Below are 72,089 nucleotides of genomic sequence, written 5' to 3' on the forward strand. Positions count from 1 at the left end.
GGGGTGCCACACCCGTGAGTGAGTCGACTGCGTCTACTCGTGAGCAAACTTACCTGGGTCTACTCGTGAGTAAACTGCAGGGGTCTACTCGTGAGTAAGCCAACTGCGTCTAGTCATTTGTCACTGAGGGGCTTGGTCTATTCCTGAGTAGCCGATGGGGAGGCCTACAGTACTCTTTTAAAGGTCCTTTTGTATTTTCTTACAGCCATGATTTCTGCAACTGGGTAACCACAATTCTTACTGTGTGATACCCACTGTGATCTGGTGTGCTGTCTGACGTGTTCTTGCAACTACTGAGTATTTCTACTTGTAACTAAAAGCTGAAAACTAATTCAAACTAGTTTAGTGAACTAAAAGTATAAATACATCTAGGCATAACATTCATTTGTACAACTGCTTGCTTACCCCACAAACTCAGCGGAAGGTCAGCCCAGCGGAGGAAGTCGATCTTCATTATCTGAGTTAGTTTTGACAAAGAGAATAGGTTGTTTAGTAATTCGAATACCTAAGTCTTTCACAAAGTGTGTTTTACAAGTAGAGGGCCAGGGCATATGCCTATGAGAGTGGGGCCATTTCCCAAAGTACATGGCACACTTAATTTCGCATCCAGAGAGTTCCCCAAATTGGTATAGTAATTCCACAAGTCTACTTGTGAATCTGCCGAAAGGGGTCTACTCACGAGTAAGTTGATGGGGTCTACTCGTGAGTAAGCCGAGGGGGTGCCACACCCGTGAGTGAGTCGACCGGGTCTACTCGTGAGTAAACTTACCTGGGTCTACTCGTGAGTAAACGGCAGGGGTCTACTCGTGAGTAGGCCAACTGCGTCTAGTCATTTGTCACTGAGGGGCTTGGTCTACTCCTGAGTAGCCGATGGGGAGGCCTACAGTACTCTTTTAAAGGTCCTTTTGTATTTTCTTACAGCCATGATTTCTGCAACTGGGTAACCACAATTCTTACTGTGTGATACCCACTGTGATCTGGTGTGCTGTCTGACGTGTTCTTGCAACTACTGAGTATTTCTACTTGTAACTAAAAGCTGAAAACTAATTCAAACTAGTTTAGTGAACTAAAAGTATAAATACATCTAGGCATAACATTCATTTGTACAACTGCTTGCTTACCCCACAAACTCAGCGGAAGGTCAGCCCAGCGGAGGAAGTCGATCTTCATTATCTGAGTTAGTTTTGACAAAGAGAATAGGTTGTTTAGTAATTTGAATACCTAAGTCTTTCACAAAGTGTGTTTTACAAGTAGAGGGCCAGGGCATATGCCTATGAGAGTGGGGCCATTTCCCAAAGTACATGGCACACTTAATTTCGCATCGAGAGAGTTCCCCAAATTGGTATAGTAATTCCACAAGTCTACTTGTGAATCTGCCGACAGGGGTCTACTCACGAGTAAGTTGATGGGGTCTACTCGTGAGTAAGCCGAGGGGGTGCCACACCCGTGAGTGAGTCGACTGGATCTACTCGTGAGTAAACTTACCTGGGTCTACTCGTGAGTAAACTGCAGTGGTCTACTCATGAGTAAGCCAACTGGGTCTAGTCATTTGTCACTGAGGGGCTTGGTCTACTCCTGAGTAGCCGATGGGGAGGCCTACAGTACTCTTTTAAAAGTCCTTTTGTATTTTCTTACAACCATGATTTCTGCAACTGGGTAACCACAATTCTTACTGTGTGCAACCCAATGTGATCTGGTCTGCTGTCTGACGTTTTCTTGCAACCACTGAGTATTTCTACTTGTAACTAAAGCTGAAAACTAGTTCAAACTAGTTTAGCGAACTAAAAGTATAAATACATCTAGGCATAACATTCATTTGTACAACTGCTTGCTTACCCCACAAACTCAGTGGAAGGTCAGCCCAGCGGAGGAAGGCGATCTTCATTATCTAAGTTAGTTTTGACAAAGAGAATAGGTTGTTTAGTAATTCGAATACCTAAGTATTTCACAGAGTCTGTTATACCACTAGAGGGCCAAGGCATATGCCTATGAGAGTGGGGCCATTTCCCAAAGTACATGGCACACTTAATTTTGCATCCAGAGAGTTCCCCAAATTGGTATAGTAATTCCACAAGTCTACTTGTGAATCTGCCGAAAGGGGTCTACTCATGAGTAAGTTGATGGGGTCTACTCGCGAGTAAGCCGAGGGGGTGCCACACCCGTGAGTGAGTCGACCGGGTCTACTCGTGAGTAAACTTACCTGGGTCTACTCGTGAGTAAACGGCAGGGGTCTACTCGTGAGTAGGCCAACTGCGTCTAGTCATTTGTCACTGAGGGGCTTGGTCTACTCCTGAGTAGCCGATGGGGAGGCCTACAGTACTCTTTTAAAGGTCCTTTTGTATTTTCTTACAGCCATGATTTCTGCAACTGGGTAACCACAATTCTTACTGTGTGATACCCACTGTGATCTGGTGTGCTGTCTGACGTGTTCTTGCAACTACTGAGTATTTCTACTTGTAACTAAAAGCTGAAAACTAATTCAAACTAGTTTAGTGAACTAAAAGTATAAATACATCTAGGCATAACATTCATTTGTACAACTGCTTGCTTACCCCACAAACTCAGCGGAAGGTCAGCCCAGCGGAGGAAGTCGATCTTCATTATCTGAGTTAGTTTTGACAAAGAGAATAGGTTGTTTAGTAATTCGAATACCTAAGTCTTTCACAAAGTGTGTTTTACAAGTAGAGGGCCAGGGCATATGCCTATGAGAGTGGGGCCATTTCCCAAAGTACATGGCACACTTAATTTTGCATCCAGAGAGTTCCCCAAATTGGTATAGTAATTCCACAAGTCTACTTGTGAATCTGCCGACAGGGGTCTACTCACGAGTAAGTTGATGGGGTCTACTCGTGAGTAAGCCGATGGGGTGCCACACCCGTGAGTGAGTCGACTGCGTCTACTCGTGAGCAAACTTACCTGGGTCTACTCGTGAGTAAACTGCAGGGGTCTACTCGTGAGTAAGCCAACTGCGTCTAGTCATTTGTCACTGAGGGGCTTGGTCTATTCCTGAGTAGCCGATGGGGAGGCCTACAGTACTCTTTTAAAGGTCCTTTTGTATTTTCTTACAGCCATGATTTCTGCAACTGGGTAACCACAATTCTTACTGTGTGATACCCACTGTGATCTGGTGTGCTGTCTGACGTGTTCTTGCAACTACTGAGTATTTCTACTTGTAACTAAAAGCTGAAAACTAATTCAAACTAGTTTAGTGAACTAAAAGTATAAATACATCTAGGCATAACATTCATTTGTACAACTGCTTGCTTACCCCACAAACTCAGCGGAAGGTCAGCCCAGCGGAGGAAGTCGATCTTCATTATCTGAGTTAGTTTTGACAAAGAGAATAGGTTGTTTAGTAATTCGAATACCTAAGTCTTTCACAAAGTGTGTTTTACAAGTAGAGGGCCAGGGCATATGCCTATGAGAGTGGGGCCATTTCCCAAAGTACATGGCACACTTAATTTCGCATCCAGAGAGTTCCCCAAATTGGTATAGTAATTCCACAAGTCTACTTGTGAATCTGCCGAAAGGGGTCTACTCACGAGTAAGTTGATGGGGTCTACTCGTGAGTAAGCCGAGGGGGTGCCACACCCGTGAGTGAGTCGACCGGGTCTACTCGTGAGTAAACTTACCTGGGTCTACTCGTGAGTAAACGGCAGGGGTCTACTCGTGAGTAGGCCAACTGCGTCTAGTCATTTGTCACTGAGGGGCTTGGTCTACTCCTGAGTAGCCGATGGGGAGGCCTACAGTACTCTTTTAAAGGTCCTTTTGTATTTTCTTACAGCCATGATTTCTGCAACTGGGTAACCACAATTCTTACTGTGTGATACCCACTGTGATCTGGTGTGCTGTCTGACGTGTTCTTGCAACTACTGAGTATTTCTACTTGTAACTAAAAGCTGAAAACTAATTCAAACTAGTTTAGTGAACTAAAAGTATAAATACATCTAGGCATAACATTCATTTGTACAACTGCTTGCTTACCCCACAAACTCAGCGGAAGGTCAGCCCAGCGGAGGAAGTCGATCTTCATTATCTGAGTTAGTTTTGACAAAGAGAATAGGTTGTTTAGTAATTCGAATACCTAAGTCTTTCACAAAGTGTGTTTTACAAGTAGAGGGCCAGGGCATATGCCTATGAGAGTGGGGCCATTTCCCAAAGTACATGGCACACTTAATTTCGCATCCAGAGAGTTCCCCAAATTGGTATAGTAATTCCACAAGTCTACTTGTGAATCTGCCGAAAGGGGTCTACTCATGAGTAAGTTGATGGGGTCTACTCGCGAGTAAGCCGAGGGGGTGCTACACCCGTGAGTGAGTCGACTGGGTCTACTCGTGAGAAAACTTACCTGGGTCTACTCATGAGTAAACTGCAGGGGTCTACTCATGAGTAAGCCAACTGGGTCTAGTCATTTGTCACTGAGGGGCTTGGTCTACTCCTGAGTAGCCGATGGGGAGGCCTACAGTACTCTTTTAAAAGTCCATTTGTATTTTCTTACAACCATGATTTCTGCAACTGGGTAACCACAATTCTTACTGTGTGCAACCCAATGTGATCTGGTCTGCTGTCTGACGTTTTCTTGCAACCACTGAGTATTTCTACTTGTAACTAAAGCTGAAAACTAGTTCAAACTAGTTTAGTGAACTAAAAGTATAAATACATCTAGGCATAACATTCATTTGTACAACTGCTTGCTTACCCCACAAACTCAGCGGAAGGTCAGCCCAGCGGAGGAAGGTGATCTTCATTATCTAAGTTAGTTTTGACAAAGAGAATAGGTTGTTTAGTAATTCGAATACCTAAGTATTTCACAGAGTCTGTTTTACCACTAGAGGGCCAAGGCATATGCCTATGAGAGTGGGGCCATTTCCCAAAGGACATGGCACACTTAATTTCGCATCGAGAGAGTTCCCCAAATTGGTATAGTAATTCCACAAGTCTACTTGTGAATCTGCCGAAAGGGGTCTACTCACGAGTAAGTTGATGGGGTCTACTCGTGAGTAAGCCGAGGGGGTGCCACACCCGTGAGTGAGTCGACCGGGTCTACTCGTGAGTAAACTTACCTGGGTCTACTCGTGAGTAAACGGCAGGGGTCTACTCGTGAGTAGGCCAACTGCGTCTAGTCATTTGTCACTGAGGGGCTTGGTCTACTCCTGAGTAGCCGATGGGGAGGCCTACAGTACTCTTTTAAAGGTCCTTTTGTATTTTCTTACAGCCATGATTTCTGCAACTGGGTAACCACAATTCTTACTGTGTGATACCCACTGTGATCTGGTGTGCTGTCTGACGTGTTCTTGCAACTACTGAGTATTTCTACTTGTAACTAAAAGCTGAAAACTAATTCAAACTAGTTTAGTGAACTAAAAGTATAAATACATCTAGGCATAACATTCATTTGTACAACTGCTTGCTTACCCCACAAACTCAGCGGAAGGTCAGCCCAGCGGAGGAAGTCGATCTTCATTATCTGAGTTAGTTTTGACAAAGAGAATAGGTTGTTTAGTAATTCGAATACCTAAGTCTTTCACAAAGTGTGTTTTACAAGTAGAGGGCCAGGGCATATGCCTATGAGAGTGGGGCCATTTCCCAAAGTACATGGCACACTTAATTTCGCATCCAGAGAGTTCCCCAAATTGGTATAGTAATTCCACAAGTCTACTTGTGAATCTGCCGACAGGGGTCTACTCACGAGTAAGTTGATGGGGTCTACTCGTGAGTAAGCCGAGGGGGTGCCACACCCGTGAGTGAGTCGACCGGGTCTACTCGTGAGTAAACTTACCTGGGTCTACTCGTGAGTAAACGGCAGGGGTCTACTCGTGAGTAGGCCAACTGCGTCTAGTCATTTGTCACTGAGGGGCTTGGTCTACTCCTGAGTAGCCGATGGGGAGGCCTACAGTACTCTTTTAAAGGTCCTTTTGTATTTTCTTACAGCCATGATTTCTGCAACTGGGTAACCACAATTCTTACTGTGTGATACCCACTGTGACCTGGTGTGCTGTCTGACGTTTTCTTGCAACTACTGAGTATTTCTACTTGTAACTAAAGCTGAAAACTAGTTCAAACTAGTTTAGTGAACTAAACGTATAAATACATCTAGGCATAACATTCATTTGTACAACTGCTTGCTTACCCCACAAACTCAGCGGAAGGTCAGCCCAGCGGAGGAAGGTGATCTTCATTATCTAAGTTAGTTTTGACAAAGAGAATAGGTTGTTTAGTAATTCGAATACCTAAGTCTTTCACAGAGTCTGTTTTACCACTAGAGGGCCAAGGCATATGCCTATGAGAGTGGGGCCATTTCCCAAAGTACATGGCACACTTAATTTCGCATCCAGAGAGTTCCCCAAATTGGTATAGTAATTCCACAAGTCTACTTGTGAATCTGCCGAAAGGGGTCTACTCATGAGTAAGTTGATGGGGTCTACTCGCGAGTAAGCCGAGGGGGTGCCACACCCGTGAGTGAGTCGACCGGGTCTACTCGTGAGTAAACTTACCTGGGTCTACTCGTGAGTAAACGGCAGGGGTCTACTCGTGAGTAGGCCAACTGCGTCTAGTCATTTGTCACTGAGGGGCTTGGTCTACTCCTGAGTAGCCGATGGGGAGGCCTACAGTACTCTTTTAAAGGTCCTTTTGTATTTTCTTACAGCCATGATTTCTGCAACTGGGTAACCACAATTCTTACTGTGTGATACCCACTGTGATCTGGTGTGCTGTCTGACGTGTTCTTGCAACTACTGAGTATTTCTACTTGTAACTAAAAGCTGAAAACTAATTCAAACTAGTTTAGTGAACTAAAAGTATAAATACATCTAGGCATAACATTCATTTGTACAACTGCTTGCTTACCCCACAAACTCAGCGGAAGGTCAGCCCAGCGGAGGAAGTCGATCTTCATTATCTGAGTTAGTTTTGACAAAGAGAATAGGTTGTTTAGTAATTCGAATACCTAAGTCTTTCACAAAGTGTGTTTTACAAGTAGAGGGCCAGGGCATATGCCTATGAGAGTGGGGCCATTTCCCAAAGTACATGGCACACTTAATTTTGCATCCAGAGAGTTCCCCAAATTGGTATAGTAATTCCACAAGTCTACTTGTGAATCTGCCGACAGGGGTCTACTCACGAGTAAGTTGATGGGGTCTACTCGTGAGTAAGCCGATGGGGTGCCACACCCGTGAGTGAGTCGACTGCGTCTACTCGTGAGCAAACTTACCTGGGTCTACTCGTGAGTAAACTGCAGGGGTCTACTCGTGAGTAAGCCAACTGCGTCTAGTCATTTGTCACTGAGGGGCTTGGTCTATTCCTGAGTAGCCGATGGGGAGGCCTACAGTACTCTTTTAAAGGTCCTTTTGTATTTTCTTACAGCCATGATTTCTGCAACTGGGTAACCACAATTCTTACTGTGTGATACCCACTGTGATCTGGTGTGCTGTCTGACGTGTTCTTGCAACTACTGAGTATTTCTACTTGTAACTAAAAGCTGAAAACTAATTCAAACTAGTTTAGTGAACTAAAAGTATAAATACATCTAGGCATAACATTCATTTGTACAACTGCTTGCTTACCCCACAAACTCAGCGGAAGGTCAGCCCAGCGGAGGAAGTCGATCTTCATTATCTGAGTTAGTTTTGACAAAGAGAATAGGTTGTTTAGTAATTCGAATACCTAAGTCTTTCACAAAGTGTGTTTTACAAGTAGAGGGCCAGGGCATATGCCTATGAGAGTGGGGCCATTTCCCAAAGTACATGGCACACTTAATTTCGCATCCAGAGAGTTCCCCAAATTGGTATAGTAATTCCACAAGTCTACTTGTGAATCTGCCGAAAGGGGTCTACTCACGAGTAAGTTGATGGGGTCTACTCGTGAGTAAGCCGAGGGGGTGCCACACCCGTGAGTGAGTCGACCGGGTCTACTCGTGAGTAAACTTACCTGGGTCTACTCGTGAGTAAACGGCAGGGGTCTACTCGTGAGTAGGCCAACTGCGTCTAGTCATTTGTCACTGAGGGGCTTGGTCTACTCCTGAGTAGCCGATGGGGAGGCCTACAGTACTCTTTTAAAGGTCCTTTTGTATTTTCTTACAGCCATGATTTCTGCAACTGGGTAACCACAATTCTTACTGTGTGATACCCACTGTGATCTGGTGTGCTGTCTGACGTGTTCTTGCAACTACTGAGTATTTCTACTTGTAACTAAAAGCTGAAAACTAATTCAAACTAGTTTAGTGAACTAAAAGTATAAATACATCTAGGCATAACATTCATTTGTACAACTGCTTGCTTACCCCACAAACTCAGCGGAAGGTCAGCCCAGCGGAGGAAGTCGATCTTCATTATCTGAGTTAGTTTTGACAAAGAGAATAGGTTGTTTAGTAATTCGAATACCTAAGTCTTTCACAAAGTGTGTTTTACAAGTAGAGGGCCAGGGCATATGCCTATGAGAGTGGGGCCATTTCCCAAAGTACATGGCACACTTAATTTCGCATCCAGAGAGTTCCCCAAATTGGTATAGTAATTCCACAAGTCTACTTGTGAATCTGCCGAAAGGGGTCTACTCATGAGTAAGTTGATGGGGTCTACTCGCGAGTAAGCCGAGGGGGTGCTACACCCGTGAGTGAGTCGACTGGGTCTACTCGTGAGAAAACTTACCTGGGTCTACTCATGAGTAAACTGCAGGGGTCTACTCATGAGTAAGCCAACTGGGTCTAGTCATTTGTCACTGAGGGGCTTGGTCTACTCCTGAGTAGCCGATGGGGAGGCCTACAGTACTCTTTTAAAAGTCCATTTGTATTTTCTTACAACCATGATTTCTGCAACTGGGTAACCACAATTCTTACTGTGTGCAACCCAATGTGATCTGGTCTGCTGTCTGACGTTTTCTTGCAACCACTGAGTATTTCTACTTGTAACTAAAGCTGAAAACTAGTTCAAACTAGTTTAGTGAACTAAAAGTATAAATACATCTAGGCATAACATTCATTTGTACAACTGCTTGCTTACCCCACAAACTCAGCGGAAGGTCAGCCCAGCGGAGGAAGGTGATCTTCATTATCTAAGTTAGTTTTGACAAAGAGAATAGGTTGTTTAGTAATTCGAATACCTAAGTATTTCACAGAGTCTGTTTTACCACTAGAGGGCCAAGGCATATGCCTATGAGAGTGGGGCCATTTCCCAAAGGACATGGCACACTTAATTTCGCATCGAGAGAGTTCCCCAAATTGGTATAGTAATTCCACAAGTCTACTTGTGAATCTGCCGAAAGGGGTCTACTCACGAGTAAGTTGATGGGGTCTACTCGTGAGTAAGCCGAGGGGGTGCCACACCCGTGAGTGAGTCGACCGGGTCTACTCGTGAGTAAACTTACCTGGGTCTACTCGTGAGTAAACGGCAGGGGTCTACTCGTGAGTAGGCCAACTGCGTCTAGTCATTTGTCACTGAGGGGCTTGGTCTACTCCTGAGTAGCCGATGGGGAGGCCTACAGTACTCTTTTAAAGGTCCTTTTGTATTTTCTTACAGCCATGATTTCTGCAACTGGGTAACCACAATTCTTACTGTGTGATACCCACTGTGATCTGGTGTGCTGTCTGACGTGTTCTTGCAACTACTGAGTATTTCTACTTGTAACTAAAAGCTGAAAACTAATTCAAACTAGTTTAGTGAACTAAAAGTATAAATACATCTAGGCATAACATTCATTTGTACAACTGCTTGCTTACCCCACAAACTCAGCGGAAGGTCAGCCCAGCGGAGGAAGTCGATCTTCATTATCTGAGTTAGTTTTGACAAAGAGAATAGGTTGTTTAGTAATTCGAATACCTAAGTCTTTCACAAAGTGTGTTTTACAAGTAGAGGGCCAGGGCATATGCCTATGAGAGTGGGGCCATTTCCCAAAGTACATGGCACACTTAATTTTGCATCCAGAGAGTTCCCCAAATTGGTATAGTAATTCCACAAGTCTACTTGTGAATCTGCCGACAGGGGTCTACTCACGAGTAAGTTGATGGGGTCTACTCGTGAGTAAGCCGAGGGGGTGCCACACCCGTGAGTGAGTCGACTGCGTCTACTCGTGAGCAAACTTACCTGGGTCTACTCGTGAGTAAACTGCAGGGGTCTACTCGTGAGTAAGCCAACTGCGTCTAGTCATTTGTCACTGAGGGGCTTGGTCTATTCCTGAGTAGCCGATGGGGAGGCCTACAGTACTCTTTTAAAGGTCCTTTTGTATTTTCTTACAGCCATGATTTCTGCAACTGGGTAACCACAATTCTTACTGTGTGATACCCACTGTGATCTGGTGTGCTGTCTGACGTGTTCTTGCAACTACTGAGTATTTCTACTTGTAACTAAAAGCTGAAAACTAATTCAAACTAGTTTAGTGAACTAAAAGTATAAATACATCTAGGCATAACATTCATTTGTACAACTGCTTGCTTACCCCACAAACTCAGCGGAAGGTCAGCCCAGCGGAGGAAGTCGATCTTCATTATCTGAGTTAGTTTTGACAAAGAGAATAGGTTGTTTAGTAATTCGAATACCTAAGTCTTTCACAAAGTGTGTTTTACAAGTAGAGGGCCAGGGCATATGCCTATGAGAGTGGGGCCATTTCCCAAAGTACATGGCACACTTAATTTCGCATCCAGAGAGTTCCCCAAATTGGTATAGTAATTCCACAAGTCTACTTGTGAATCTGCCGAAAGGGGTCTACTCACGAGTAAGTTGATGGGGTCTACTCGTGAGTAAGCCGAGGGGGTGCCACACCCGTGAGTGAGTCGACCGGGTCTACTCGTGAGTAAACTTACCTGGGTCTACTCGTGAGTAAACGGCAGGGGTCTACTCGTGAGTAGGCCAACTGCGTCTAGTCATTTGTCACTGAGGGGCTTGGTCTACTCCTGAGTAGCCGATGGGGAGGCCTACAGTACTCTTTTAAAGGTCCTTTTGTATTTTCTTACAGCCATGATTTCTGCAACTGGGTAACCACAATTCTTACTGTGTGATACCCACTGTGATCTGGTGTGCTGTCTGACGTGTTCTTGCAACTACTGAGTATTTCTACTTGTAACTAAAAGCTGAAAACTAATTCAAACTAGTTTAGTGAACTAAAAGTATAAATACATCTAGGCATAACATTCATTTGTACAACTGCTTGCTTACCCCACAAACTCAGCGGAAGGTCAGCCCAGCGGAGGAAGTCGATCTTCATTATCTGAGTTAGTTTTGACAAAGAGAATAGGTTGTTTAGTAATTTGAATACCTAAGTCTTTCACAAAGTGTGTTTTACAAGTAGAGGGCCAGGGCATATGCCTATGAGAGTGGGGCCATTTCCCAAAGTACATGGCACACTTAATTTCGCATCGAGAGAGTTCCCCAAATTGGTATAGTAATTCCACAAGTCTACTTGTGAATCTGCCGACAGGGGTCTACTCACGAGTAAGTTGATGGGGTCTACTCGTGAGTAAGCCGAGGGGGTGCCACACCCGTGAGTGAGTCGACTGGATCTACTCGTGAGTAAACTTACCTGGGTCTACTCGTGAGTAAACTGCAGTGGTCTACTCATGAGTAAGCCAACTGGGTCTAGTCATTTGTCACTGAGGGGCTTGGTCTACTCCTGAGTAGCCGATGGGGAGGCCTACAGTACTCTTTTAAAAGTCCTTTTGTATTTTCTTACAACCATGATTTCTGCAACTGGGTAACCACAATTCTTACTGTGTGCAACCCAATGTGATCTGGTCTGCTGTCTGACGTTTTCTTGCAACCACTGAGTATTTCTACTTGTAACTAAAGCTGAAAACTAGTTCAAACTAGTTTAGCGAACTAAAAGTATAAATACATCTAGGCATAACATTCATTTGTACAACTGCTTGCTTACCCCACAAACTCAGCGGAAGGTCAGCCCAGCGGAGGAAGGCGATCTTCATTATCTAAGTTAGTTTTGACAAAGAGAATAGGTTGTTTAGTAATTCGAATACCTAAGTATTTCACAGAGTCTGTTTTACCACTAGAGGGCCAAGGCATATGCCTATGAGAGTGGGGCCATTTCCCAAAGTACATGGCACACTTAATTTCGCATCCAGAGAGTTCCCCAAATTGGTATAGTAATTCCACAAGTCTACTTGTGAATCTGCCGAAAGGGGTCTACTCATGAGTAAGTTGATGGGGTCTACTCGCGAGTAAGCCGAGGGGGTGCCACACCCGTGAGTGAGTCGACCGGGTCTACTCGTGAGTAAACTTACCTGGGTCTACTCGTGAGTAAACGGCAGGGGTCTACTCGTGAGTAGGCCAACTGCGTCTAGTCATTTGTCACTGAGGGGCTTGGTCTACTCCTGAGTAGCCGATGGGGAGGCCTACAGTACTCTTTTAAAGGTCCTTTTGTATTTTCTTACAGCCATGATTTCTGCAACTGGGTAACCACAATTCTTACTGTGTGATACCCACTGTGATCTGGTGTGCTGTCTGACGTGTTCTTGCAACTACTGAGTATTTCTACTTGTAACTAAAAGCTGAAAACTAATTCAAACTAGTTTAGTGAACTAAAAGTATAAATACATCTAGGCATAACATTCATTTGTACAACTGCTTGCTTACCCCACAAACTCAGCGGAAGGTCAGCCCAGCGGAGGAAGTCGATCTTCATTATCTGAGTTAGTTTTGACAAAGAGAATAGGTTGTTTAGTAATTCGAATACCTAAGTCTTTCACAAAGTGTGTTTTACAAGTAGAGGGCCAGGGCATATGCCTATGAGAGTGGGGCCATTTCCCAAAGTACATGGCACACTTAATTTTGCATCCAGAGAGTTCCCCAAATTGGTATAGTAATTCCACAAGTCTACTTGTGAATCTGCCGACAGGGGTCTACTCACGAGTAAGTTGATGGGGTCTACTCGTGAGTAAGCCGATGGGGTGCCACACCCGTGAGTGAGTCGACTGCGTCTACTCGTGAGCAAACTTACCTGGGTCTACTCGTGAGTAAACTGCAGGGGTCTACTCGTGAGTAAGCCAACTGCGTCTAGTCATTTGTCACTGAGGGGCTTGGTCTATTCCTGAGTAGCCGATGGGGAGGCCTACAGTACTCTTTTAAAGGTCCTTTTGTATTTTCTTACAGCCATGATTTCTGCAACTGGGTAACCACAATTCTTACTGTGTGATACCCACTGTGATCTGGTGTGCTGTCTGACGTGTTCTTGCAACTACTGAGTATTTCTACTTGTAACTAAAAGCTGAAAACTAATTCAAACTAGTTTAGTGAACTAAAAGTATAAATACATCTAGGCATAACATTCATTTGTACAACTGCTTGCTTACCCCACAAACTCAGCGGAAGGTCAGCCCAGCGGAGGAAGTCGATCTTCATTATCTGAGTTAGTTTTGACAAAGAGAATAGGTTGTTTAGTAATTCGAATACCTAAGTCTTTCACAAAGTGTGTTTTACAAGTAGAGGGCCAGGGCATATGCCTATGAGAGTGGGGCCATTTCCCAAAGTACATGGCACACTTAATTTCGCATCCAGAGAGTTCCCCAAATTGGTATAGTAATTCCACAAGTCTACTTGTGAATCTGCCGAAAGGGGTCTACTCACGAGTAAGTTGATGGGGTCTACTCGTGAGTAAGCCGAGGGGGTGCCACACCCGTGAGTGAGTCGACCGGGTCTACTCGTGAGTAAACTTACCTGGGTCTACTCGTGAGTAAACGGCAGGGGTCTACTCGTGAGTAGGCCAACTGCGTCTAGTCATTTGTCACTGAGGGGCTTGGTCTACTCCTGAGTAGCCGATGGGGAGGCCTACAGTACTCTTTTAAAGGTCCTTTTGTATTTTCTTACAGCCATGATTTCTGCAACTGGGTAACCACAATTCTTACTGTGTGATACCCACTGTGATCTGGTGTGCTGTCTGACGTGTTCTTGCAACTACTGAGTATTTCTACTTGTAACTAAAAGCTGAAAACTAATTCAAACTAGTTTAGTGAACTAAAAGTATAAATACATCTAGGCATAACATTCATTTGTACAACTGCTTGCTTACCCCACAAACTCAGCGGAAGGTCAGCCCAGCGGAGGAAGTCGATCTTCATTATCTGAGTTAGTTTTGACAAAGAGAATAGGTTGTTTAGTAATTCGAATACCTAAGTCTTTCACAAAGTGTGTTTTACAAGTAGAGGGCCAGGGCATATGCCTATGAGAGTGGGGCCATTTCCCAAAGTACATGGCACACTTAATTTCGCATCGAGAGAGTTCCCCAAATTGGTATAGTAATTCCACAAGTCTACTTGTGAATCTGCCGACAGGGGTCTACTCACGAGTAAGTTGATGGGGTCTACTCGTGAGTAAGCCGAGGGGGTGCCACACCCGTGAGTGAGTCGACTGGATCTACTCGTGAGTAAACTTACCTGGGTCTACTCGTGAGTAAACTGCAGGGGTCTACTCATGAGTAAGCCAACTGGGTCTAGTCATTTGTCACTGAGGGGCTTGGTCTACTCCTGAGTAGCCGATGGGGAGGCCTACAGTACTCTTTTAAAAGTCCTTTTGTATTTTCTTACAACCATGATTTCTGCAACTGGGTAACCACAATTCTTACTGTGTGCAACCCAATGTGATCTGGTCTGCTGTCTGACGTTTTCTTGCAACCACTGAGTATTTCTACTTGTAACTAAAGCTGAAAACTAGTTCAAACTAGTTTAGCGAACTAAAAGTATAAATACATCTAGGCATAACATTCATTTGTACAACTGCTTGCTTACCCCACAAACTCAGCGGAAGGTCAGCCCAGCGGAGGAAGGCGATCTTCATTATCTAAGTTAGTTTTGACAAAGAGAATAGGTTGTTTAGTAATTCGAATACCTAAGTATTTCACAGAGTCTGTTTTACCACTAGAGGGCCAAGGCATATGCCTATGAGAGTGGGGCCATTTCCCAAAGTACATGGCACACTTAATTTCGCATCCAGAGAGTTCCCCAAATTGGTATAGTAATTCCACAAGTCTACTTGTGAATCTGCCGAAAGGGGTCTACTCATGAGTAAGTTGATGGGGTCTACTCGCGAGTAAGCCGAGGGGGTGCCACACCCGTGAGTGAGTCGACCGGGTCTACTCGTGAGTAAACTTACCTGGGTCTACTCGTGAGTAAACGGCAGGGGTCTACTCGTGAGTAGGCCAACTGCGTCTAGTCATTTGTCACTGAGGGGCTTGGTCTACTCCTGAGTAGCCGATGGGGAGGCCTACAGTACTCTTTTAAAGGTCCTTTTGTATTTTCTTACAGCCATGATTTCTGCAACTGGGTAACCACAATTCTTACTGTGTGATACCCACTGTGATCTGGTGTGCTGTCTGACGTGTTCTTGCAACTACTGAGTATTTCTACTTGTAACTAAAAGCTGAAAACTAATTCAAACTAGTTTAGTGAACTAAAAGTATAAATACATCTAGGCATAACATTCATTTGTACAACTGCTTGCTTACCCCACAAACTCAGCGGAAGGTCAGCCCAGCGGAGGAAGTCGATCTTCATTATCTGAGTTAGTTTTGACAAAGAGAATAGGTTGTTTAGTAATTCGAATACCTAAGTCTTTCACAAAGTGTGTTTTACAAGTAGAGGGCCAGGGCATATGCCTATGAGAGTGGGGCCATTTCCCAAAGTACATGGCACACTTAATTTTGCATCCAGAGAGTTCCCCAAATTGGTATAGTAATTCCACAAGTCTACTTGTGAATCTGCCGACAGGGGTCTACTCACGAGTAAGTTGATGGGGTCTACTCGTGAGTAAGCCGAGGGGGTGCCACACCCGTGAGTGAGTCGACTGCGTCTACTCGTGAGCAAACTTACCTGGGTCTACTCGTGAGTAAACTGCAGGGGTCTACTCGTGAGTAAGCCAACTGCGTCTAGTCCTTTGTCACTGAGGGGCTTGGTCTATTCCTGAGTAGCCGATGGGGAGGCCTACAGTACTCTTTTAAAGGTCCTTTTGTATTTTCTTACAGCCATGATTTCTGCAACTGGGTAACCACAATTCTTACTGTGTGATACCCACTGTGATCTGGTGTGCTGTCTGACGTGTTCTTGCAACTACTGAGTATTTCTACTTGTAACTAAAAGCTGAAAACTAATTCAAACTAGTTTAGTGAACTAAAAGTATAAATACATCTAGGCATAACATTCATTTGTACAACTGCTTGCTTACCCCACAAACTCAGCGGAAGGTCAGCCCAGCGGAGGAAGTCGATCTTCATTATCTGAGTTAGTTTTGACAAAGAGAATAGGTTGTTTAGTAATTCGAATACCTAAGTCTTTCACAAAGTGTGTTTTACAAGTAGAGGGCCAGGGCATATGCCTATGAGAGTGGGGCCATTTCCCAAAGTACATGGCACACTTAATTTCGCATCCAGAGAGTTCCCCAAATTGGTATAGTAATTCCACAAGTCTACTTGTGAATCTGCCGACAGGGGTCTACTCATGAGTAAGTTGATGGGGTCTACTCGCAAGTAAGCCGAGGGGGTGCCACACCCGTGAGTGAGTCGACCGGGTCTACTCGTGAGTAAACTTACCTGGGTCTACTCGTGAGTAAACGGCAGGGGTCTACTCGTGAGTAGGCCAACTGCGTCTAGTCATTTGTCACTGAGGGGCTTGGTCTACTCCTGAGTAGCCGATGGGGAGGCCTACAGTACTCTTTTAAAGGTCCTTTTGTATTTTCTTACAGCCATGATTTCTGCAACTGGGTAACCACAATTCTTACTGTGTGATACCCACTGTGATCTGGTGTGCTGTCTGACGTGTTCTTGCAACTACTGAGTATTTCTACTTGTAACTAAAAGCTGAAAACTAATTCAAACTAGTTTAGTGAACTAAAAGTATAAATACATCTAGGCATAACATTCATTTGTACAACTGCTTGCTTACCCCACAAACTCAGCGGAAGGTCAGCCCAGCGGAGGAAGTCGATCTTCATTATCTGAGTTAGTTTTGACAAAGAGAATAGGTTGTTTAGTAATTCGAATACCTAAGTCTTTCACAAAGTGTGTTTTACAAGTAGAGGGCCAGGGCATATGCCTATGAGAGTGGGGCCATTTCCCAAAGTACATGGCACACTTAATTTTGCATCCAGAGAGTTCCCCAAATTGGTATAGTAATTCCACAAGTCTACTTGTGAATCTGCCGACAGGGGTCTACTCACGAGTAAGTTGATGGGGTCTACTCGTGAGTAAGCCGAGGGGGTGCCACACCCGTGAGTGAGTCGACCGGGTCTACTCGTGAGTAAAAATACATGGGTCTACTCGTGAGTAAACTGCAGGGGTCTACTCGTGAGTAGGCCAACTGCGTCTAGTCATTTGTCACTGAGGGGCTTGGTCTACTCCTGAGTAGCCGATGGGGAGGCCTACAGTACTCTTTTAAAGGTCCTTTTGTATTTTCTTACAGCCATGATTTCTGCAACTGGGTAACCACAATTCTTACTGTGTGATACCCACTGTGATCTGGTGTGCTGTCTGACGTGTTCTTGCAACTACTGAGTATTTCTACTTGTAACTAAAAGCTGAAAACTAGTTCAAACTACTTTAGTGAACTAAAAGTATAAATACATCTAGGCATAACATTCATTTGTACAACTGCTTGCTTACCCCACAAACTCAGTGGAAGGTCAGCCCAGCGGAGGAAGTCGATCTTCATTATCTGAGTTAGTTTTGACAAAGAGAATAGGTTGTTTAGTAATTCGAATACCTAAGTCTTTCACAAAGTGTGTTTTACAAGTAGAGGACCAGGGCATATGCCTATGAGAGTGGAGCCATTTCCCAAAGTACATGGCACACTTAATTTCGCATCCAGAGAGTTCCCCAAATTGGTATAGTAATTCCACAAGTCTACTTGTGAATCTGCCGAAAGGGGTCTACTCATGAGTAAGTTGATGGGGTCTACTCGCGAGTATGCCGAGGGGGTGCTACACCCGTGAGTGAGTCGACTGGGTCTACTCGTAAGTAAACTTACCTGGGTCAACTTGTGAGTAAACTGCAGGGGTCTACTCGTGAGTAAGCCAACTGGGTCTAGTCGTTTGTCACTGAGGGGCTTGGTCTACTCCTGAGTAGCCGATGGGGAGGCCTACAGTACTCTTTTAAAGGTCCTTTTGTATTTTCTTACAGCCATGATTTCTGCAGCTGGGTAACCACAATTCTTACTGTGTGCAACCCACTGTGATCTGGTGTGCTGTCTGACGTGTTCTTGCAACCACTGAGTATTTCTACTTGTAACTAAAAGCTGAAAACTAGTTCAAACTAGTTTAGTGAACTAAAAGTATAAATACATCCAGGCATAACATTCATTTGTACAACTGCTTGCTTACCCCACAAACTCAGTGGAAGGTCAGCCCAGCGGAGGAAGTCGATCTTCATTATCTGAGTTAGTTTTGACAAAGAGAATAGGTTTTTTAGTAATTCGAATACCTAAGTCTTTCACAGAGTCTGTTTTACAAGTAGAGGGCCAGGGCATATGCCTATGAGAGTGGGGCCATTTCCCAAAGGACATGGCACACTTAATTTTGCATCCAGAGAGTTCCCCAAATTGGTATAGTAATTCCATAAGCCTACTTGTGAATCTGCCAAAAGGGGTCTACTCACGAGTAATTTGATGGGGTCTACTCGTGAGTAAGCCGAAGGGGTGCCACACCCGTGAGTCAGCCAACCCGGTCTACTCGTGAGTAAACTTACCTGGGTCTACTCGTGAGTAAACTGCAGGGGTCTACTCGTGAGTAGGCCAACTGCGTCTAGTCATTTGTCACTGAGGGGCTTGGTCTACTCCTGAGTAGCCGATGGGGAGGCCTACAGTACTCTTTTAAAGGTCCTTTTGTATTTTCTTAAAGCCATGATTTCTGCAACTGGGTAACCACAATTCTTACTGTGTGATACCCACTGTGATCTGGTGTGCTGTCTGACGTGTTCTTGCAACTACTGAGTATTTCTACTTGTAACTAAAAGCTGAAAACTAGTTCAAACTAGTTTAGTGAACTAAAAGTATAAATACATCTAGGCATAACATTCATTTGTACAACTGCTTGCTTACCCCACAAACTCAGCGGAAGGTCAGCCCAGCGGAGGAAGGTGATCTTCATTATCTAAGTTAGTTTTGACAAAGAGAATAGGTTGTTTAGTAATTCGAATACCTAAGTATTTCACAGAGTCTGTTTTACCACTAGAGGGCCAAGGCATATGCCTATGAGAGTGGGGCCATTTCCCAAAGGACATGGCACACTTAATTTCGCATCCAGAGAGTTCCCCAAATTGGTATAGTAATTCCACAAGTCTACTTGTGAATCTGCCGAAAGAGGTCTACTCACGAGTAAGTTGATGGGGTCTACTCGTGAGTAAGCCGAGGGGGTGCCACACCCGTGAGTGAGTCGACCGGGTCTACTCGTGAGTAAACTTACCTGGGTCTACTCGTGAGTAAACGGCAGGGGTCTACTCGTGAGTAGGCCAACTGCGTCTAGTCATTTGTCACTGAGGGGCTTGGTCTACTCCTGAGTAGCCGATGGGGAGGCCTACAGTACTCTTTTAAAGGTCCTTTTGTATTTTCTTAAAGCCATGATTTCTGCAACTGGGTAACCACAATTCTTACTGTGTGATACCCACTGTGATCTGGTGTGCTGTCTGACGTGTTCTTGCAACTACTGAGTATTTCTACTTGTAACTAAAAGCTGAAAACTAGTTCAAACTAGTTTAGTGAACTAAAAGTATAAATACATCTAGGCATAACATTCATTTGTACAACTGCTTGCTTACCCCACAAACTCAGCGGAAGGTCAGCCCAGCGGAGGAAGTCGATCTTCATTATCTGAGTTAGTTTTGACAAAGAGAATAGGTTGTTTAGTAATTCGAATACCTAAGTCTTTCAGAAAGTGTGTTTTACAAGTAGAGGGCCAGGGCATATGCCTATGAGAGTGGGGCCATTTCCCAAAGTACATGGCACACTTAATTTTGCATCCAGAGAGTTCCCCAAATTGGTATAGTAATTCCACAAGTCTACTTGTGAATCTGCCGACAGGGGTCTACTCACGAGTAAGTTGATGGGGTCTACTCGTGAGTAAGCCGAGGGGGTGCCACACCCGTGAGTGAGTCGACCGGGTCTACTCGTGAGTAAAAATACATGGGTCTACTCGTGAGTAAACTGCAGGGGTCTACTCGTGAGTAGGCCAACTGCGTCTAGTCATTTGTCACTGAGGGGCTTGGTCTACTCCTGAGTAGCCGATGGGGAGGCCTACAGTACTCTTTTAAAGGTCCTTTTGTATTTTCTTACAGCCATGATTTCTGCAACTGGGTAACCACAATTCTTACTGTATGCAACCCACTGTGATCCGGTGTGCTGTCTGACGTGTTCTTGCAACCAATGAGTATTTCTACTTGTAACTAAAAGCTGAAAACTAGTTCAAACTAGTTTAGTGAACTGAAAGTATAAATACATCCAGGCATAACATTCATTTGTACAACTGCTTGCTTACCCCACAAACTCAGTGGAAGGTCAGCCCAGCAGAGGAAGTCGATCTTCATTATCTGAGTTAGTTTTGACAAAGAGAATAGGTTGTTTAGTAATTTGAATACCTAAGTCTTTCACAGAGTCTGTTTTACCACTAGAGGGCCAAGGCATATGCCTATGAGAGTGGGGCCATTTCCCAAAGGACATGGCACACTTAATTTCGCATCCAGAGAGTTCCCCAAATTGGTATAGTAATTCCACAAGTCTACTTGTGAATCTGCCGACAGGGGTCTACTCACGAGTAAGTTGATGGGGTCTACTCGTGAGTAAGTCGAGGGGGTGCCACACCCGTGAGTGAGTCGACCGGGTCTACTCGTGAGTAAACTTACCTGGGTCTACTCGTGAGTAAACTGCAGGGGTCTACTCATGAGTAAGCCAACTGGGTCTAGTCATTTGTCACTGAGGGGCTTGGTCTACTCCTGAGTAGCCGATGGGGAGGCCTACAGTACTCTTTTAAAAGTCCTTTTGTATTTTCTTACAACCATGATTTCTGCAACTGGGTAACCACAATTCTTACTGTGTGATACCCACTGTGATCTGGTCTGCTGTCTGACGTGTTCTTGCAACTACTGAGTATTTCTACTTGTAACTAAAAGCTGAAAACTAGTTCAAACTACTTTAGTGAACTAAAAGTATAAATACATCTAGGCATAACATTCATTTGTACAACTGCTTGCTTACCCCACAAACTCAGTGGAAGGTCAGCCCAGCGGAGGAAGTCGATCTTCATTATCTGAGTTAGTTTTGACAAAGAGAATAGGTTGTTTAGTAATTCGAATACCTAAGTCTTTCACAAAGTGTGTTTTACAAGTAGAGGACCAGGGCATATGCCTATGAGAGTGGAGCCATTTCCCAAAGTACATGGCACACTTAATTTCGCATCCAGAGAGTTCCCCAAATTGGTATAGTAATTCCACAAGTCTACTTGTGAATCTGCCGAAAGGGGTCTACTCATGAGTAAGTTGATGGGGTCTACTCGCGAGTATGCCGAGGGGGTGCTACACCCGTGAGTGAGTCGACTGGGTCTACTCGTAAGTAAACTTACCTGGGTCAACTTGTGAGTAAACTGCAGGGGTCTACTCGTGAGTAAGCCAACTGGGTCTAGTCGTTTGTCACTGAGGGGGTTGGTCTACTCCTGAGTAGCCGATGGGGAGGCCTACAGTACTCTTTTAAAGGTCCTTTTGTATTTTCTAACAGCCATGATTTCTGCAACTGGGTAACCACAATTCTTACTGTGTGCAACCCACTGTGATCCGGTGTGCTGTCTGACGTGTTCTTGCAACCACTGAGTATTTCTACTTGTAACTAAAAGCTGAAAACTAGTTCAAACTAGTTTAGTGAACTGAAAGTATAAATACATCCAGGCATAACATTCATTTGTACAACTGCTTGCTTACCCCACAAACTCAGTGGAAGGTCAGCCCAGCAGAGGAAGTCGATCTTCATTATCTGAGTTAGTTTTGACAAAGAGAATAGGTTGTTTAGTAATTCGAATACCTAAGTCTTTCACAGAGTCTGTTTTACCACTAGAGGGCCAAGGCATATGCCTATGAGAGTGGGGCCATTTCCCAAAGGACATGGCACACTTAATTTCGCATCCAGAGAGTTCCCCAAATTGGTATAGTAATTCCACAAGTCTACTTGTGAATCTGCCGACAGGGGTCTACTCACGAGTAAGTTGATGGGGTCTACTCGTGAGTAAGTCGAGGGGGTGCCACACCCGTGAGTGAGTCGACTGCGTCTACTCGTGAGTAAACTTACCTGGGTCTACTCGTGAGTAAACTGCAGGGGTCTACTCGTGAGTAAGCCAACTGCGTCTAGTCATTTGTCACTGAGGGGCTTGGTCTACTCCTGAGTAGCCGATGGGGAGGCCTACAGTACTCTTTTAAAGGTCCTTTTGTATTTTCTTACAGCCATGATTTCTGCAACTGGGTAACCACAATTCTTACTGTGTGATACCCACTGTGATCTGGTGTGCTGTCTGACGTTTTCTTGCAACTACTGAGTATTTCTACTTGTAACTAAAAGCTGAAAACTAATTCAAACTAGTTTAGTGAACTAAAAGTATAAATACATCTAGGCATAACATTCATTTGTACAACTGCTTGCTTACCCCACAAACTCAGCGGAAGGTCAGCCCAGCGGAGGAAGTCGATCTTCATTATCTGAGTTAGTTTTGACAAAGAGAATAGGTTGTTTAGTAATTCGAATACCTAAGTCTTTCACAAAGTGTGTTTTACAAGTAGAGGGCCAGGGCATATGCCTATGAGAGTGGGGCCATTTCCCAAAGTACATGGCACACTTAATTTCGCATCCAGAGAGTTCCCCAAATTGGTATAGTAATTCCACAAGTCTACTTGTGAATCTGCCGACAGGGGTCTACTCACGAGTAAGTTGATGGGGTCTACTCGCCAGTAAGCCGAGGGGGTGCTACACCCGTGAGTGAGTCGACTGGGTCTACTCGTGAGTAAACTTACCTGGGTCTACTCGTGAGTAAACTGCAGGGGTCTACTCATGAGTAAGCCAACTGGGTCTAGTCATTTGTCACTGAGGGGCTTGGTCTACTCCTGAGTAGCCGATGGGGAGGCCTACAGTACTCTTTTAAAGGTCCTTTTGTATTTTCTTACAGCCATGATTTCTGCAACTGGGTAACCACAATTCTTACTGTGTGATACCCACTGTGATCTGGTGTGCTGTCTGACGTGTTCTTGCAACTACTGAGTATTTCTACTTGTAACTAAAAGCTGAAAACTAGTTCAAACTAGTTTAGTGAACTAAAAGTATAAATACATCTAGGCATAACATTCATTTGTACAACTGCTTGCTTACCCCACAAACTCAGTGGAAGGTCAGCCCAGCGGAGGAAGTCGATCTTCATTATCTGAGTTAGTTTTGACAAAGAGAATAGGTTGTTTAGTAATTCGAATACCTAAGTCTTTCACAAAGTGTGTTTTACAAGTAGAGGACCAGGGCATATGCCTATGAGAGTGGAGCCATTTCCCAAAGTACATGGCACACTTAATTTCGCATCCAGAGAGTTCCCCAAATTGGTATAGTAATTCCACAAGTCTACTTGTGAATCTGCCGAAAGGGGTCTACTCATGAGTAAGTTGATGGGGTCTACTCGCGAGTATGCCGAGGGGGTGCTACACCCGTGAGTGAGTCGACTGGGTCTACTCGTAAGTAAACTTACCTGGGTCAACTTGTGAGTAAACTGCAGGGGTCTACTCGTGAGTAAGCCAACTGGGTCTAGTCGTTTGTCACTGAGGGGGTTGGTCTACTCCTGAGTAGCCGATGGGGAGGCCTACAGTACTCTTTTAAAGGTCCTTTTGTATTTTCTTACAGCCATGATTTCTGCAACTGGGTAACCACAATTCTTACTGTGTGCAACCCACTGTGATCCGGTGTGCTGTCTGACGTGTTCTTGCAACCACTGAGTATTTCTACTTGTAACTAAAAGCTGAAAACTAGTTCAAACTAGTTTAGTGAACTGAAAGTATAAATACATCCAGGCATAACATTCATTTGTACAACTGCTTGCTTACCCCACAAACTCAGTGGAAGGTCAGCCCAGCAGAGGAAGTCGATCTTCATTATCTGAGTTAGTTTTGACAAAGAGAATAGGTTGTTTAGTAATTCGAATACCTAAGTCTTTCACAGAGTCTGTTTTACCACTAGAGGGCCAAGGCATATGCCTATGAGAGTGGGGCCATTTCCCAAAGGACATGGCACACTTAATTTCGCATCCAGAGAGTTCCCCAAATTGGTATAGTAATTCCACAAGTCTACTTGTGAATCTGCCGACAGGGGTCTACTCACGAGTAAGTTGATGGGGTCTACTCGTGAGTAAGTCGAGGGGGTGCCACACCCGTGAGTGAGTCGACTGCGTCTACTCGTGAGTAAACTTACCTGGGTCTACTCGTGAGTAAACTGCAGGGGTCTACTCGTGAGTAAGCCAACTGCGTCTAGTCATTTGTCACTGAGGGGCTTGGTCTACTCCTGAGTAGCCGATGGGGAGGCCTACAGTACTCTTTTAAAGGTCCTTTTGTATTTTCTTACAGCCATGATTTCTGCAACTGGGTAACCACAATTCTTACTGTGTGATACCCACTGTGATCTGGTGTGCTGTCTGACGTTTTCTTGCAACTACTGAGTATTTCTACTTGTAACTAAAAGCTGAAAACTAATTCAAACTAGTTTAGTGAACTAAAAGTATAAATACATCTAGGCATAACATTCATTTGTACAACTGCTTGCTTACCCCACAAACTCAGCGGAAGGTCAGCCCAGCGGAGGAAGTCGATCTTCATTATCTGAGTTAGTTTTGACAAAGAGAATAGGTTGTTTAGTAATTCGAATACCTAAGTCTTTCACAAAGTGTGTTTTACAAGTAGAGGGCCAGGGCATATGCCTATGAGAGTGGGGCCATTTCCCAAAGTACATGGCACACTTAATTTCGCATCCAGAGAGTTCCCCAAATTGGTATAGTAATTCCACAAGTCTACTTGTGAATCTGCCGACAGGGGTCTACTCACGAGTAAGTTGATGGGGTCTACTCGCCAGTAAGCCGAGGGGGTGCTACACCCGTGAGTGAGTCGACTGGGTCTACTCGTGAGTAAACTTACCTGGGTCTACTCGTGAGTAAACTGCAGGGGTCTACTCATGAGTAAGCCAACTGGGTCTAGTCATTTGTCACTGAGGGGCTTGGTCTACTCCTGAGTAGCCGATGGGGAGGCCTACAGTACTCTTTTAAAGGTCCTTTTGTATTTTCTTACAGCCATGATTTCTGCAGCTGGGTAACCACAATTCTTACTGTGTGCAACCCACTGTGATCTGGTGTGCTGTCTGACGTGTTCTTGCAACCACTGAGTATTTCTACTTGTAACTAAAAGCTGAAAACTAGTTCAAACTAGTTTAGTGAACTAAAAGTATAAATACATCCAGGCATAACATTCATTTGTACAACTGCTTGCTTACCCCACAAACTCAGTGGAAGGTCAGCCCAGCGGAGGAAGTCGATCTTCATTATCTGAGTTAGTTTTGACAAAGAGAATAGGTTTTTTAGTAATTCGAATACCTAAGTCTTTCACAGAGTCTGTTTTACAAGTAGAGGGCCAGGGCATATGCCTATGAGAGTGGGGCCATTTCCCAAAGGACATGGCACACTTAATTTTGCATCCAGAGAGTTCCCCAAATTGGTATAGTAATTCCATAAGCCTACTTGTGAATCTGCCAAAAGGGGTCTACTCACGAGTAATTTGATGGGGTCTACTCGTGAGTAAGCCGAAGGGGTGCCACACCCGTGAGTCAGCCAACCCGGTCTACTCGTGAGTAAACTTACCTGGGTCTACTCGTGAGTAAACTGCAGGGGTCTACTCGTGAGTAGGCCAACTGCGTCTAGTCATTTGTCACTGAGGGGCTTGGTCTACTCCTGAGTAGCCGATGGGGAGGCCTACAGTACTCTTTTAAAGGTCCTTTTGTATTTTCTTAAAGCCATGATTTCTGCAACTGGGTAACCACAATTCTTACTGTGTGATACCCACTGTGATCTGGTGTGCTGTCTGACGTGTTCTTGCAACTACTGAGTATTTCTACTTGTAACTAAAAGCTGAAAACTAGTTCAAACTAGTTTAGTGAACTAAAAGTATAAATACATCTAGGCATAACATTCATTTGTACAACTGCTTGCTTACCCCACAAACTCAGCGGAAGGTCAGCCCAGCGGAGGAAGGTGATCTTCATTATCTAAGTTAGTTTTGACAAAGAGAATAGGTTGTTTAGTAATTCGAATACCTAAGTATTTCACAGAGTCTGTTTTACCACTAGAGGGCCAAGGCATATGCCTATGAGAGTGGGGCCATTTCCCAAAGGACATGGCACACTTAATTTCGCATCCAGAGAGTTCCCCAAATTGGTATAGTAATTCCACAAGTCTACTTGTGAATCTGCCGAAAGAGGTCTACTCACGAGTAAGTTGATGGGGTCTACTCGTGAGTAAGCCGAGGGGGTGCCACACCCGTGAGTGAGTCGACCGGGTCTACTCGTGAGTAAACTTACCTGGGTCTACTCGTGAGTAAACGGCAGGGGTCTACTCGTGAGTAGGCCAACTGCGTCTAGTCATTTGTCACTGAGGGGCTTGGTCTACTCCTGAGTAGCCGATGGGGAGGCCTACAGTACTCTTTTAAAGGTCCTTTTGTATTTTCTTAAAGCCATGATTTCTGCAACTGGGTAACCACAATTCTTACTGTGTGATACCCACTGTGATCTGGTGTGCTGTCTGACGTGTTCTTGCAACTACTGAGTATTTCTACTTGTAACTAAAAGCTGAAAACTAGTTCAAACTAGTTTAGTGAACTAAAAGTATAAATACATCTAGGCATAACATTCATTTGTACAACTGCTTGCTTACCCCACAAACTCAGCGGAAGGTCAGCCCAGCGGAGGAAGTCGATCTTCATTATCTGAGTTAGTTTTGACAAAGAGAATAGGTTGTTTAGTAATTCGAATACCTAAGTCTTTCAGAAAGTGTGTTTTACAAGTAGAGGGCCAGGGCATATGCCTATGAGAGTGGGGCCATTTCCCAAAGTACATGGCACACTTAATTTTGCATCCAGAGAGTTCCCCAAATTGGTATAGTAATTCCACAAGTCTACTTGTGAATCTGCCGACAGGGGTCTACTCACGAGTAAGTTGATGGGGTCTACTCGTGAGTAAGCCGAGGGGGTGCCACACCCGTGAGTGAGTCGACCGGGTCTACTCGTGAGTAAAAATACATGGGTCTACTCGTGAGTAAACTGCAGGGGTCTACTCGTGAGTAGGCCAACTGCGTCTAGTCATTTGTCACTGAGGGGCTTGGTCTACTCCTGAGTAGCCGATGGGGAGGCCTACAGTACTCTTTTAAAGGTCCTTTTGTATTTTCTTACAGCCATGATTTCTGCAACTGGGTAACCACAATTCTTACTGTATGCAACCCACTGTGATCCGGTGTGCTGTCTGACGTGTTCTTGCAACCAATGAGTATTTCTACTTGTAACTAAAAGCTGAAAACTAGTTCAAACTAGTTTAGTGAACTGAAAGTATAAATACATCCAGGCATAACATTCATTTGTACAACTGCTTGCTTACCCCACAAACTCAGTGGAAGGTCAGCCCAGCAGAGGAAGTCGATCTTCATTATCTGAGTTAGTTTTGACAAAGAGAATAGGTTGTTTAGTAATTCGAATACCTAAGTCTTTCACAGAGTCTGTTTTACCACTAGAGGGCCAAGGCATATGCCTATGAGAGTGGGGCCATTTCCCAAAGGACATGGCACACTTAATTTCGCATCCAGAGAGTTCCCCAAATTGGTATAGTAATTCCACAAGTCTACTTGTGAATCTGCCGACAGGGGTCTACTCACGAGTAAGTTGATGGGGTCTACTCGTGAGTAAGTCGAGGGGGTGCCACACCCGTGAGTGAGTCGACCGGGTCTACTCGTGAGTAAACTTACCTGGGTCTACTCGTGAGTAAACTGCAGGGGTCTACTCATGAGTAAGCCAACTGGGTCTAGTCATTTGTCACTGAGGGGCTTGGTCTACTCCTGAGTAGCCGATGGGGAGGCCTACAGTACTCTTTTAAAAGTCCTTTTGTATTTTCTTACAACCATGATTTCTGCAACTGGGTAACCACAATTCTTACTGTGTGCAACCCAATGTGATCTGGTCTGCTGTCTGACGTTTTCTTGCAACCACTGAGTATTTCTACTTGTAACTAAAGCTGAAAACTAGTTCAAACTAGTTTAGCGAACTAAAAGTATAAATACATCTAGGCATAACATTCATTTGTACAACTGCTTGCTTACCCCACAAACTCAGCGGAAGGTCAGCCCAGCGGAGGAAGGCGATCTTCATTATCTAAGTTAGTTTTGACAAAGAGAATAGGTTGTTTAGTAATTCGAATACCTAAGTATTTCACAGAGTCTGTTTTACCACTAGAGGGCCAAGGCATATGCCTATGAGAGTGGGGCCATTTCCCAAAGTACATGGCACACTTAATTTCGCATCCAGAGAGTTCCCCAAATTGGTATAGTAATTCCACAAGTCTACTTGTGAATCTGCCGAAAGGGGTCTACTCATGAGTAAGTTGATGGGGTCTACTCGCGAGTAAGCCGAGGGGGTGCCACACCCGTGAGTGAGTCGACCGGGTCTACTCGTGAGTAAACTTACCTGGGTCTACTCGTGAGTAAACGGCAGGGGTCTACTCGTGAGTAGGCCAACTGCGTCTAGTCATTTGTCACTGAGGGGCTTGGTCTACTCCTGAGTAGCCGATGGGGAGGCCTACAGTACTCTTTTAAAGGTCCTTTTGTATTTTCTTACAGCCATGATTTCTGCAACTGGGTAACCACAATTCTTACTGTGTGATACCCACTGTGATCTGGTGTGCTGTCTGACGTGTTCTTGCAACTACTGAGTATTTCTACTTGTAACTAAAAGCTGAAAACTAATTCAAACTAGTTTAGTGAACTAAAAGTATAAATACATCTAGGCATAACATTCATTTGTACAACTGCTTGCTTACCCCACAAACTCAGCGGAAGGTCAGCCCAGCGGAGGAAGTCGATCTTCATTATCTGAGTTAGTTTTGACAAAGAGAATAGGTTGTTTAGTAATTCGAATACCTAAGTCTTTCACAAAGTGTGTTTTACAAGTAGAGGGCCAGGGCATATGCCTATGAGAGTGGGGCCATTTCCCAAAGTACATGGCACACTTAATTTCGCATCCAGAGAGTTCCCCAAATTGGTATAGTAATTCCACAAGTCTACTTGTGAATCTGCCGAAAGGGGTCTACTCACGAGTAAGTTGATGGGGTCTACTCGTGAGTAAGCCGAGGGGGTGCCACACCCGTGAGTGAGTCGACCGGGTCTACTCGTGAGTAAACTTACCTGGGTCTACTCGTGAGTAAACGGCAGGGGTCTACTCGTGAGTAGGCCAACTGCGTCTAGTCATTTGTCACTGAGGGGCTTGGTCTACTCCTGAGTAGCCGATGGGGAGGCCTACAGTACTCTTTTAAAGGTCCTTTTGTATTTTCTTACAGCCATGATTTCTGCAACTGGGTAACCACAATTCTTACTGTGTGATACCCACTGTGATCTGGTGTGCTGTCTGACGTGTTCTTGCAACTACTGAGTATTTCTACTTGTAACTAAAAGCTGAAAACTAATTCAAACTAGTTTAGTGAACTAAAAGTATAAATACATCTAGGCATAACATTCATTTGTACAACTGCTTGCTTACCCCACAAACTCAGCGGAAGGTCAGCCCAGCGGAGGAAGTCGATCTTCATTATCTGAGTTAGTTTTGACAAAGAGAATAGGTTGTTTAGTAATTTGAATACCTAAGTCTTTCACAAAGTGTGTTTTACAAGTAGAGGGCCAGGGCATATGCCTATGAGAGTGGGGCCATTTCCCAAAGTACATGGCACACTTAATTTCGCATCGAGAGAGTTCCCCAAATTGGTATAGTAATTCCACAAGTCTACTTGTGAATCTGCCGACAGGGGTCTACTCACGAGTAAGTTGATGGGGTCTACTCGTGAGTAAGCCGAGGGGGTGCCACACCCGTGAGTGAGTCGACTGGATCTACTCGTGAGTAAACTTACCTGGGTCTACTCGTGAGTAAACTGCAGGGGTCTACTCATGAGTAAGCCAACTGGGTCTAGTCATTTGTCACTGAGGGGCTTGGTCTACTCCTGAGTAGCCGATGGGGAGGCCTACAGTACTCTTTTAAAAGTCCTTTTGTATTTTCTTACAACCATGATTTCTGCAACTGGGTAACCACAATTCTTACTGTGTGCAACCCAATGTGATCTGGTCTGCTGTCTGACGTTTTCTTGCAACCACTGAGTATTTCTACTTGTAACTAAAGCTGAAAACTAGTTCAAACTAGTTTAGCGAACTAAAAGTATAAATACATCTAGGCATAACATTCATTTGTACAACTGCTTGCTTACCCCACAAACTCAGCGGAAGGTCAGCCCAGCGGAGGAAGGCGATCTTCATTATCTAAGTTAGTTTTGACAAAGAGAATAGGTTGTTTAGTAATTCGAATACCTAAGTATTTCACAGAGTCTGTTTTACCACTAGAGGGCCAAGGCATATGCCTATGAGAGTGGGGCCATTTCCCAAAGTACATGGCACACTTAATTTCGCATCCAGAGAGTTCCCCAAATTGGTATAGTAATTCCACAAGTCTACTTGTGAATCTGCCGAAAGGGGTCTACTCATGAGTAAGTTGATGTGGTCTACTCGCGAGTAAGCCGAGGGGGTGCCACACCCGTGAGTGAGTCGACTGGGTCTACTCGTGAGTAAACTTACCTGGGTCTACTCGTGAGTAAACGGCAGGGGTCTACTCGTGAGTAGGCCAACTGCGTCTAGTCATTTGTCACTGAGGGGCTTGGTCTACTCCTGAGTAGCCGATGGGGAGGCCTACAGTACTCTTTTAAAGGTCCTTTTGTATTTTCTTACAGCCATGATTTCTGCAACTGGGTAACCACAATTCTTACTGTGTGATACCCACTGTGATCTGGTGTGCTGTCTGACGTGTTCTTGCAACTACTGAGTATTTCTACTTGTAACTAAAAGCTGAAAACTAATTCAAACTAGTTTAGTGAACTAAAAGTATAAATACATCTAGGCATAACATTCATTTGTACAACTGCTTGCTTACCCCACAAACTCAGCGGAAGGTCAGCCCAGCGGAGGAAGTCGATCTTCATTATCTGAGTTAGTTTTGACAAAGAGAATAGGTTGTTTAGTAATTCGAATACCTAAGTCTTTCACAAAGTGTGTTTTACAAGTAGAGGGCCAGGGCATATGCCTATGAGAGTGGGGCCATTTCCCAAAGTACATGGCACACTTAATTTTGCATCCAGAGAGTTCCCCAAATTGGTATAGTAATTCCACAAGTCTACTTGTGAATCTGCCGACAGGGGTCTACTCACGAGTAAGTTGATGGGGTCTACTCGTGAGTAAGCCGAGGGGGTGCCACACCCGTGAGTGAGTCGACTGCGTCTACTCGTGAGCAAACTTACCTGGGTCTACTCGTGAGTAAACTGCAGGGGTCTACTCGTGAGTAAGCCAACTGCGTCTAGTCATTTGTCACTGAGGGGCTTGGTCTATTCCTGAGTAGCCGATGGGGAGGCCTACAGTACTCTTTTAAAGGTCCTTTTGTATTTTCTTACAGCCATGATTTCTGCAACTGGGTAACCACAATTCTTACTGTGTGATACCCACTGTGATCTGGTGTGCTGTCTGACGTGTTCTTGCAACTACTGAGTATTTCTACTTGTAACTAAAAGCTGAAAACTAATTCAAACTAGTTTAGTGAACTAAAAGTATAAATACATCTAGGCATAACATTCATTTGTACAACTGCTTGCTTACCCCACAAACTCAGCGGAAGGTCAGCCCAGCGGAGGAAGTCGATCTTCATTATCTGAGTTAGTTTTGACAAAGAGAATAGGTTGTTTAGTAATTCGAATACCTAAGTCTTTCACAAAGTGTGTTTTACAAGTAGAGGGCCAGGGCATATGCCTATGAGAGTGGGGCCATTTCCCAAAGTACATGGCACACTTAATTTCGCATCCAGAGAGTTCCCCAAATTGGTATAGTAATTCCACAAGTCTACTTGTGAATCTGCCGACAGGGGTCTACTCATGAGTAAGTTGATGGGGTCTACTCGCGAGTAAGCCGAGGGGGTGCCACACCCGTGAGTGAGTCGACCGGGTCTACTCGTGAGTAAACTTACCTGGGTCTACTCGTGAGTAAACGGCAGGGGTCTACTCGTGAGTAGGCCAACTGCGTCTAGTCATTTGTCACTGAGGGGCTTGGTCTACTCCTGAGTAGCCGATGGGGAGGCCTACAGTACTCTTTTAAAGGTCCTTTTGTATTTTCTTACAGCCATGATTTCTGCAACTGGGTAACCACAATTCTTACTGTGTGATACCCACTGTGATCTGGTGTGCTGTCTGACGTGTTCTTGCAACTACTGAGTATTTCTACTTGTAACTAAAAGCTGAAAACTAATTCAAACTAGTTTAGTGAACTAAAAGTATAAATACATCTAGGCATAACATTCATTTGTACAACTGCTTGCTTACCCCACAAACTCAGCGGAAGGTCAGCCCAGCGGAGGAAGTCGATCTTCATTATCTGAGTTAGTTTTGACAAAGAGAATAGGTTGTTTAGTAATTCGAATACCTAAGTCTTTCACAAAGTGTGTTTTACAAGTAGAGGGCCAGGGCATATGCCTATGAGAGTGGGGCCATTTCCCAAAGTACATGGCACACTTAATTTTGCATCCAGAGAGTTCCCCAAATTGGTATAGTAATTCCACAAGTCTACTTGTGAATCTGCCGACAGGGGTCTACTCACGAGTAAGTTGATGGGGTCTACTCGTGAGTAAGCCGAGGGGGTGCCACACCCGTGAGTGAGTCGACCGGGTCTACTCGTGAGTAAAAATACATGGGTCTACTCGTGAGTAAACTGCAGGGGTCTACTCGTGAGTAGGCCAACTGCGTCTAGTCATTTGTCACTGAGGGGCTTGGTCTACTCCTGAGTAGCCGATGGGGAGGCCTACAGTACTCTTTTAAAGGTCCTTTTGTATTTTCTTACAGCCATGATTTCTGCAACTGGGTAACCACAATTCTTACTGTGTGATACCCACTGTGATCTGGTGTGCTGTCTGACGTGTTCTTGCAACTACTGAGTATTTCTACTTGTAACTAAAAGCTGAAAACTAGTTCAAACTACTTTAGTGAACTAAAAGTATAAATACATCTAGGCATAACATTCATTTGTACAACTGCTTGCTTACCCCACAAACTCAGTGGAAGGTCAGCCCAGCGGAGGAAGTCGATCTTCATTATCTGAGTTAGTTTTGACAAAGAGAATAGGTTGTTTAGTAATTCGAATACCTAAGTCTTTCACAAAGTGTGTTTTACAAGTAGAGGACCAGGGCATATGCCTATGAGAGTGGAGCCATTTCCCAAAGTACATGGCACACTTAATTTCGCATCCAGAGAGTTCCCCAAATTGGTATAGTAATTCCACAAGTCTACTTGTGAATCTGCCGAAAGGGGTCTACTCATGAGTAAGTTGATGGGGTCTACTCGCGAGTATGCCGAGGGGGTGCTACACCCGTGAGTGAGTCGACTGGGTCTACTCGTAAGTAAACTTACCTGGGTCAACTTGTGAGTAAACTGCAGGGGTCTACTCGTGAGTAAGCCAACTGGGTCTAGTCGTTTGTCACTGAGGGGGTTGGTCTACTCCTGAGTAGCCGATGGGGAGGCCTACAGTACTCTTTTAAAGGTCCTTTTGTATTTTCTTACAGCCATGATTTCTGCAACTGGGTAACCACAATTCTTACTGTGTGCAACCCACTGTGATCCGGTGTGCTGTCTGACGTGTTCTTGCAACCACTGAGTATTTCTACTTGTAACTAAAAGCTGAAAACTAGTTCAAACTAGTTTAGTGAACTGAAAGTATAAATACATCCAGGCATAACATTCATTTGTACAACTGCTTGCTTACCCCACAAACTCAGTGGAAGGTCAGCCCAGCAGAGGAAGTCGATCTTCATTATCTGAGTTAGTTTTGACAAAGAGAATAGGTTGTTTAGTAATTCGAATACCTAAGTCTTTCACAGAGTCTGTTTTACCACTAGAGGGCCAAGGCATATGCCTATGAGAGTGGGGCCATTTCCCAAAGGACATGGCACACTTAATTTCGCATCCAGAGAGTTCCCCAAATTGGTATAGTAATTCCACAAGTCTACTTGTGAATCTGCCGACAGGGGTCTACTCACGAGTAAGTTGATGGGGTCTACTCGTGAGTAAGTCGAGGGGGTGCCACACCCGTGAGTGAGTCGACTGCGTCTACTCGTGAGTAAACTTACCTGGGTCTACTCGTGAGTAAACTGCAGGGGTCTACTCGTGAGTAAGCCAACTGCGTCTAGTCATTTGTCACTGAGGGGCTTGGTCTACTCCTGAGTAGCCGATGGGGAGGCCTACAGTACTCTTTTAAAGGTCCTTTTGTATTTTCTTACAGCCATGATTTCTGCAACTGGGTAACCACAATTCTTACTGTGTGATACCCACTGTGATCTGGTGTGCTGTCTGACGTTTTCTTGCAACTACTGAGTATTTCTACTTGTAACTAAAAGCTGAAAACTAATTCAAACTAGTTTAGTGAACTAAAAGTATAAATACATCTAGGCATAACATTCATTTGTACAACTGCTTGCTTACCCCACAAACTCAGCGGAAGGTCAGCCCAGCGGAGGAAGTCGATCTTCATTATCTGAGTTAGTTTTGACAAAGAGAATAGGTTGTTTAGTAATTCGAATACCTAAGTCTTTCACAAAGTGTGTTTTACAAGTAGAGGGCCAGGGCATATGCCTATGAGAGTGGGGCCATTTCCCAAAGTACATGGCACACTTAATTTCGCATCCAGAGAGTTCCCCAAATTGGTATAGTAATTCCACAAGTCTACTTGTGAATCTGCCGACAGGGGTCTACTCACGAGTAAGTTGATGGGGTCTACTCGCCAGTAAGCCGAGGGGGTGCTACACCCGTGAGTGAGTCGACTGGGTCTACTCGTGAGTAAACTTACCTGGGTCTACTCGTGAGTAAACTGCAGGGGTCTACTCATGAGTAAGCCAACTGGGTCTAGTCATTTGTCACTGAGGGGCTTGGTCTACTCCTGAGTAGCCGATGGGGAGGCCTACAGTACTCTTTTAAAGGTCCTTTTGTATTTTCTTACAGCCATGATTTCTGCAGCTGGGTAACCACAATTCTTACTGTGTGCAACCCACTGTGATCTGGTGTGCTGTCTGACGTGTTCTTGCAACCACTGAGTATTTCTACTTGTAACTAAAAGCTGAAAACTAGTTCAAACTAGTTTAGTGAACTAAAAGTATAAATACATCCAGGCATAACATTCATTTGTACAACTGCTTGCTTACCCCACAAACTCAGTGGAAGGTCAGCCCAGCGGAGGAAGTCGATCTTCATTATCTGAGTTAGTTTTGACAAAGAGAATAGGTTTTTTAGTAATTCGAATACCTAAGTCTTTCACAGAGTCTGTTTTACAAGAAGAGGGCCAGGGCATATGCCTATGAGAGTGGGGCCATTTCCCAAAGGACATGGCACACTTAATTTTGCATCCAGAGAGTTCCCCAAATTGGTATAGTAATTCCATAAGCCTACTTGTGAATCTGCCAAAAGGGGTCTACTCACGAGTAATTTGATGGGGTCTACTCGTGAGTAAGCCGAGGGGGTGCCACACCCGTGAGTCACCCAACCCGGTCTACTCGTGAGTAAACTTACCTGGGTCTACTCGTGAGTAAACGGCAGGGGTCTACTCGTGAGTAGGCCAACTGCGTCTAGTCATTTGTCACTGAGGGGCTTGGTCTACTCCTGAGTAGCCGATGGGGAGGCCTACAGTACTCTTTTAAAGGTCCTTTTGTATTTTCTTACAGCCATGATTTCTGCAACTGGGTAACCACAATTCTTACTGTGTGATACCCACTGTGATCTGGTGTGCTGTCTGACGTGTTCTTGCAACTACTGAGTATTTCTACTTGTAACTAAAAGCTGAAAACTAATTCAAACTAGTTTAGTGAACTAAAAGTATAAATACATCTAGGCATAACATTCATTTGTACAACTGCTTGCTTACCCCACAAACTCAGCGGAAGGTCAGCCCAGCGGAGGAAGTCGATCTTCATTATCTGAGTTAGTTTTGACAAAGAGAATAGGTTGTTTAGTAATTCGAATACCTAAGTCTTTCACAAAGTGTGTTTTACAAGTAGAGGGCCAGGGCATATGCCTATGAGAGTGGGGCCATTTCCCAAAGTACATGGCACACTTAATTTTGCATCCAGAGAGTTCCCCAAATTGGTATAGTAATTCCACAAGTCTACTTGTGAATCTGCCGACAGGGGTCTACTCACGAGTAAGTTGATGGGGTCTACTCGTGAGTAAGCCGAGGGGGTGCCACACCCGTGAGTGAGTCGACCGGGTCTACTCGTGAGTAAAAATACATGGGTCTACTCGTGAGTAAACTGCAGGGGTCTACTCGTGAGTAGGCCAACTGCGTCTAGTCATTTGTCACTGAGGGGCTTGGTCTACTCCTGAGTAGCCGATGGGGAGGCCTACAGTACTCTTTTAAAGGTCCTTTTGTATTTTCTTACAGCCATGATTTCTGCAACTGGGTAACCACAATTCTTACTGTATGCAACCCACTGTGATCCGGTGTGCTGTCTGACGTGTTCTTGCAACCAATGAGTATTTCTACTTGTAACTAAAAGCTGAAAACTAGTTCAAACTAGTTTAGTGAACTGAAAGTATAAATACATCCAGGCATAACATTCATTTGTACAACTGCTTGCTTACCCCACAAACTCAGTGGAAGGTCAGCCCAGCAGAGGAAGTCGATCTTCATTATCTGAGTTAGTTTTGACAAAGAGAATAGGTTGTTTAGTAATTCGAATACCTAAGTCTTTCACAGAGTCTGTTTTACCACTAGAGGGCCAAGGCATATGCCTATGAGAGTGGGGCCATTTCCCAAAGGACATGGCACACTTAATTTCGCATCCAGAGAGTTCCCCAAATTGGTATAGTAATTCCACAAGTCTACTTGTGAATCTGCCGACAGGGGTCTACTCACGAGTAAGTTGATGGGGTCTACTCGTGAGTAAGTCGAGGGGGTGCCACACCCGTGAGTGAGTCGACCGGGTCTACTCGTGAGTAAACTTACCTGGGTCTACTCGTGAGTAAACTGCAGGGGTCTACTCGTGAGTAAGCCAACTGCGTCTAGTCATTTGTCACTGAGGGGCTTGGTCTACTCCTGAGTAGCCGATGGGGAGGCCTACAGTACTCTTTTAAAGGTCCTTTTGTATTTTCTTACAGCCATGATTTCTGCAACTGGGTAACCACAATTCTTACTGTGTGATACCCACTGTGATCTGGTGTGCTGTCTGACGTTTTCTTGCAACTACTGAGTATTTCTACTTGTAACTAAAAGCTGAAAACTAATTCAAACTAGTTTAGTGAACTAAAAGTATAAATACATCTAGGCATAACATTCATTTGTACAACTGCTTGCTTACCCCACAAACTCAGCGGAAGGTCAGCCCAGCGGAGGAAGTCGATCTTCATTATCTGAGTTAGTTTTGACAAAGAGAATAGGTTGTTTAGTAATTCGAATACCTAAGTCTTTCACAAAGTGTGTTTTACAAGTAGAGGGCCAGGGCATATGCCTATGAGAGTGGGGCCATTTCCCAAAGGACATGGCACACTTAATTTCGCATCCAGAGAGTTCCCCAAATTGGTATAGTAATTCCACAAGTCTACTTGTGAATCTGCCGACAGGGGTCTACTCACGAGTAAGTTGATGGGGTCTACTCATGAGTAAGCCGAGGGGGTGCCACACCCGCGAGTGAGTCGACCGGGTCTACTCGTGAGTAAACTTACCTGGGTCTACTCGTGAGTAAACTGCAGGGGTCTACTCGTGAGTAGGCCAACTGCGTCTAGTCATTTGTCACTGAGGGGCTTGGTCTACTCCTGAGTAGCCGATGGGGAGGCCTACAGTACTCTTTTAAAGGTCCTTTTGTATTTTCTTACAGCCATGATTTCTGCAACTGGGTAACCACAATTCTTACTGTGTGATACCCACTGTGACCTGGTGTGCTGTCTGACGTTTTCTTGCAACTACTGAGTATTTCTACTTGTAACTAAAGCTGAAAACTAGTTCAAACTAGTTTAGTGAACTAAACGTATAAATACATCTAGGCATAACATTCATTTGTACAACTGCTTGCTTACCCCACAAACTCAGCGGAAGGTCAGCCCAGCGGAGGAAGGTGATCTTCATTATCTAAGTTAGTTTTGACAAAGAGAATAGGTTGTTTAGTAATTCGAATACCTAAGTCTTTCACAGAGTCTGTTTTACCACTAGAGGGCCAAGGCATATGCCTATGAGAGTGGGGCCATTTCCCAAAGGACATGGCACACTTAATTTCGCATCCAGAGAGTTCCCCAAATTGGTATAGTAATCCCACTAGTCTACTTGTGAATCTGCCGAAAGGGGTCTACTCATGAGTAAGTTGATGGGGTCTACTCGCGAGTAAGCCGAGGGGGTGCTACACCCGTGAGTGAGTCGACTGGATCTACTCGTGAGTAAACTTACCTGGGTCTACTCGTGAGTAAACTGCAGGGGTCTACTCATGAGTAAGCCAACTGGGTCTAGTCATTTGTCACTGAGGGGCTTGGTCTACTCCTGAGTAGCCGATGGGGAGGCCTACAGTACTCTTTTAAAAGTCCTTTTGTATTTTCTTACAACCATGATTTCTGCAACTGGGTAACCACAATTCTTACTGTGTGCAACCCAATGTGATCTGGTCTGCTGTCTGACGTTTTCTTGCAACCACTGAGTATTTCTACTTGTAACTAAAGCTGAAAACTAGTTCAAACTAGTTTAGCGAACTAAAAGTATAAATACATCTAGGCATAACATTCATTTGTACAACTGCTTGCTTACCCCACAAACTCAGCGGAAGGTCAGCCCAGCGGAGGAAGGCGATCTTCATTATCTAAGTTAGTTTTGACAAAGAGAATAGGTTGTTTAGTAATTCGAATACCTAAGTCTTTCACAGAGTCTGTTTTACCACTAGAGGGCCAAGGCATATGCCTATGAGAGTGGGGCCATTTCCCAAAGGACATGGCACACTTAATTTCGCATCGAGAGAGTTCCCCAAATTGGTATAGTAATTCCACAAGTCTACTTGTGAATCTGCCGAAAGGGGTCTACTCACGAGTAAGTTGATGGGGTCTACTCGTGAGTAAGCCGAGGGGGTGCCACACCCGTGAGTGAGTCGACTGCGTCTACTCGTGAGCAAACTTACCTGGGTCTACTCGTGAGTAAACTGCAGGGGTCTACTCGTGAGTAAGCCAACTGCGTCTAGTCATTTGTCACTGAGGGGCTTGGTCTATTCCTGAGTAGCCGATGGGGAGGCCTACAGTACTCTTTTAAAGGTCCTTTTGTATTTTCTTACAGCCATGATTTCTGCAACTGGGTAACCACAATTCTTACTGTGTGATACCCACTGTGATCTGGTGTGCTGTCTGACGTGTTCTTGCAACTACTGAGTATTTCTACTTGTAACTAAAAGCTGAAAACTAATTCAAACTAGTTTAGTGAACTAAAAGTATAAATACATCTAGGCATAACATTCATTTGTACAACTGCTTGCTTACCCCACAAACTCAGCGGAAGGTCAGCCCAGCGGAGGAAGGTGATCTTCATTATCTAAGTTAGTTTTGACAAAGAGAATAGGTTGTTTAGTAATTCGAATACCTAAGTATTTCACAGAGTCTGTTTTACCACTAGAGGGCCAAGGCATATGCCTATGAGAGTGGGGCCATTTCCCAAAGGACATGGCACACTTAATTTCGCATCCAGAGAGTTCCCCAAATTGGTATAGTAATTCCACAAGTCTACTTGTGAATCTGCCGAAAGGGGTCTACTCACGAGTAAGTTGATGGGGTCTACTCGTGAGTAAGCCGAGGGGGTGCCACACCCGTGAGTGAGTCGACCGGGTCTACTCGTGAGTAAACTTACCTGGGTCTACTCGTGAGTAAACGGCAGGGGTCTACTCGTGAGTAGGCCAACTGCGTCTAGTCATTTGTCACTGAGGGGCTTGGTCTACTCCTGAGTAGCCGATGGGGAGGCCTACAGTACTCTTTTAAAGGTCCTTTTGTATTTTCTTACAGCCATGATTTCTGCAACTGGGTAACCACAATTCTTACTGTGTGCAACCCAATGTGATCTGGTCTGCTGTCTGACGTTTTCTTGCAACCACTGAGTATTTCTACTTGTAACTAAAGCTGAAAACTAGTTCAAACTAGTTTAGCGAACTAAAAGTATAAATACATCTAGGCATAACATTCATTTGTACAACTGCTTGCTTACCCCACAAACTCAGCGGAAGGTCAGCCCAGCGGAGGAAGTCGATCTTCATTATCTGAGTTAGTTTTGACAAAGAGAATAGGTTGTTTAGTAATTCGAATACCTAAGTCTTTCACAGAGTCTGTTTTACCACTAGAGGGCCAAGGCATATGCCTATGAGAGTGGGGCCATTTCCCAAAGGACATGGCACACTTAATTTCGCATCGAGAGAGTTCCCCAAATTGGTATAGTAATTCCACAAGTCTACTTGTGAATCTGCCGAAAGGGGTCTACTCACGAGTAAGTTGATGGGGTCTACTCGTGAGTAAGCCGAGGGGGTGCCACACCCGTGAGTGAGTCGACTGCGTCTACTCGTGAGCAAACTTACCTGGGTCTACTCGTGAGTAAACTGCAGGGGTCTACTCGTGAGTAAGCCAACTGCGTCTAGTCATTTGTCACTGAGGGGCTTGGTCTATTCTTGAGTAGCCGATGGGGAGGCCTACAGTACTCTTTTAAAGGTCCTTTTGTATTTTCTTACAGCCATGATTTCTGCAACTGGGTAACCACAATTCTTACTGTGTGATACCCACTGTGATCTGGTGTGCTGTCTGACGTGTTCTTGCAACTACTGAGTATTTCTACTTGTAACTAAAAGCTGAAAACTAATTCAAACTAGTTTAGTGAACTAAAAGTATAAATACATCTAGGCATAACATTCATTTGTACAACTGCTTGCTTACCCCACAAACTCAGCGGAAGGTCAGCCCAGCGGAGGAAGTCGATCTTCATTATCTGAGTTAGTTTTGACAAAGAGAATAGGTTGTTTAGTAATTCGAATACCTAAGTCTTTCACAAAGTGTGTTTTACAAGTAGAGGGCCAGGGCATATGCCTATGAGAGTGGGGCCATTTCCCAAAGTACATGGCACACTTAATTTCGCATCCAGAGAGTTCCCCAAATTGGTATAGTAATTCCACAAGTCTACTTGTGAATCTGCCGAAAGGGGTCTACTCATGAGTAAGTTGATGGGGTCTACTCGCGAGTAAGCCGAGGGGGTGCTACACCCGTGAGTGAGTCGACTGGGTCTACTCGTGAGAAAACTTACCTGGGTCTACTCATGAGTAAACTGCAGGGGTCTACTCATGTGTAAGCCAACTGGGTCTAGTCATTTGTCACTGAGGGGCTTGGTCTACTCCTGAGTAGCCGATGGGGAGGCCTACAGTACTCTTTTAAAAGTCCATTTGTATTTTCTTACAACCATGATTTCTGCAACTGGGTAACCACAATTCTTACTGTGTGCAACCCAATGTGATCTGGTCTGCTGTCTGACGTTTTCTTGCAACCACTGAGTATTTCTACTTGTAACTAAAGCTGAAAACTAGTTCAAACTAGTTTAGTGAACTAAAAGTATAAATACATCTAGGCATAACATTCATTTGTACAACTGCTTGCTTACCCCACAAACTCAGCGGAAGGTCAGCCCAGCGGAGGAAGGTGATCTTCATTATCTAAGTTAGTTTTGACAAAGAGAATAGGTTGTTTAGTAATTCGAATACCTAAGTATTTCACAGAGTCTGTTTTACCACTAGAGGGCCAAGGCATATGCCTATGAGAGTGGGGCCATTTCCCAAAGGACATGGCACACTTAATTTCGCATCCAGAGAGTTCCCCAAATTGGTATAGTAATTCCACAAGTCTACTTGTGAATCTGCCGAAAGGGGTCTACTCACGAGTAAGTTGATGGGGTCTACTCGTGAGTAAGCCGAGGGGGTGCCACACCCGTGAGTGAGTCGACCGGGTCTACTCGTGAGTAAACTTACCTGGGTCTACTCGTGAGTAAACGGCAGGGGTCTACTCGTGAGTAGGCCAACTGCGTCTAGTCATTTGTCACTGAGGGGCTTGGTCTACTCCTGAGTAGCCGATGGGGAGGCCTACAGTACTCTTTTAAAGGTCCTTTTGTATTTTCTTACAGCCATGATTTCTGCAACTGGGTAACCACAATTCTTACTGTGTGATACCCACTGTGATCTGGTGTGCTGTCTGACGTGTTCTTGCAACTACTGAGTATTTCTACTTGTAACTAAAAGCTGAAAACTAATTCAAACTAGTTTAGTGAACTAAAAGTATAAATACATCTAGGCATAACATTCATTTGTACAACTGCTTGCTTACCCCACAAACTCAGCGGAAGGTCAGCCCAGCGGAGGAAGTCGATCTTCATTATCTGAGTTAGTTTTGACAAAGAGAATAGGTTGTTTAGTAATTTGAATACCTAAGTCTTTCACAAAGTGTGTTTTACAAGTAGAGGGCCAGGGCATATGCCTATGAGAGTGGGGCCATTTCCCAAAGTACATGGCACACTTAATTTCGCATCGAGAGAGTTCCCCAAATTGGTATAGTAATTCCACAAGTCTACTTGTGAATCTGCCGACAGGGGTCTACTCACGAGTAAGTTGATGGGGTCTACTCGTGAGTAAGCCGAGGGGGTGCCACACCCGTGAGTGAGTCGACCGGGTCTACTCGTGAGTAAACTTACCTGGGTCTACTCGTGAGTAAACTGCAGGGGTCTACTCGTGAGTAGGCCAACTGCGTCTAGTCATTTGTCACTGAGGGGCTTGGTCTACTCCTGAGTAGCCGATGGGGAGGCCTACAGTACTCTTTTAAAGGTCCTTTTGTATTTTCTTACAGCCATGATTTCTGCAACTGGGTAACCACAATTCTTACTGTGTGATACCCACTGTGACCTGGTGTGCTGTCTGACGTTTTCTTGCAACCACTGAGTATTTCTACTTGTAACTAAAGCTGAAAACTAGTTCAAACTAGTTTAGCGAACTAAAAGTATAAATACATCTAGGCATAACATTCATTTGTACAACTGCTTGCTTACCCCACAAACTCAGCGGAAGGTCAGCCCAGCGGAGGAAGGCGATCTTCATTATCTAAGTTAGTTTTGACAAAGAGAATAGGTTGTTTAGTAATTCGAATACCTAAGTATTTCACAGAGTCTGTTTTACCACTAGAGGGCCAAGGCATATGCCTATGAGAGTGGGGCCATTTCCCAAAGGACATGGCACACTTAATTTCGCATCGAGAGAGTTCCCCAAATTGGTATAGTAATTCCACAAGTCTACTTGTGAATCTGCCGAAAGGGGTCTACTCACGAGTAAGTTGATGGGGTCTACTCGTGAGTAAGCCGAGGGGGTGCCACACCCGTGAGTGAGTCGACTGCGTCTACTCGTGAGCAAACTTACCTGGGTCTACTCGTGAGTAAACTGCAGGGGTCTACTCGTGAGTAAGCCAACTGCGTCTAGTCATTTGTCACTGAGGGGCTTGGTCTATTCCTGAGTAGCCGATGGGGAGGCCTACAGTACTCTTTTAAAGGTCCTTTTGTATTTTCTTACAGCCATGATTTCTGCAACTGGGTAACCACAATTCTTACTGTGTGATACCCACTGTGATCTGGTCTGCTGTCTGACGTTTTCTTGCAACCACTGAGTATTTCTACTTGTAACTAAAGCTGAAAACTAGTTCAAACTAGTTTAGTGAACTAAAAGTATAAATACATCTAGGCATAACATTCATTTGTACAACTGCTTGCTTACCCCACAAACTCAGCGGAAGGTCAGCCCAGCGGAGGAAGGTGATCTTCATTATCTAAGTTAGTTTTGACAAAGAGAATAGGTTGTTTAGTAATTCGAATACCTAAGTATTTCACAGAGTCTGTTTTACCACTAGAGGGCCAAGGCATATGCCTATGAGAGTGGGGCCATTTCCCAAAGGACATGGCACACTTAATTTCGCATCCAGAGAGTTCCCCAAATTGGTATAGTAATTCCACAAGTCTACTTGTGAATCTGCCGAAAGGGGTCTACTCACGAGTAAGTTGATGGGGTCTACTCGTGAGTAAGCCGAGGGGGTGCCACACCCGTGAGTGAGTCGACCGGGTCTACTCGTGAGTAAACTTACCTGGGTCTACTCGTGAGTAAACGGCAGGTGTCTACTCGTGAGTAGGCCAACTGCGTCTAGTCATTTGTCACTGAGGGGCTTGGTCTACTCCTGAGTAGCCGATGGGGAGGCCTACAGTACTCTTTTAAAGGTCCTTTTGTATTTTCTTACAGCCATGATTTCTGCAACTGGGTAACCACAATTCTTACTGTGTGATACCCACTGTGATCTGGTGTGCTGTCTGACGTGTTCTTGCAACTACTGAGTATTTCTACTTGTAACTAAAAGCTGAAAACTAATTCAAACTAGTTTAGTGAACTAAAAGTATAAATACATCTAGGCATAACATTCATTTGTACAACTGCTTGCTTACCCCACAAACTCAGCGGAAGGTCAGCCCAGCGGAGGAAGTCGATCTTCATTATCTGAGTTAGTTTTGACAAAGAGAATAGGTTGTTTAGTAATTTGAATACCTAAGTCTTTCACAAAGTGTGTTTTACAAGTAGAGGGCCAGGGCATATGCCTATGAGAGTGGGGCCATTTCCCAAAGTACATGGCACACTTAATTTCGCATCGAGAGAGTTCCCCAAATTGGTATAGTAATTCCACAAGTCTACTTGTGAATCTGCCGACAGGGGTCTACTCACGAGTAAGTTGATGGGGTCTACTCGTGAGTAAGCCGAGGGGGTGCCACACCCGTGAGTGAGTCGACCGGGTCTACTCGTGAGTAAACTTACCTGGGTCTACTCGTGAGTAAACTGCAGGGGTCTACTCGTGAGTAGGCCAACTGCGTCTAGTCATTTGTCACTGAGGGGCTTGGTCTACTCCTGAGTAGCCGATGGGGAGGCCTACAGTACTCTTTTAAAGGTCCTTTTGTATTTTCTTACAGCCATGATTTCTGCAACTGGGTAACCACAATTCTTACTGTGTGATACCCACTGTGACCTGGTGTGCTGTCTGACGTTTTCTTGCAACTACTGAGTATTTCTACTTGTAACTAAAGCTGAAAACTAGTTCAAACTAGTTTAGTGAACTAAACGTATAAATACATCTAGGCATAACATTCATTTGTACAACTGCTTGCTTACCCCACAAACTCAGCGGAAGGTCAGCCCAGCGGAGGAAGGTGATCTTCATTATCTAAGTTAGTTTTGACAAAGAGAATAGGTTGTTTAGTAATTCGAATACCTAAGTCTTTCACAGAGTCTGTTTTACCACTAGAGGGCCAAGGCATATGCCTATGAGAGTGGGGCCATTTCCCAAAGGACATGGCACACTTAATTTCGCATCCAGAGAGTTCCCCAAATTGGTATAGTAATCCCACTAGTCTACTTGTGAATCTGCCGAAAGGGGTCTACTCATGAGTAAGTTGATGGGGTCTACTCGCGAGTAAGCCGAGGGGGTGCTACACCCGTGAGTGAGTCGACTGGATCTACTCGTGAGTAAACTTACCTGGGTCTACTCGTGAGTAAACTGCAGGGGTCTACTCATGAGTAAGCCAACTGGGTCTAGTCATTTGTCACTGAGGGGCTTGGTCTACTCCTGAGTAGCCGATGGGGAGGCCTACAGTACTCTTTTAAAAGTCCTTTTGTATTTTCTTACAACCATGATTTCTGCAACTGGGTAACCACAATTCTTACTGTGTGCAACCCAATGTGATCTGGTCTGCTGTCTGACGTTTTCTTGCAACCACTGAGTATTTCTACTTGTAACTAAAGCTGAAAACTAGTTCAAACTAGTTTAGCGAACTAAACGTATAAATACATCTAGGCATAACATTCATTTGTACAACTGCTTGCTTACCCCACAAACTCAGCGGAAGGTCAGCCCAGCGGAGGAAGGCGATCTTCATTATCTAAGTTAGTTTTGACAAAGAGAATAGGTTGTTTAGTAATTCGAATACCTAAGTCTTTCACAGAGTCTGTTTTACCACTAGAGGGCCAAGGCATATGCCTATGAGAGTGGGGCCATTTCCCAAAGGACATGGCACACTTAATTTCGCATCGAGAGAGTTCCCCAAATTGGTATAGTAATTCCACAAGTCTACTTGTGAATCTGCCGACAGGGGTCTACTCACGAGTAAGTTGATGGGGTCTACTCGTGAGTAAGCCGAGGGGGTGCCACACCCGTGAGTGAGTCGACCGGGTCTACTCGTGAGTAAACTTACCTGGGTCTACTCGTGAGTAAACTGCAGGGGTCTACTCGTGAGTAGGCCAACTGCGTCTAGTCATTTGTCACTGAGGGGCTTGGTCTACTCCTGAGTAGCCGATGGGGAGGCCTACAGTACTCTTTTAAAGGTCCTTTTGTATTTTCTTACAGCCATGATTTCTGCAACTGGGTAACCACAATTCTTACTGTGTGATACCCACTGTGACCTGGTGTGCTGTCTGACGTTTTCTTGCAACTACTGAGTATTTCTACTTGTAACTAAAGCTGAAAACTAGTTCAAACTAGTTTAGTGAACTAAACGTATAAATACATCTAGGCATAACATTCATTTGTACAACTGCTTGCTTACCCCACAAACTCAGCGGAAGGTCAGCCCAGCGGAGGAAGGTGATCTTCATTATCTAAGTTAGTTTTGACAAAGAGAATAGGTTGTTTAGTAATTCGAATACCTAAGTCTTTCACAGAGTCTGTTTTACCACTAGAGGGCCAAGGCATATGCCTATGAGAGTGGGGCCATTTCCCAAAGGACATGGCACACTTAATTTCGCATCCAGAGAGTTCCCCAAATTGGTATAGTAATCCCACTAGTCTACTTGTGAATCTGCCGAAAGGGGTCTACTCATGAGTAAGTTGATGGGGTCTACTCGCGAGTAAGCCGAGGGGGTGCTACACCCGTGAGTGAGTCGACTGGATCTACTCGTGAGTAAACTTACCTGGGTCTACTCGTGAGTAAACTGCAGGGGTCTACTCATGAGTAAGCCAACTGGGTCTAGTCATTTGTCACTGAGGGGCTTGGTCTACTCCTGAGTAGCCGATGGGGAGGCCTACAGTACTCTTTTAAAAGTCCTTTTGTATTTTCTTACAACCATGATTTCTGCAACTGGGTAACCACAATTCTTACTGTGTGCAACCCAATGTGATCTGGTCTGCTGTCTGACGTTTTCTTGCAACCACTGAGTATTTCTACTTGTAACTAAAGCTGAAAACTAGTTCAAACTAGTTTAGCGAACTAAAAGTATAAATACATCTAGGCATAACATTCATTTGTACAACTGCTTGCTTACCCCACAAACTCAGCGGAAGGTCAGCCCAGCGGAGGAAGGCGATCTTCATTATCTAAGTTAGTTTTGACAAAGAGAATAGGTTGTTTAGTAATTCGAATACCTAAGTATTTCACAGAGTCTGTTTTACCACTAGAGGGCCAAGGCATATGCCTATGAGAGTGGGGCCATTTCCCAAAGGACATGGCACACTTAATTTCGCATCGAGAGAGTTCCCCAAATTGGTATAGTAATTCCACAAGTCTACTTGTGAATCTGCCGAAAGGGGTCTACTCACGAGTAAGTTGATGGGGTCTACTCGTGAGTAAGCCGAGGGGGTGCCACACCCGTGAGTGAGTCGACTGCGTCTACTCGTGAGCAAACTTACCTGGGTCTACTCGTGAGTAAACTGCAGGGGTCTACTCGTGAGTAAGCCAACTGCGTCTAGTCATTTGTCACTGAGGGGCTTGGTCTATTCCTGAGTAGCCGATGGGGAGGCCTACAGTACTCTTTTAAAGGTCCTTTTGTATTTTCTTACAGCCATGATTTCTGCAACTGGGTAACCACAATTCTTACTGTGTGATACCCACTGTGATCTGGTGTGCTGTCTGACGTGTTCTTGCAACTACTGAGTATTTCTACTTGTAACTAAAAGCTGAAAACTAATTCAAACTAGTTTAGTGAACTAAAAGTATAAATACATCTAGGCATAACATTCATTTGTACAACTGCTTGCTTACCCCACAAACTCAGCGGAAGGTCAGCCCAGCGGAGGAAGTCGATCTTCATTATCTGAGTTAGTTTTGACAAAGAGAATAGGTTGTTTAGTAATTCGAATACCTAAGTCTTTCACAAAGTGTGTTTTACAAGTAGAGGGCCAGGGCATATGCCTATGAGAGTGGGGCCATTTCCCAAAGTACATGGCACACTTAATTTCGCATCCAGAGAGTTCCCCAAATTGGTATAGTAATTCCACAAGTCTACTTGTGAATCTGCCGAAAGGGGTCTACTCATGAGTAAGTTGATGGGGTCTACTCGCGAGTAAGCCGAGGGGGTGCTACACCCGTGAGTGAGTCGACTGGGTCTACTCGTGAGTAAACTTACCTGGGTCTACTCATGAGTAAACTGCAGGGGTCTACTCATGAGTAAGCCAACTGGGTCTAGTCATTTGTCACTGAGGGGCTTGGTCTACTCCTGAGTAGCCGATGGGGAGGCCTACAGTACTCTTTTAAAAGTCCATTTGTATTTTCTTACAACCATGATTTCTGCAACTGGGTAACCACAATTCTTACTGTGTGCAACCCAATGTGATCTGGTCTGCTGTCTGACGTTTTCTTGCAACCACTGAGTATTTCTACTTGTAACTAAAGCTGAAAACTAGTTCAAACTAGTTTAGTGAACTAAAAGTATAAATACATCTAGGCATAACATTCATTTGTACAACTGCTTGCTTACCCCACAAACTCAGCGGAAGGTCAGCCCAGCGGAGGAAGGTGATCTTCATTATCTAAGTTAGTTTTGACAAAGAGAATAGGTTGTTTAGTAATTCGAATACCTAAGTATTTCACAGAGTCTGTTTTACCACTAGAGGGCCAAGGCATATGCCTATGAGAGTGGGGCCATTTCCCAAAGGACATGGCACACTTAATTTCGCATCCAGAGAGTTCCCCAAATTGGTATAGTAATTCCACAAGTCTACTTGTGAATCTGCCGAAAGGGGTCTACTCACGAGTAAGTTGATGGGGTCTACTCGTGAGTAAGCCGAGGGGGTGCCACACCCATGAGTGAGTCGACCGGGTCTACTCGTGAGTAAACTTACCTGGGTCTACTCGTGAGTAAACGGCAGGGGTCTACTCGTGAGTAGGCCAACTGCGTCTAGTCATTTGTCACTGAGGGGCTTGGTCTACTCCTGAGTAGCCGATGGGGAGGCCTACAGTACTCTTTTAAAGGTCCTTTTGTATTTTCTTACAGCCATGATTTCTGCAACTGGGTAACCACAATTCTTACTGTGTGATACCCACTGTGACCTGGTGTGCTGTCTGACGTTTTCTTGCAACTACTGAGTATTTCTACTTGTAACTAAAGCTGAAAACTAGTTCAAACTAGTTTAGTGAACTAAACGTATAAATACATCTAGGCATAACATTCATTTGTACAACTGCTTGCTTACCCCACAAACTCAGCGGAAGGTCAGCCCAGCGGAGGAAGGTGATCTTCATTATCTAAGTTAGTTTTGACAAAGAGAATAGGTTGTTTAGTAATTCGAATACCTAAGTCTTTCACAGAGTCTGTTTTACCACTAGAGGGCCAAGGCATATGCCTATGAGAGTGGGGCCATTTCCCAAAGGACATGGCACACTTAATTTCGCATCCAGAGAGTTCCCCAAATTGGTATAGTAATCCCACTAGTCTACTTGTGAATCTGCCGAAAGGGGTCTACTCATGAGTAAGTTGATGGGGTCTACTCGCGAGTAAGCCGAGGGGGTGCTACACCCGTGAGTGAGTCGACTGGATCTACTCGTGAGTAAACTTACCTGGGTCTACTCGTCAGTAAACTGCAGGGGTCTACTCATGAGTAAGCCAACTGGGTCTAGTCATTTGTCACTGAGGGGCTTGGTCTACTCCTGAGTAGCCGATGGGGAGGCCTACAGTACTCTTTTAAAAGTCCTTTTGTATTTTCTTACAACCATGATTTCTGCAACTGGGTAACCACAATTCTTACTGTGTGCAACCCAATGTGATCTGGTCTGCTGTCTGACGTTTTCTTGCAACCACTGAGTATTTCTACTTGTAACTAAAGCTGAAAACTAGTTCAAACTAGTTTAGCGAACTAAAAGTATAAATACATCTAGGCATAACATTCATTTGTACAACTGCTTGCTTACCCCACAAACTCAGCGGAAGGTCAGCCCAGCGGAGGAAGGCGATCTTCATTATCTAAGTTAGTTTTGACAAAGAGAATAGGTTGTTTAGTAATTCGAATACCTAAGTATTTCACAGAGTCTGTTTTACCACTAGAGGGCCAAGGCATATGCCTATGAGAGTGGGGCCATTTCCCAAAGGACATGGCACACTTAATTTCGCATCGAGAGAGTTCCCCAAATTGGTATAGTAATTCCACAAGTCTACTTGTGAATCTGCCGAAAGGGGTCTACTCACGAGTAAGTTGATGGGGTCTACTCGTGAGTAAGCCGAGGGGGTGCCACACCCGTGAGTGAGTCGACTGCGTCTACTCGTGAGCAAACTTACCTGGGTCTACTCGTGAGTAAACTGCAGGGGTCTACTCGTGAGTAAGCCAACTGCGTCTAGTCATTTGTCACTGAGGGGCTTGGTCTATTCCTGAGTAGCCGATGGGGAGGCCTACAGTACTCTTTTAAAGGTCCTTTTGTATTTTCTTACAGCCATGATTTCTGCAACTGGGTAACCACAATTCTTACTGTGTGATACCCACTGTGATCTGGTGTGCTGTCTGACGTGTTCTTGCAACTACTGAGTATTTCTACTTGTAACTAAAAGCTGAAAACTAATTCAAACTAGTTTAGTGAACTAAAAGTATAAATACATCTAGGCATAACATTCATTTGTACAACTGCTTGCTTACCCCACAAACTCAGCGGAAGGTCAGCCCAGCGGAGGAAGTCGATCTTCATTATCTGAGTTAGTTTTGACAAAGAGAATAGGTTGTTTAGTAATTCGAATACCTAAGTCTTTCACAAAGTGTGTTTTACAAGTAGAGGGCCAGGGCATATGCCTATGAGAGTGGGGCCATTTCCCAAAGTACATGGCACACTTAATTTCGCATCCAGAGAGTTCCCCAAATTGGTATAGTAATTCCACAAGTCTACTTGTGAATCTGCCGAAAGGGGTCTACTCATGAGTAAGTTGATGGGGTCTACTCGCGAGTAAGCCGAGGGGGTGCTACACCCGTGAGTGAGTCGACTGGGTCTACTCGTGAGTAAACTTACCTGGGTCTACTCATGAGTAAACTGCAGGGGTCTACTCATGAGTAAGCCAACTGGGTCTAGTCATTTGTCACTGAGGGGCTTGGTCTACTCCTGAGTAGCCGATGGGGAGGCCTACAGTACTCTTTTAAAAGTCCATTTGTATTTTCTTACAACCATGATTTCTGCAACTGGGTAACCACAATTCTTACTGTGTGCAACCCAATGTGATCTGGTCTGCTGTCTGACGTTTTCTTGCAACCACTGAGTATTTCTACTTGTAACTAAAGCTGAAAACTAGTTCAAACTAGTTTAGTGAACTAAAAGTATAAATACATCTAGGCATAACATTCATTTGTACAACTGCTTGCTTACCCCACAAACTCAGCGGAAGGTCAGCCCAGCGGAGGAAGGTGATCTTCATTATCTAAGTTAGTTTTGACAAAGAGAATAGGTTGTTTAGTAATTCGAATACCTAAGTATTTCACAGAGTCTGTTTTACCACTAGAGGGCCAAGGCATATGCCTATGAGAGTGGGGCCATTTCCCAAAGGACATGGCACACTTAATTTCGCATCCAGAGAGTTCCCCAAATTGGTATAGTAATTCCACAAGTCTACTTGTGAATCTGCCGAAAGGGGTCTACTCACGAGTAAGTTGATGGGGTCTACTCGTGAGTAAGCCGAGGGGGTGCCACACCCATGAGTGAGTCGACCGGGTCTACTCGTGAGTAAACTTACCTGGGTCTACTCGTGAGTAAACGGCAGGGGTCTACTCGTGAGTAGGCCAACTGCGTCTAGTCATTTGTCACTGAGGGGCTTGGTCTACTCCTGAGTAGCCGATGGGGAGGCCTACAGTACTCTTTTAAAGGTCCTTTTGTATTTTCTTACAGCCATGATTTCTGCAACTGGGTAACCACAATTCTTACTGTGTGATACCCACTGTGATCTGGTGTGCTGTCTGACGTGTTCTTGCAACTACTGAGTATTTCTACTTGTAACTAAAAGCTGAAAACTAATTCAAACTAGTTTAGTGAACTAAAAGTATAAATACATCTAGGCATAACATTCATTTGTACAACTGCTTGCTTACCCCACAAACTCAGCGGAAGGTCAGCCCAGCGGAGGAAGTCGATCTTCATTATCTGAGTTAGTTTTGACAAAGAGAATAGGTTGTTTAGTAATTTGAATACCTAAGTCTTTCACAAAGTGTGTTTTACAAGTAGAGGGCCAGGGCATATGCCTATGAGAGTGGGGCCATTTCCCAAAGGACATGGCACACTTAATTTCGCATCGAGAGAGTTCCCCAAATTGGTATAGTAATTCCACAAGTCTACTTGTGAATCTGCCGAAAGGGGTCTACTCACGAGTAAGTTGATGGGGTCTACTCGTGAGTAAGCCAAGGGGGTGCCACACCCGTGAGTGAGTCGACCGGGTCTACTCGTGAGTAAACTTACCTGGGTCTACTCGTGAGTAAACTGCAGGGGTCTACTCGTGAGTAGGCCAACTGCGTCTAGTCATTTGTCACTGAGGGGCTTGGTCTACTCCTGAGTAGCCGATGGGGAGGCCTACAGTACTCTTTTAAAGGTCCTTTTGTATTTTCTTACAGCCATGATTTCTGCAACTGGGTAACCACAATTCTTACTGTGTGATACCCACTGTGACCTGGTGTGCTGTCTGACGTTTTCTTGCAACTACTGAGTATTTCTACTTGTAACTAAAGCTGAAAACTAGTTCAAACTAGTTTAGTGAACTAAACGTATAAATACATCTAGGCATAACATTCATTTGTACAACTGCTTGCTTACCCCACAAACTCAGCGGAAGGTCAGCCCAGCGGAGGAAGGTGATCTTCATTATCTAAGTTAGTTTTGACAAAGAGAATAGGTTGTTTAGTAATTCGAATACCTAAGTCTTTCACAGAGTCTGTTTTACCACTAGAGGGCCAAGGCATATGCCTATGAGAGTGGGGCCATTTCCCAAAGGACATGGCACACTTAATTTCGCATCCAGAGAGTTCCCCAAATTGGTATAGTAATCCCACTAGTCTACTTGTGAATCTGCCGAAAGGGGTCTACTCATGAGTAAGTTGATGGGGTCTACTCGCGAGTAAGCCGAGGGGGTGCTACACCCCTGAGTGAGTCGACTGGATCTACTCGTGAGTAAACTTACCTGGGTCTACTCGTGAGTAAACTGCAGGGGTCTACTCATGAGTAAGCCAACTGGGTCTAGTCATTTGTCACTGAGGGGCTTGGTCTACTCCTGAGTAGCCGATGGGGAGGCCTACAGTACTCTTTTAAAAGTCCTTTTGTATTTTCTTACAACCATGATTTCTGCAACTGGGTAACCACAATTCTTACTGTGTGCAACCCAATGTGATCTGGTCTGCTGTCTGACGTTTTCTTGCAACCACTGAGTATTTCTACTTGTAACTAAAGCTGAAAACTAGTTCAAACTAGTTTAGCGAACTAAACGTATAAATACATCTAGGCATAACATTCATTTGTACAACTGCTTGCTTACCCCACAAACTCAGCGGAAGGTCAGCCCAGCGGAGGAAGGCGATCTTCATTATCTAAGTTAGTTTTGACAAAGAGAATAGGTTGTTTAGTAATTCGAATACCTAAGTCTTTCACAGAGTCTGTTTTACCACTAGAGGGCCAAGGCATATGCCTATGAGAGTGGGGCCATTTCCCAAAGGACATGGCACACTTAATTTCGCATCGAGAGAGTTCCCCAAATTGGTATAGTAATTCCACAAGTCTACTTGTGAATCTGCCGACAGGGGTCTACTCACGAGTAAGTTGATGGGGTCTACTCGTGAGTAAGCCGAGGGGGTGCCACACCCGTGAGTGAGTCGACCGGGTCTACTCGTGAGTAAACTTACCTGGGTCTACTCGTGAGTAAACTGCAGGGGTCTACTCGTGAGTAGGCCAACTGCGTCTAGTCATTTGTCACTGAGGGGCTTGGTCTACTCCTGAGTAGCCGATGGGGAGGCCTACAGTACTCTTTTAAAGGTCCTTTTGTATTTTCTTACAGCCATGATTTCTGCAACTGGGTAACCACAATTCTTACTGTGTGATACCCACTGTGACCTGGTGTGCTGTCTGACGTTTTCTTGCAACTACTGAGTATTTCTACTTGTAACTAAAGCTGAAAACTAGTTCAAACTAGTTTAGTGAACTAAACGTATAAATACATCTAGGCATAACATTCATTTGTACAACTGCTTGCTTACCCCACAAACTCAGCGGAAGGTCAGCCCAGCGGAGGAAGGTGATCTTCATTATCTAAGTTAGTTTTGACAAAGAGAATAGGTTGTTTAGTAATTCGAATACCTAAGTCTTTCACAGAGTCTGTTTTACCACTAGAGGGCCAAGGCATATGCCTATGAGAGTGGGGCCATTTCCCAAAGGACATGGCACACTTAATTTCGCATCCAGAGAGTTCCCCAAATTGGTATAGTAATCCCACTAGTCTACTTGTGAATCTGCCGAAAGGGGTCTACTCATGAGTAAGTTGATGGGGTCTACTCGCGAGTAAGCCGAGGGGGTGCTACACCCGTGAGTGAGTCGACTGGATCTACTCGTGAGTAAACTTACCTGGGTCTACTCGTGAGTAAACTGCAGGGGTCTACTCATGAGTAAGCCAACTGGGTCTAGTCATTTGTCACTGAGGGGCTTGGTCTACTCCTGAGTAGCCGATGGGGAGGCCTACAGTACTCTTTTAAAAGTCCTTTTGTATTTTCTTACAACCATGATTTCTGCAACTGGGTAACCACAATTCTTACTGTGTGCAACCCAATGTGATCTGGTCTGCTGTCTGACGTTTTCTTGCAACCACTGAGTATTTCTACTTGTAACTAAAGCTGAAAACTAGTTCAAACTAGTTTAGCGAACTAAAAGTATAAATACATCTAGGCATAACATTCATTTGTACAACTGCTTGCTTACCCCACAAACTCAGCGGAAGGTCAGCCCAGCGGAGGAAGGCGATCTTCATTATCTAAGTTAGTTTTGACAAAGAGAATAGGTTGTTTAGTAATTCGAATACCTAAGTATTTCACAGAGTCTGTTTTACCACTAGAGGGCCAAGGCATATGCCTATGAGAGTGGGGCCATTTCCCAAAGGACATGGCACACTTAATTTCGCATCGAGAGAGTTCCCCAAATTGGTATAGTAATTCCACAAGTCTACTTGTGAATCTGCCGAAAGGGGTCTACTCACGAGTAAGTTGATGGGGTCTACTCGTGAGTAAGCCGAGGGGGTGCCACACCCGTGAGTGAGTCGACTGCGTCTACTCGTGAGCAAACTTACCTGGGTCTACTCGTGAGTAAACTGCAGGGGTCTACTCGTGAGTAAGCCAACTGCGTCTAGTCATTTGTCACTGAGGGGCTTGGTCTATTCCTGAGTAGCCGATGGGGAGGCCTACAGTACTCTTTTAAAGGTCCTTTTGTATTTTCTTACAGCCATGATTTCTGCAACTGGGTAACCACAATTCTTACTGTGTGCAACCCAATGTGATCTGGTCTGCTGTCTGACGTTTTCTTGCAACCACTGAGTATTTCTACTTGTAACTAAAGCTGAAAACTAGTTCAAACTAGTTTAGTGAACTAAAAGTATAAATACATCTAGGCATAACATTCATTTGTACAACTGCTTGCTTACCCCACAAACTCAGCGGAAGGTCAGCCCAGCGGAGGAAGGTGATCTTCATTATCTAAGTTAGTTTTGACAAAGAGAATAGGTTGTTTAGTAATTCGAATACCTAAGTATTTCACAGAGTCTGTTTTACCACTAGAGGGCCAAGGCATATGCCTATGAGAGTGGGGCCATTTCCCAAAGGACATGGCACACTTAATTTCGCATCCAGAGAGTTCCCCAAATTGGTATAGTAATTCCACAAGTCTACTTGTGAATCTGCCGAAAGGGGTCTACTCACGAGTAAGTTGATGGGGTCTACTCGTGAGTAAGCCGAGGGGGTGCCACACCCATGAGTGAGTCGACCGGGTCTACTCGTGAGTAAACTTACCTGGGTCTACTCGTGAGTAAACGGCAGGGGTCTACTCGTGAGTAGGCCAACTGCGTCTAGTCATTTGTCACTGAGGGGCTTGGTCTACTCCTGAGTAGCCGATGGGGAGGCCTACAGTACTCTTTTAAAGGTCCTTTTGTATTTTCTTACAGCCATGATTTCTGCAACTGGGTAACCACAATTCTTACTGTGTGATACCCACTGTGATCTGGTGTGCTGTCTGACGTGTTCTTGCAACTACTGAGTATTTCTACTTGTAACTAAAAGCTGAAAACTAATTCAAACTAGTTTAGTGAACTAAAAGTATAAATACATCTAGGCATAACATTCATTTGTACAACTGCTTGCTTACCCCACAAACTCAGCGGAAGGTCAGCCCAGCGGAGGAAGTCGATCTTCATTATCTGAGTTAGTTTTGACAAAGAGAATAGGTTGTTTAGTAATTTGAATACCTAAGTCTTTCACAAAGTGTGTTTTACAAGTAGAGGGCCAGGGCATATGCCTATGAGAGTGGGGCCATTTCCCAAAGTACATGGCACACTTAATTTCGCATCGAGAGAGTTCCCCAAATTGGTATAGTAATTCCACAAGTCTACTTGTGAATCTGCCGACAGGGGTCTACTCACGAGTAAGTTGATGGGGTCTACTCATGAGTAAGCCGAGGGGGTGCCACACCCGTGAGTGAGTCGACCGGGTCTACTCGTGAGTAAACTTACCTGGGTCTACTCGTGAGTAAACTGCAGGGGTCTACTCGTGAGTAGGCCAACTGCGTCTAGTCATTTGTCACTGAGGGGCTTGGTCTACTCCTGAGTAGCCGATGGGGAGGCCTACAGTACTCTTTTAAAGGTCCTTTTGTATTTTCTTACAGCCATGATTTCTGCAACTGGGTAACCACAATTCTTACTGTGTGATACCCACTGTGACCTGGTGTGCTGTCTGACGTTTTCTTGCAACTACTGAGTATTTCTACTTGTAACTAAAAGCTGAAAACTAGTTCAAACTAGTTTAGTGAACTAAACGTATAAATACATCTAGGCATAACATTCATTTGTACAACTGCTTGCTTACCCCACAAACTCAGCGGAAGGTCAGCCCAGCGGAGGAAGGTGATCTTCATTATCTAAGTTAGTTTTGACAAAGAGAATAGGTTGTTTAGTAATTCGAATACCTAAGTCTTTCACAGAGTCTGTTTTACCACTAGAGGGCCAAGGCATATGCCTATGAGAGTGGGGCCATTTCCCAAAGGACATGGCACACTTAATTTCGCATCCAGAGAGTTCCCCAAATTGGTATAGTAATCCCACTAGTCTACTTGTGAATCTGCCGAAAGGGGTCTACTCATGAGTAAGTTGATGGGGTCTACTCGCGAGTAAGCCGAGGGGGTGCTACACCCGTGAGTGAGTCGACTGGATCTACTCGTGAGTAAACTTACCTGGGTCTACTCGTGAGTAAACTGCAGGGGTCTACTCATGAGTAAGCCAACTGGGTCTAGTCATTTGTCACTGAGGGGCTTGGTCTACTCCTGAGTAGCCGATGGGGAGGCCTACAGTACTCTTTTAAAAGTCCTTTTGTATTTTCTTACAACCATGATTTCTGCAACTGGGTAACCACAATTCTTACTGTGTGCAACCCAATGTGATCTGGTCTGCTGTCTGACGTTTTCTTGCAACCACTGAGTATTTCTACTTGTAACTAAAGCTGAAAACTAGTTCAAACTAGTTTAGCGAACTAAACGTATAAATACATCTAGGCATAACATTCATTTGTACAACTGCTTGCTTACCCCACAAACTCAGCGGAAGGTCAGCCCAGCGGAGGAAGGCGATCTTCATTATCTAAGTTAGTTTTGACAAAGAGAATAGGTTGTTTAGTAATTCGAATACCTAAGTCTTTCACAGAGTCTGTTTTACCACTAGAGGGCCAAGGCATATGCCTATGAGAGTGGGGCCATTTCCCAAAGGACATGGCACACTTAATTTCGCATCGAGAGAGTTCCCCAAATTGGTATAGTAATTCCACAAGTCTACTTGTGAATCTGCCGAAAGGGGTCTACTCACGAGTAAGTTGATGGGGTCTACTCGTGAGTAAGCCGAGGGGGTGCCACACCCGTGAGTGAGTCGACTGCGTCTACTCGTGAGCAAACTTACCTGGGTCTACTCGTGAGTAAACTGCAGGGGTCTACTCGTGAGTAAGCCAACTGCGTCTAGTCATTTGTCACTGAGGGGCTTGGTCTATTCCTGAGTAGCCGATGGGGAGGCCTACAGTACTCTTTTAAAGGTCCTTTTGTATTTTCTTACAGCCATGATTTCTGCAACTGGGTAACCACAATTCTTACTGTGTGATACCCACTGTGATCTGGTGTGCTGTCTGACGTGTTCTTGCAACTACTGAGTATTTCTACTTGTAACTAAAAGCTGAAAACTAATTCAAACTAGTTTAGTGAACTAAAAGTATAAATACATCTAGGCATAACATTCATTTGTACAACTGCTTGCTTACCCCACAAACTCAGCGGAAGGTCAGCCCAGCGGAGGAAGTCGATCTTCATTATCTGAGTTAGTTTTGACAAAGAGAATAGGTTGTTTAGTAATTCGAATACCTAAGTCTTTCACAAAGTGTGTTTTACAAGTAGAGGGCCAGGGCATATGCCTATGAGAGTGGGGCCATTTCCCAAAGTACATGGCACACTTAATTTCGCATCCAGAGAGTTCCCCAAATTGGTATAGTAATTCCACAAGTCTACTTGTGAATCTGCCGAAAGGGGTCTACTCATGAGTAAGTTGATGGGGTCTACTCGCGAGTAAGCCGAGGGGGTGCTACACCCGTGAGTGAGTCGACTGGGTCTACTCGTGAGTAAACTTACCTGGGTCTACTCATGAGTAAACTGCAGGGGTCTACTCATGAGTAAGCCAACTGGGTCTAGTCATTTGTCACTGAGGGGCTTGGTCTACTCCTGAGTAGCCGATGGGGAGGCCTACAGTACTCTTTTAAAAGTCCATTTGTATTTTCTTACAACCATGATTTCTGCAACTGGGTAACCACAATTCTTACTGTGTGCAACCCAATGTGATCTGGTCTGCTGTCTGACGTTTTCTTGCAACCACTGAGTATTTCTACTTGTAACTAAAGCTGAAAACTAGTTCAAACTAGTTTAGTGAACTAAAAGTATAAATACATCTAGGCATAACATTCATTTGTACAACTGCTTGCTTACCCCACAAACTCAGCGGAAGGTCAGCCCAGCGGAGGAAGGTGATCTTCATTATCTAAGTTAGTTTTGACAAAGAGAATAGGTTGTTTAGTAATTCGAATACCTAAGTATTTCACAGAGACTGTTTTACCACTAGAGGGCCAAGGCATATGCCTATGAGAGTGGGGCCATTTCCCAAAGGACATGGCACACTTAATTTCGCATCCAGAGAGTTCCCCAAATTGGTATAGTAATTCCACAAGTCTACTTGTGAATCTGCCGAAAGGGGTCTACTCACGAGTAAGTTGATGGGGTCTACTCGTGAGTAAGCCGAGGGGGTGCCACACCCGTGAGTGAGTCGACCGGGTCTACTCGTGAGTAAACTTACCTGGGTCTACTCGTGAGTAAACGGCAGGGGTCTACTCGTGAGTAGGCCAACTGCGTCTAGTCATTTGTCACTGAGGGGCTTGGTCTACTCCTGAGTAGCCGATGGGGAGGCCTACAGTACTCTTTTAAAGGTCCTTTTGTATTTTCTTACAGCCATGATTTCTGCAACTGGGTAACCACAATTCTTACTGTGTGATACCCACTGTGACCTGGTGTGCTGTCTGACGTTTTCTTGCAACTACTGAGTATTTCTACTTGTAACTAAAGCTGAAAACTAGTTCAAACTAGTTTAGTGAACTAAACGTATAAATACATCTAGGCATAACATTCATTTGTACAACTGCTTGCTTACCCCACAAACTCAGCGGAAGGTCAGCCCAGCGGAGGAAGGTGATCTTCATTATCTAAGTTAGTTTTGACAAAGAGAATAGGTTGTTTAGTAATTCGAATACCTAAGTCTTTCACAGAGTCTGTTTTACCACTAGAGGGCCAAGGCATATGCCTATGAGAGTGGGGCCATTTCCCAAAGGACATGGCACACTTAATTTCGCATCCAGAGAGTTCCCCAAATTGGTATAGTAATCCCACTAGTCTACTTGTGAATCTGCCGAAAGGGGTCTACTCATGAGTAAGTTGATGGGGTCTACTCGCGAGTAAGCCGAGGGGGTGCTACACCCGTGAGTGAGTCGACTGGGTCTACTCGTGAGTAAACATACCTGGGTCTACTCGTGAGTAAACTGCAGGGGTCTACTCATGAGTAAGCCAACTGGGTCTAGTCATTTGTCACTGAGGGGCTTGGTCTACTCCTGAGTAGCCGATGGGGAGGCCTACAGTACTCTTTTAAAGGTCCTTTTGTATTTTCTTACAGCCATGATTTCTGCAACTGGGTAACCACAATTCTTACTGTGTGATACCCACTGTGATCTGGTGTGCTGTCTGACGTTTTCTTGCAACTACTGAGTATTTCTACTTGTAACTAAAAGCTGAAAACTAATTCAAACTAGTTTAGTGAACTAAAAGTATAAATACATCTAGGCATAACATTCATTTGTACAACAGCTTGCTTACCCCACAAACTCAGCGGAAGGTCAGCCCAGCGGAGGAAGTCGATCTTCATTATCTGAGTTAGTTTTGACAAAGAGAATAGGTTGTTTAGTAATTCGAATACCTAAGTCTTTCACAAAGTGTGTTTTACAAGTAGAGGGCCAGGGCATATGCCTATGAGAGTGGGGCCATTTCCCAAAGTACATGGCACACTTAATTTCGCATCCAGAGAGTTCCCCAAATTGGTATAGTAATTCCACAAGTCTACTTGTGAATCTGCCGACAGGGGTCTACTCATGAGTAAGTTGATGGGGTCTACTCGCGAGTAAGCCGAGGGGGTGCTACACCCGTGAGTGAGTCGACTGGGTCTACTCGTGAGTAAACTTACCTGGGTCTACTCATGAGTAAACTGCAGGGGTCTACTCATGAGTAAGCCAACTGGGTCTAGTCATTTGTCACTGAGGGGCTTGGTCTACTCCTGAGTAGCCGATGGGGAGGCCTACAGTACTCTTTTAAAAGTCCATTTGTATTTTCTTACAACCATGATTTCTGCAACTGGGTAACCACAATTCTTACTGTGTGCAACCCAATGTGATCTGGTCTGCTGTCTGACGTTTTCTTGCAACCACTGAGTATTTCTACTTGTAACTAAAGCTGAAAACTAGTTCAAACTAGTTTAGTGAACTAAAAGTATAAATACATCTAGGCATAACATTCATTTGTACAACTGCTTGCTTACCCCACAAACTCAGCGGAAGGTCAGCCCAGCGGAGGAAGGTGATCTTCATTATCTAAGTTAGTTTTGACAAAGAGAATAGGTTGTTTAGTAATTCGAATACCTAAGTATTTCACAGAGTCTGTTTTACCACTAGAGGGCCAAGGCATATGCCTATGAGAGTGGGGCCATTTCCCAAAGGACATGGCACACTTAATTTCGCATCCAGAGAGTTCCCCAAATTGGTATAGTAATTCCACAAGTCTACTTGTGAATCTGCCGAAAGGGGTCTACTCACGAGTAAGTTGATGGGGTCTACTCGTGAGTAAGCCGAGGGGGTGCCACACCCGTGAGTGAGTCGACCGGGTCTACTCGTGAGTAAAAATACATGGGTCTACTCGTGAGTAAACGGCAGGGGTCTACTCGTGAGTAGGCCAACTGCGTCTAGTCATTTGTCACTGAGGGGCTTGGTCTACTCCTGAGTAGCCGATGGGGAGGCCTACAGTACTCTTTTAAAGGTCCTTTTGTATTTTCTTACAGCCATGATTTCTGCAACTGGGTAACCACAATTCTTACTGTGTGATACCCACTGTGATCTGGTGTGCTGTCTGACGTGTTCTTGCAACTACTGAGTATTTCTACTTGTAACTAAAAGCTGAAAACTAGTTCAAACTAGTTTAGTGAACTAAAAGTATAAATACATCTAGGCATAACATTCATTTGTACAACTGCTTGCTTACCCCACAAACTCAGTGGAAGGTCAGCCCAGCGGAGGAAGTCGATCTTCATTATCTGAGTTAGTTTTGACAAAGAGAATAGGTTGTTTAGTAATTCGAATACCTAAGTCTTTCACAAAGTGTGTTTTACAAGTAGAGGGCCAGGGCATATGCCTATGAGAGTGGGGCCATTTCCCAAAGTACATGGCACACTTAATTTCGCATCCAGAGAGTTCCCCAAATTGGTATAGTAATTCCACAAGTCTACTTGTGAATCTGCCGAAAGGGGTCTACTCATGAGTAAGTTGATGGGGTCTACTCGCGAGTAAGCCGAGGGGGTGCTACACCCGTGAGTGAGTCGACTGGGTCTACTCGTGAGTAAACTTACCTGGGTCTACTCATGAGTAAACTGCAGGGGTCTACTCATGAGTAAGCCAACTGGGTCTAGTCATTTGTCACTGAGGGGCTTGGTCTACTCCTGAGTAGCCGATGGGGAGGCCTACAGTACTCTTTTAAAAGTCCATTTGTATTTTCTTACAACCATGATTTCTGCAACTGGGTAACCACAATTCTTACTGTGTGCAACCCAATGTGATCTGGTCTGCTGTCTGACGTTTTCTTGCAACCACTGAGTATTTCTACTTGTAACTAAAGCTGAAAACTAGTTCAAACTAGTTTAGTGAACTAAACGTATAAATACATCTAGGCATAACATTCATTTGTACAACTGCTTGCTTACCCCACAAACTCAGCGGAAGGTCAGCCCAGCGGAGGAAGGTGATCTTCATTATCTAAGTTAGTTTTGACAAAGAGAATAGGTTGTTTAGTAATTCGAATACCTAAGTCTTTCACAGAGTCTGTTTTACCACTAGAGGGCCAAGGCATATGCCTATGAGAGTGGGGCCATTTCCCAAAGGACATGGCACACTTAATTTCGCATCCAGAGAGTTCCCCAAATTGGTATAGTAATCCCACTAGTCTACTTGTGAATCTGCCGAAAGGGGTCTACTCATGAGTAAGTTGATGGGGTCTACTCGCGAGTAAGCCGAGGGGGTGCTACACCCGTGAGTGAGTCGACTGGATCTACTCGTGAGTAAACATACCTGGGTCTACTCGTGAGTAAACTGCAGGGGTCTACTCATGAGTAAGCCAACTGGGTCTAGTCATTTGTCACTGAGGGGCTTGGTCTACTCCTGAGTAGCCGATGGGGAGGCCTACAGTACTCTTTTAAAGGTCCTTTTGTATTTTCTTACAGCCATGATTTCTGCAACTGGGTAACCACAATTCTTACTGTGTGATACCCACTGTGATCTGGTGTGCTGTCTGACGTTTTCTTGCAACTACTGAGTATTTCTACTTGTAACTAAAAGCTGAAAACTAATTCAAACTAGTTTAGTGAACTAAAAGTATAAATACATCTAGGCATAACATTCATTTGTACAACAGCTTGCTTACCCCACAAACTCAGCGGAAGGTCAGCCCAGCGGAGGAAGTCGATCTTCATTATCTGAGTTAGTTTTGACAAAGAGAATAGGTTGTTTAGTAATTCGAATACCTAAGTCTTTCACAAAGTGTGTTTTACAAGTAGAGGGCCAGGGCATATGCCTATGAGAGTGGGGCCATTTCCCAAAGTACATGGCACACTTAATTTCGCATCCAGAGAGTTCCCCAAATTGGTATAGTAATTCCACAAGTCTACTTGTGAATCTGCCGACAGGGGTCTACTCATGAGTAAGTTGATGGGGTCTACTCGCGAGTAAGCCGAGGGGGTGCTACACCCGTGAGTGAGTCGACTGGGTCTACTCGTGAGTAAACTTACCTGGGTCTACTCATGAGTAAACTGCAGGGGTCTACTCATGAGTAAGCCAACTGGGTCTAGTCATTTGTCACTGAGGGGCTTGGTCTACTCCTGAGTAGCCGATGGGGAGGCCTACAGTACTCTTTTAAAAGTCCATTTGTATTTTCTTACAACCATGATTTCTGCAACTGGGTAACCACAATTCTTACTGTGTGCAACCCAATGTGATCTGGTCTGCTGTCTGACGTTTTCTTGCAACCACTGAGTATTTCTACTTGTAACTAAAGCTGAAAACTAGTTCAAACTAGTTTAGTGAACTAAAAGTATAAATACATCTAGGCATAACATTCATTTGTACAACTGCTTGCTTACCCCACAAACTCAGCGGAAGGTCAGCCCAGCGGAGGAAGGTGATCTTCATTATCTAAGTTAGTTTTGACAAAGAGAATAGGTTGTTTAGTAATTCGAATACCTAAGTATTTCACAGAGTCTGTTTTACCACTAGAGGGCCAAGGCATATGCCTATGAGAGTGGGGCCATTTCCCAAAGGACATGGCACACTTAATTTCGCATCCAGAGAGTTCCCCAAATTGGTATAGTAATTCCACAAGTCTACTTGTGAATCTGCCGAAAGGGGTCTACTCACGAGTAAGTTGATGGGGTCTACTCGTGAGTAAGCCGAGGGGGTGCCACACCCGTGAGTGAGTCGACCGGGTCTACTCGTGAGTAAAAATACATGGGTCTACTCGTGAGTAAACGGCAGGGGTCTACTCGTGAGTAGGCCAACTGGGTCTAGTCATTTGTCACTGAGGGGCTTGGTCTACTCCTGAGTAGCCGATGGGGAGGCCTACAGTACTCTTTTAAAGGTCCTTTTGTATTTTCTTACAGCCATGATTTCTGCAACTGGGTAACCACAATTCTTACTGTGTGATACCCACTGTGATCTGGTGTGCTGTCTGACGTGTTCTTGCAACTACTGAGTATTTCTACTTGTAACTAAAAGCTGAAAACTAGTTCAAACTAGTTTAGTGAACTAAAAGTATAAATACATCTAGGCATAACATTCATTTGTACAACTGCTTGCTTACCCCACAAACTCAGTGGAAGGTCAGCCCAGCGGAGGAAGTCGATCTTCATTATCTGAGTTAGTTTTGACAAAGAGAATAGGTTGTTTAGTAATTCGAATACCTAAGTCTTTCACAAAGTGTGTTTTACAAGTAGAGGACCAGGGCATATGCCTATGAGAGTGGAGCCATTTCCCAAAGTACATGGCACACTTAATTTCGCATCCAGAGAGTTCCCCAAATTGGTATAGTAATTCCACAAGTCTACTTGTGAATCTGCCGAAAGGGGTCTACTCATGAGTAAGTTGATGGGGTCTACTCGCGAGTATGCCGAGGGGGTGCTACACCCGTGAGTGAGTCGACTGGGTCTACTCGTAAGTAAACTTACCTGGGTCAACTTGTGAGTAAACTGCAGGGGTCTACTCGTGAGTAAGCCAACTGGGTCTAGTCGTTTGTCACTGAGGGGGTTGGTCTACTCCTGAGTAGCCGATGGGGAGGCCTACAGTACTCTTTTAAAGGTCCTTTTGTATTTTCTTACAGCCATGATTTCTGCAACTGGGTAACCACAATTCTTACTGTGTGCAACCCACTGTGATCCGGTGTGCTGTCTGACGTGTTCTTGCAACCACTGAGTATTTCTACTTGTAACTAAAAGCTGAAAACTAGTTCAAACTAGTTTAGTGAACTGAAAGTATAAATACATCCAGGCATAACATTCATTTGTACAACTGCTTGCTTACCCCACAAACTCAGTGGAAGGTCAGCCCAGCAGAGGAAGTCGATCTTCATTATCTGAGTTAGTTTTGACAAAGAGAATAGGTTGTTTAGTAATTCGAATACCTAAGTCTTTCACAGAGTCTGTTTTACCACTAGAGGGCCAAGGCATATGCCTATGAGAGTGGGGCCATTTCCCAAAGGACATGGCACACTTAATTTCGCATCCAGAGAGTTCCCCAAATTGGTATAGTAATTCCACAAGTCTACTTGTGAATCTGCCGACAGGGGTCTACTCACGAGTAAGTTGATGGGGTCTACTCGCCAGTAAGCCGAGGGGGTGCTACACCCGTGAGTGAGTCGACTGGGTCTACTCGTGAGTAAACTTACCTGGGTCTACTCGTGAGTAAACTGCAGGGGTCTACTCATGAGTAAGCCAACTGGGTCTAGTCATTTGTCACTGAGGGGCTTGGTCTACTCCTGAGTAGCCGATGGGGAGGCCTACAGTACTCTTTTAAAGGTCCTTTTGTATTTTCTTACAACCATGATTTCTGCAACTGGGTAACCACAATTCTTACTGTGTGCAACCCAATGTGATCTGGTCTGCTGTCTGACGTTTTCTTGCAACCACTGAGTATTTCTACTTGTAACTAAAGCTGAAAACTAGTTCAAACTAGTTTAGCGAACTAAAAGTATAAATACATCTAGGCATAACATTCATTTGTACAACTGCTTGCTTACCCCACAAACTCAGCGGAAGGTCAGCCCAGCGGAGGAAGGCGATCTTCATTATCTAAGTTAGTTTTGACAAAGAGAATAGGTTGTTTAGTAATTCGAATACCTAAGTCTTTCACAGAGTCTGTTTTACCACTAGAGGGCCAAGGCATATGCCTATGAGAGTGGGGCCATTTCCCAAAGGACATGGCACACTTAATTTCGCATCGAGAGAGTTCCCCAAATTGGTATAGTAATTCCACAAGTCTACTTGTGAATCTGCCGAAAGGGGTCTACTCACGAGTAAGTTGATGGGGTCTACTCGTGAGTAAGCCGAGGGGGTGCCACACCCGTGAGTGAGTCGACTGCGTCTACTCGTGAGCAAACTTACCTGGGTCTACTCGTGAGTAAACTGCAGGGGTCTACTCGTGAGTAAGCCAACTGCGTCTAGTCATTTGTCACTGAGGGGCTTGGTCTATTCCTGAGTAGCCGATGGGGAGGCCTACAGTACTCTTTTAAAGGTCCTTTTGTATTTTCTTACAGCCATGATTTCTGCAACTGGGTAACCACAATTCTTACTGTGTGATACCCACTGTGATCTGGTGTGCTGTCTGACGTGTTCTTGCAACTACTGAGTATTTCTACTTGTAACTAAAAGCTGAAAACTAATTCAAACTAGTTTAGTGAACTAAAAGTATAAATACATCTAGGCATAACATTCATTTGTACAACTGCTTGCTTACCCCACAAACTCAGCGGAAGGTCATCCCAGCGGAGGAAGTCGATCTTCATTATCTGAGTTAGTTTTGACAAAGAGAATAGGTTGTTTAGTAATTCGAATACCTAAGTCTTTCACAAATTGTGTTTTACAAGTAGAGGGCCAGGGCATATGCCTATGAGAGTGGGGCCATTTCCCAAAGTACATGGCACACTTAATTTCGCATCCAGAGAGTTCCCCAAATTGGTATAGTAATTCCACAAGTCTACTTGTGAATCTGCCGAAAGGGGTCTACTCACGAGTAAGTTGATGGGGTGTACTCGTGAGTAAGCCGAGGGGGTGCCACACCCGTGAGTGAGTCGACCGGGTCTACTCGTGAGTAAAAATACATGGGTCTACTCGTGAGTAAACTGCAGGGGTCTACTCGTGAGTAGGCCAACTGCGTCTAGTCATTTGTCACTGAGGGGCTTGGTCTACTCCTGAGTAGCCGATGGGGAGGCCTACAGTACTCTTTTAAAGGTCCTTTTGTATTTTCTTACAGCCATGATTTCTGCAACTGGGTAACCACAATTCTTACTGTGTGATACCCACTGTGATCTGGTGTGCTCTCTGACGTGTTCTTGCAACTACTGAGTATTTCTACTTGTAACTAAAAGCTGAAAACTAGTTCAAACTAGTTTAGTGAACTAAAAGTATAAATACATCTAGGCATAACATTCATTTGTACAACTGCTTGCTTACCCCACAAACTCAGCGGAAGGTCAGCCCAGCGGAGGAAGTCGATCTTCATTATCTGAGTTAGTTTTGACAAAGAGAATAGGTTGTTTAGTAATTCGAATACCTAAGTCTTTCACAAAGTGTGTTTTACAAGTAGAGGGCCAGGGCATATGCCTATGAGAGTGGGGCCATTTCCCAAAGTACATGGCACACTTAATTTCGCATCCAGAGAGTTCCCCAAATTGGTATAGTAATTCCACAAGTCTACTTGTGAATCTGCCGAAAGGGGTCTACTCATGAGTAAGTTGATGGGGTCTACTCGCGAGTAAGCCGAGGGGTGCTACACCCGTGAGTGCGTCGACTGGGTCTACTCGTGAGTAAACTTACCTGGGTCTACTCATGAGTAAACTGCAGGGGTCTACTCATGAGTAAGCCAACTGGGTCTAGTCATTTGTCACTGAGGGGCTTGGTCTACTCCTGAGTAGCCGATGGGGAGGCCTACAGTACTCTTTTAAAAGTCCATTTGTATTTTCTTACAACCATGATTTCTGCAACTGGGTAACCACAATTCTTACTGTGTGCAACCCAATGTGATCTGGTCTGCTGTCTGACGTTTTCTTGCAACCACTGAGTATTTCTACTTGTAACTAAAGCTGAAAACTAGTTCAAACTAGTTTAGTGAACTAAAAGTATAAATACATCTAGGCATAACATTCATTTGTACAACTGCTTGCTTACCCCACAAACTCAGCGGAAGGTCAGCCCAGCGGAGGAAGGTGATCTTCATTATCTAAGTTAGTTTTGACAAAGAGAATAGGTTGTTTAGTAATTCGAATACCTAAGTATTTCACAGAGTCTGTTTTACCACTAGAGGGCCAAGGCATATGCCTATGAGAGTGGGGCCATTTCCCAAAGGACATGGCACACTTAATTTCGCATCCAGAGAGTTCCCCAAATTGGTATAGTAATTCCACAAGTCTACTTGTGAATCTGCCGAAAGGGGTCTACTCACGAGTAAGTTGATGGGGTCTACTCGTGAGTAAGCCGAGGGGGTGCCACACCCGTGAGTGAGTCGACCGGGTCTACTCGTGAGTAAACTTACCTGGGTCTACTCGTGAGTAAACGGCAGGGGTCTACTCGTGAGTAGGCCAACTGCGTCTAGTCATTTGTCACTGAGGGGCTTGGTCTACTCCTGAGTAGCCGATGGGGAGGCCTACAGTACTCTTTTAAAGGTCCTTTTGTATTTTCTTACAGCCATGATTTCTGCAACTGGGTAACCACAATTCTTACTGTGTGATACCCACTGTGATCTGGTGTGCTGTCTGACGTTTTCTTGCAACCACTGAGTATTTCTACTTGTAACTAAAAGCGGAAAACTAATTCAAACTAGTTTAGTGAACTAAACGTATAAATACATCTAGGCATAACATTCATTTGTACAACTGCTTGCTTACCCCACAAACTCAGCGGAAGGTCAGCCCAGCGGAGGAAGGTGATCTTCATTATCTAAGTTAGTTTTGACAAAGAGAATAGGTTGTTTAGTAATTCGAATACCTAAGTATTTCACAGAGTCTGTTTTACCACTAGAGGGCCAAGGCATATGCCTATGAGAGTGGGGCCATTTCCCAAAGGACATGGCACACTTAATTTCGCATCCAGAGAGTTCCCCAAATTGGTATAGTAATTCCACAAGTCTACTTGTGAATCTGCCGAAAGGGGTCTACTCACGAGTAAGTTGATGGGGTCTACTCGTGAGTAAGCCGAGGGGGTGCCACACCCGTGAGTGAGTCGACCGGGTCTACTCGTGAGTAAACTTACCTGGGTCTACTCGTGAGTAAACGGCAGGGGTCTACTCGTGAGTAGGCCAACTGCGTCTAGTCATTTGTCACTGAGGGGCTTGGTCTACTCCTGAGTAGCCGATGGGGAGGCCTACAGTACTCTTTTAAAGGTCCTTTTGTATTTTCTTACAGCCATGATTTCTGCAACTGGGTAACCACAATTCTTACTGTGTGATACCCACTGTGATCTGGTGTGCTGTCTGACGTGTTCTTGCAACTACTGAGTATTTCTACTTGTAACTAAAAGCTGAAAACTAATTCAAACTAGTTTAGTGAACTAAAAGTATAAATACATCTAGGCATAACATTCATTTGTACAACTGCTTGCTTACCCCACAAACTCAGCGGAAGGTCAGCCCAGCGGAGGAAGTCGATCTTCATTATCTGAGTTAGTTTTGACAAAGAGAATAGGTTGTTTAGTAATTTGAATACCTAAGTCTTTCACAAAGTGTGTTTTACAAGTAGAGGGCCAGGGCATATGCCTATGAGAGTGGGGCCATTTCCCAAAGTACATGGCACACTTAATTTCGCATCCAGAGAGTTCCCCAAATTGGTATAGTAATTCCACAAGTCTACTTGTGAATCTGCCGACAGGGGTCTACTCACGAGTAAGTTGATGGGGTCTACTCGTGAGTAAGCCGAGGGGGTGCCACACCCGTGAGTGAGTCGACCGGGTCTACTCGTGAGTAAAAATACATGGGTCTACTCGTGAGTAAACTGCAGGGGTCTACTCGTGAGTAGGCCAACTGCGTCTAGTCATTTGTCACTGAGGGGCTTGGTCTACTCCTGAGTAGCCGATGGGGAGGCCTACAGTACTCTTTTAAAGGTCCTTTTGTATTTTCTTACAGCCATGATTTCTGCAACTGGGTAACCACAATTCTTACTGTGTGATACCCACTGTGATCTGGTGTGCTGTCTGACGTGTTCTTGCAACTACTGAGTATTTCTACTTGTAACTAAAAGCTGAAAACTAGTTCAAACTAGTTTAGTGAACTAAAAGTATAAATACATCTAGGCATAACATTCATTTGTACAACTGCTTGCTTACCCCACAAACTCAGTGGAAGGTCAGCCCAGCGGAGGAAGTCGATCTTCATTATCTGAGTTAGTTTTGACAAAGAGAATAGGTTGTTTAGTAATTCGAATACCTAAGTCTTTCACAAAGTGTGTTTTACAAGTAGAGGACCAGGGCATATGCCTATGAGAGTGGAGCCATTTCCCAAAGTACATGGCACACTTAATTTCGCATCCAGAGAGTTCCCCAAATTGGTATAGTAATTCCACAAGTCTACTTGTGAATCTGCCGACAGGGGTCTACTCACGAGTAAGTTGATGGGGTCTACTCGTGAGTAAGCCGAGGGGGTGCCACACCCGTGAGTGAGTCGACCGGGTCTACTCGTGAGTAAACTTACCTGGGTCTACTCGTGAGTAAACTGCAGGGGTCTACTCGTGAGTAGGCCAACTGCGTCTAGTCATTTGTCACTGAGGGGCTTGGTCTACTCCTGAGTAGCCGATGGGGAGGCCTACAGTACTCTTTTAAAGGTCCTTTTGTATTTTCTTACAGCCATGATTTCTGCAACTGGGTAACCACAATTCTTACTGTGTGATACCCACTGTGATCTGGTGTGCTGTCTGACGTTTTCTTGCAACCACTGAGTATTTCTACTTGTAACTAAAAGCGGAAAACTAATTCAAACTAGTTTAGTGAACTAAACGTATAAATACATCTAGGCATAACATTCATTTGTACAACTGCTTGCTTACCCCACAAACTCAGCGGAAGGTCAGCCCAGCGGAGGAAGGTGATCTTCATTATCTAAGTTAGTTTTGACAAAGAGAATAGGTTGTTTAGTAATTCGAATACCTAAGTATTTCACAGAGTCT

The sequence above is a fragment of the Hemicordylus capensis genome, chromosome 6 (genome assembly GCF_027244095.1).
Source record: "Hemicordylus capensis ecotype Gifberg chromosome 6, rHemCap1.1.pri, whole genome shotgun sequence".
In the NCBI taxonomy this organism is placed as follows: domain Eukaryota; kingdom Metazoa; phylum Chordata; class Lepidosauria; order Squamata; family Cordylidae; genus Hemicordylus; species Hemicordylus capensis.